Below are 72,089 nucleotides of genomic sequence, written 5' to 3' on the forward strand. Positions count from 1 at the left end.
ATTAAAGAAATAAGGCTTTTTATTTATGTAGTAGTGACTTACATTTTTATTTCTTTTGTTTGTTATTTATTCATTAATGTGTTTGCTTGTTTGTTTATTTAGATATTTGTTTCTTTACTAATTTGTTTCTTGGTGTTTGTTTTTGCTTGTTGTTTGTTTTTGCTTGTTTGTTTGTTTTTGTTTCTTCTTTCTTTATTTTATTTGTTTGTCCTCTTGTTTGCTCTTATTTGTTTTATGTTTGTTTATATAATTTGACTGAAATATATTTTGAAAAAAAAAATCAAGCGTGTTTCCAGAACTTGCCGGCCTGGGTGGCGCATGAACAAGAGACACGGAATATCTTTACTGCTTGGACCGAAGGGTTGTGGATTCGAGTCCTGCCTCGGATATGGGTGTTGTGCTTATGTTAGTTTAAGAAAAAAGGAAACAGAAAACAGAAAATCTCTGTAATAAAAGCAAGCTTTAACAAAAAAAAAATTGAAGAGGTAGATTCCAAACTGGTCTAAGTCCAGATGACAAGTTATGAGATAAATGACGATAACTTATAAAATAAATCTGATGCCCTTAGATCTGTTTGGAAAAACATGCAGACACTAAGTCAAGATTAGGAGAGTCTGTTAAATAAACTTACACAGATTTATATAGGCTTGGAAAGGATAAATTAAAACGCGAATAAAGCAAGTTAAAATCTTAACTTTGGAATACATCTCTTCAATTCGTTATAGGGCCTTTGGTCCATTACGTTTCGTCCACTTTTTTTTTTGTCCACTGACACATTTTTCCATTTCATGATTCGTCCATTAAGTTTTGTCCACTGATCATTTAATCCATTTTCATGCTTCGTCCATTATGTTTTCGTCCACTATGGCAAAAATAATATAGATGACATGAAACATATTTTATTTGGTGAAAATATAATTTATTAAATTTAGATGTGTTGTTGAATGTACATATTGTTTGTATTATACACATGACTGATCATCATTTTGAATAATTTCGACGGAAAAATTATTTCGGGGCCGGGCATCTAACCTGGGACCCTTGGTTTAACGTACTAACGCTCTACCAACTGAGCTACCCAGGAACTCTACCCGACACCGATCCAATTTTCCCCTCTATATCCACAGACGTCAAAGTGGGCTGACAACCGTCAAGCAACCAACTTCGAGTGCACACTAACGCAGTGTAACTTAAATTGTGGTTTTCTGTTAACGAACAGTGACGTGTGTTATGCAAATCAAGAATTCAGGTATAACTCTCTGTAAAGTTGATTTGAATAATTTCGAGGGAAAAATTGTTCCGGGGCATCGAACCTGGGACCTTTGGTTTAACGTACCAACGCTCTACCAACTGAGCTACCCGGGAACTCTACCTGACACCGATCCAATTTTTCCCTCTATATCCACAAACCTCAAAGTTGGCTGACAACCGTCAAGCAACCAACTTCGAGTGCACACTAACTCAGTGGTCATCATTTTCTTCTTCCTGAAGAACTTCAGCAGGGTTAATTTTTAATCTCGTATATGAAATTCCTCTCAGATATGTTTCCAGCCGGTCGTCGTCCTTGTAGTCTTCATACCGTGTAGCCATGTCTCTGATGCGTTCATGATTATTGACATATGTCTGAATTAATGGTGCACGGACTCGCGTGTGTCCTCCAAACAATTTAATAATCACCTGCTCATTTGATTCCTGTTCATCCAGCAAGACTTCCGAAAACTTCCAAATGCTGGTATGATGAACAACCATGAGTTTTTTTTTTTAATTTACTATGCAAACTTCAGGCAGCATAGTTAGTCCTCTGTTGCCCACTCAAGACTGCTTCGTACACATTCCATGTTTCCGGTGGAAATTTTGCGTTGCGACCTCTTCTCCTTCCTTTTCGACGAATCCTTCTCACATAAACTCCTTCTATGAATTCTGTCACTTCTTCATTCTCTTCTGTTGCTCTTTCTGCCACAAAATCAAATATTTCTGAAACATCTTGTAAAGGTGCAAATGGTAGTCCAAACAACATTGCGGCAACTCGGCAACAATCACTGCCTGCAGATGTATTCTGATATGGACTAAAGGTTATGGGCCTAAAAGGTGTGGACCAGAGGTCTGCATCGGACGTTTTCGCTCGAGCGCCAAGTAGTTCATAGCATAATCTGATAGGTAGCGCACATGCATGATGGGTAAAATTGTCACGAGCGATAAATCCTCGAACGGTATAAGCCGAGCGTTAGACATTCGTTCTTGTTATAGTGATGAACTGTGTAGTAACATCATAGATGTTTATCATTTCAAAACTTTTCAGTGTTTAACTAACCTCTCCCGGTCGGGGCAGGTTACCTGGTTGAGGTTTTTTCCGGGGTTTTCCCTCAACCCAATAAGAGCAAATGCTAGGTAACTTTCGGTGCTGGACCTCGGAATCATTTCACCGGCATTATCACCATCATCTCATTCAGACGCTAAATAACCTAAGTTGTTGATAAAGCGTCGTAAAATAACCTAGTAAAAAAAATTAACTAACCTCTCCATAGTACAACTATAAAACTAGCTTTAAAGTGTAATATAAATGTTGTAGGTAAATGTTTTTTCCCCCCACACAGGAGTGATTTTGTTTTTGCCACATCTGATAGATGTTATTGGTTGTAAATGTAATTATTATAAACGGAAAACACAATCACGGAGAATACGGAGAACCATATCAAGTTTTCTAGTAATAATAATAATAATAATAATAATAATAATAATAATAATAATAATAATAATAATTAGTGTATCAATCTTTGCATCTGTAACAGTTGTGCAGTATGATTATTCGTTTTATTATATTTTCTGTGACGTTATCTCTGTACTAATATTGTTATTAATCTACTGCTATATCAATAATATTTTGTAAAACGTTTCTACATTTTCGCAGTATATAGGCGGAACACTATGTATGGACCTATCGTATTATATATGTAGTAAATCAAATATTGAATAATTATTAATTAGAAATAATAACAGTATATCGAAGTTTTTCATAATATTTTATTTATAACTTCATGTTCCTGTTTTGTTACGTTCCATTGACTGTTCCATTAAACGTTTGCCATAAACGCAGAAAATAAAGCCTTATTTTTACCGTGTGAGCAAAAAATATGTGTATCTTATCTGTCGCCTTCCATACAAGATAAGACATGTCGGTGAGATGACCTTGTACTGTGCTTCTATTTATTACGAGCATATCACGACCGATCGTATCTCACTCGAGGGTGCGACACTCGACCGAGTTCAAGCGAGCGATTTAACTCCAGTGCAGCACTCTGGTGTAGACAAAATTTATGGATGGACGTAAATTGTATGTACCAATCGGTTGTGGACGACAGAACGTGGATGAAAGGTAATGGACGAAACAAATTGTGGACAAAAGATAGTGGACGAAAGGCCCGCAAACCCTTCAATTCAGTGAAGTGCATTTTATGGAAAAAAGGTGTCATGTTTCGTTTAGTTAATCAGTAACTTTCTACATGAGAAACAAATCTCTCAGCGAAGTATATCACTCGTCGAGATTTCATTTTACAGTTCTCCACTGTTTGTAGATTTTAATTATAGGGAATATTTAGAAACCATGAGATGATGGTATTGTGATAATGTAGCAATGATGGAGAGGAAACACTCGCATAAAATTTGCTCGGACAGCTGCTTTGTCCAGATGATTTGCTAATGATTGACACTCACCATTGTTGGTAAGAACATGCCATGCTTACTACGTCTCAAAAGAGCTCCAAAAATAGTAACCATCTACTTCTTGTACATAATCTCCACTAAAATACAGAGAGGCAAAACGACTCTACGATTAAAAATGTGTGATGATGAAATTTGAGAGACTGGAACTGCAGAGAACGTAGCAGAGCATGAGACTGTCGCGTAGTAATGTACCGGTACCCCACGTGATTAGCCTACGTGAACATGCCATTAATTGATGGATGGTAAGTGTTACGGTGATGTCGTGTCCATTAGTAACGGCGGACGTAACACGAAATGGGTTTTTTCTTTCAAAATTATGCTAAATCTCTATATCCGTATCCCACTTCATCACTGTTCACTCAGAACTCGGTGAGGGTATTTAGAATTTCCAAATGAAATTCGTATCTGAGCTTTGTCTATACGTATTGAAACTTAACCCTCCTACTACCAAGGTTTTTTTACAACTTACTACTTACCCCAATGAAAATCATATACCAATCATTGTTACGCGTTTGGAATATTTGAGGGGCTCACAACCAGATTGGACCAAGTCCACCAGTGGTCAGTTTGAGGATTAATACAATCTCGGATGAAGAAAACTTAGATTTACTCATTGCCATAACAAACAAAGTCCATAACTCATGTGTTACCCCCACAGAGGGCAACATTTCCTATGGAAGCTGAAGGTTTCTAAGCGTGAGCCAGGAACTTTAAGACCCAATTTCTCAAAATTATTCCAGAAGGACTTGGTCTACTCTGGTTGTGAACCCCTCATTTATAAATGTATATATTATTGAATACGGACTTCAGAAAATGTAAGGATTTTAAAGGAATTTTCCTCTTTTAAAAATACAGTGTGTTTAAAAAGTTCCGTTCCATTTTGTTTGAAAGTGTATATCAAAATTAATTAACTTCAAAATATGTTATTGATCACACTATGAGAAAACATATCTGTAGAATTAAACTTGCATCCCTTCCATTTCAAGGCTATAAATGCTACATAGTTTTGACAAGATTGAAAACAAATTTACAAGCAATGAATGTTACAGTACCATAAAATAAATTGGAAAAACATTTAAGATATTTGTTAATATTTAAATATTCAAGTAGCATCTATACGACTATGAACATCTCAAAGACATTTATTTGTAATAAAATGAAATTCTTAAAAATCGTTAAAATTCTAAGAAGAAATAAATAAAAATATAAATCTAAGAAATTAAATTTGTTTTTTTTTTTTTTTTTTTTTTTTTTTTTTTTTTTTTTCCATATATTGGAACACCACCTATACTGCAATGAACATCTCGGGAAAAGGCTCTGATAAGGATCAATTGCTCTCCTGAAGCATCACCTATATTAGAAATGAAACCAAGTTCATTAGCATTCTTTACTTTTTTGTAACACTTGCCTCTCTAAAACTAGGTATATTTCCACCAATCACAAAATGTATTTGCAGCTATGTACTTGTAGGACTTTCATTGTCAAAACAAAATTAATGGTTCACTGAACTTGTAAACATTTATATGGTTAAGTACTCTTTGTCCCTTGTGGCAGCTCACGAATAGTGAGAAGATTTCTAAATTAATTAAATTAATTAATTACTTCTAACAAAAACACTTTTAGAATATCTATAACACACACAAAATTAAAAACCTGGAATCAGTGATGGTAATACAAAGAACAATATGAATAAAAATATAAATAAAACAAAATAAAATAATTTGGAAGCAGACAGAATCACAATTAAGCTGCAAATTGAATTCCATATCCTGGAATTTTCATGACACACTACCAAGGAGGGTAACAAGATCATTCCGATTCAGTAATGCAGATCATTTCTTAAAGTAGAAGAATTATTTCTGTTGTTCATATTTCAAATTGTTAGTAAACATATAACGGACAAATGCGTAGATTTTGAAAAATAAATAGGGATGGCAATTAAAATAATATTGAAAAATCGTCAGTGGGGTATTCCTATTACCCCTCTTGGTAGCAGGAGGGTTAATGTCAACAATAGGCTTTACCAGTGAGATACTATTACTATTTCTCGATGAAGTGAAATAGGCCCTTCACTTAATCAATAGGCGAGGAATAACTGAGGAGAAAGATCAAAACCATCACCACCAGTGTGAAAAGTATGCTCTAGGTTTCTTGGTACCCGCTACATTTCCATTAGATTTCATCTCTGTGTCAATATTATTAAAATATTTCATTAATCAGACTTAAGATGTATGCAACATTTGTTTTTCATCTGACATAATTATATCGTCTAGTAACGTCATGTACTGCCTGATAATAGATGTATCAGCCAGAAACTCAGTCGGAGGTAAAAAGCGGAAAAAACATTATCACTTTGTCAGATTTTGCAACACACGCGCGTACTATATTTCCCCTAGAGGAATACTATAAAGTAATGAAACCTACTCTCTCACAATAACGTTAGTAAATACGGGAAGATAAAAAAACACGTTTTACCTTTAGTGCGTTCTAATAAATTACATTCTCATGTTTCCAATTGCAAATTGTACCGTAGTTTATTATAATACCAACCGCGGGACAATTTATTATGTAATTTTCATATTTTGGAGTTGGTGATGATGCGTATGGAAATGATCATTATAATTATGTCCTAACTATGCCCGAGATGCAGATTTTAATTTCCAAAATTGCACAGATTCTCCATGCCGTTATCTCCATTCCCTACCAAATCATGCTGTGTTAGAAGATTTCCAGTAGGACTCAACACTTAAATGTTTTTAGATCGCTATAGGTATAAGGCTATTTAAACATACCATTTGCAGTCTACGCAATAGGCAACAGGCACAGTTTTAACCTTTTTCGCTCGAATGAGTCCATTTGGAATCACTGAAGTTTCTGTAACCTCTGAATCGTATGATTTGTCTGATGATTCCATTTGGTATCCTCAGTAGTAGTTTCGTTCTTTACCGATAGAGTGCAGCATCCGCCAGTTCCTTGGCCAGCTGTTATTACGAAGAGGATTGCTTTTTTTTGTTTGTTTCTCTATGGCGTCTCTATGACCATGTGCTCCCATAATTGTGGAAAATCAAAAACAAATTCAGATCAGAAAGGGTTAATGCAGAGTGGAAGCCACAGCATCCCGCTTGTAGTATGGAAAGTTGTGAATTGATACTGTAACGTCCTCTGTGATATTAGTCCTTATACTTCCTAGAACGAGTAAATTCATTAGAGAATTTTGAATGTAATAAGCTCTATTCCATCAACACAAAATTACTCGAAGTCCTTCCGTCAAAAATACAGATATTCAAATTCTACTTTGGACATATTCTTCCGGAATGATTTTGGTTTACAAGAAATAGAGAAAATTGAGCCCAATAGATCTATATTCCAAACAATATAGCGTCCAGAATAACGGTAAATTGATTATTCGCAGCACGTCAAACCAGTCTGTAGATGGTAGATGGGTCATTTGCAAAATATGTATAACAAATAGACGATTGAGAACGTCAAAATTAAAGTATTATTTAGTGCATATTCTGCATGTATTAATATAGTGCAATGTCTCTGCCATAGTAATCAGCCACTGTACACTCAACCTTGCTTTACAGCATTCTCTACAAGTATCAATGAATCTTTGATGGCAAGACTAAATGTCAGGTGTGTTATAGAACAATACAATGGATCTTTTATAGAAATATAATTCCTTTATTTTTTATATCAGATATTCTTTAAACAGTGCATAGGTCTTAGAATAGTAATAGAACTAACTTGAGATCAAAAATGAAGAAATATTTTAAATATCTTAATATCAGTTCTATTATCTAATATAAAGATAATAACTTGTTCAGTAACTAATAGAAAACCATTCTTTTAGCAACAATTATCTTAAGAACATATCCCTTAAGGCGAACATATTTGAGGCTTAGTTTCTTTAATGATAGGTAATGAGAAAAAATTAAGGCACTGCTTTGAATGATGTAACAGATATGATATGTAATAACAGACCTGACAGGTAACAGACATGTCAAAGGAAACATATGCATGTGCTAACCTAATTTTTTTTAGCTTAAAAGTCTTCAAAAAAAGCAACTTAACTACTGCACATGTGTACTATTATGTCTTCTTGATCATGACTTTATATGTTGTTATTTGTGGAAAATACAACACAAACAGATCTGACAGAGTAAAAATGCACGCTTAGACTAAAACACAACGTAAGAGTATGACATACAAACTCGCAAAATAAAAATGGGTGCACATAGCAGTACAATTAAGATGGCTTATTGTGCATCATCCTGGCTTGTGCTGACATCTGTGGGATTTCTTTTTCACCTGTTTACCCACAGGAACATAATGGTGTAACACTTCTGAGTGATATACTGGTCTAGAGTAATTATGTAATCATATTTAAGGAAATATAAACTCAGACATAAATGAAAAAGTTTTGATAATATCAAATGTGTCTTTAATTTTTTTCTCAATAACATTATTATACCAACCTTTATCTGGACATAATCATGCTCCATTTTAAATACTTAACTAGTATGGACACCGCATTTTAGCTGTTACTATGAGAATTTCATAAGGAAATAATTCTTGTGACGTTTACGACGTTTACTACATTAGTATTGAAACTACTCCTTGTTAGGAATTTATAACTCTATCGTTATAAATGCAATAATGGGAAGGGTATGAATTGACGGACATCATTTGTTATACAAATTCTGCAAATGACCCACTGTCTTTTATATGCCAAGAAGGCGCTTAAGGAACATGGAGACAGCTCCAAGCTTTTCTGACCTCGGCACTACAAGATTCCAAAAAGCCTGTGGGTTTGTATATCAGGAGAGTATGGCTTGAGAGTTTGGACAGAGATTGCAAGTGTTCTGCTGTGAGTGTTTTTCCGTTGTCGATTTTGTTGTTTTTGTTGTTGTGGATAAACATGTTAATATTTAGAGAAATCTATTTACATTTTAAGATAAATCACTTATAAGAGAACTATTATGTGGATGATTTGACATTTTTTAATTGTTATTTTTATTCCTGTACGTGTGGTAAAAATGATGTGTAATTTACGAACTATTTTCCTGTAGGATAATGAACAGGACTCTATTTATACAGGTATGTCTAAGGCACTGGACAAGCTTAATCACAATGTACTTTTATCCAACTAAATTATTAAGAATTTTCAGAACAAAATTTTAAATGAATGATTTCAAATTCAAGAAATAGATAGCAGTGTGGTAAATAACATCAATTTAAGTCATACACTCATATTTTAGTACGCTTTTTATTTCGAAGTACCTCAAGGTTCAAATCTTGGCTGATTGTTATTCTTGATTTATATTAATGATCTTTCTAAAGAAATAAAATATTCAAAATATTTACCTTATTATTTTACTATTTGTTATCCAATAAGCGGAAACCCTATTTCACCCGAAATTATATTAGAGTTTTATGTTTTACAATCGTCATAAAAATTAAAAGTTAATTTTGAACATAAAATAAGCTGCATAAAATTGCTGAAATAAAAAAAAAATTGTCCTAAATCATACCAGGCGAACTAACTTATCATAAGTTACAACGATGAACTGAAAACTACACAAATATACGGGGAGTTAATCAGCACTGTAGTAACTACAAGCACTAACATAAAAAACAATCAATCAATTACACAACTACAACAAAAATATTTAAGATTTTTAAATTAATAGGAAATGTTTCTGATTCAGAATTTCTGGAAATTGATATTAACAATATCTATCGTCTGATTTAAAATATTGGATTAAATTTTAATATTAAAAAATGTTGTTATACAGTGAAGCGGATTCCCGCCGCGGATCGCCGACCTGAATTTTACATTACCTTCTCTCAATCTTTCCTATTTTCTGCTTTCCTCTTAGTCTCCTCATATGATCCATAAATTTTAATGTCGTCTGTAATCTGATATCTTTTTCTGTCCAGAACTTTTCTCCAGTTCACCAATCCTTTCAGTGAATCCTTCAGTATGCAGTTTCTTTTTAGTCAGTGGTCCAACCAATTCCTTTTCCTCTTCCTGGTTAATTTCAGCATTATTCTGTCTTTACCCACTCTTTCCAACACAGCTTCGTTTCTTATTGTGTCTGTCCCTTCACATACTTCATTCTTCTCCATATTCACATTTCTCAAATGCTTCTGTTCGCTTCTCTTCACTTCGTCGTAATTAATGTTTCTGCCCCCTACAATGCTACACTCCACACAGAGCACTCCTCTAGTCTCTTCCTTAGTTCTTTCTCCAGAGGTCGGCACAAGATGCTCATTTTTCTATTAAAAGCTTCCTTTGCCATTGCTATTCTCCTTTTGACTCCTTGACAGCAGCTCATGTTATTGCTTATAGTACACCCCAAGTATTTGAAGCTGTCCATTGTTCTACTGTCTCATTTAAAATTCTCAAGTTTACCTTTATTTTTCTTCCGATAACCATGTTCTTTTGTTCTTGTTTGCATTTATCTTCATCCCATACTAGTCACAACTGTCATTTAGCTCCAGTAGCATGTTCCTTACTATTGTCTCGTCTTCTGCCAACGCCATATCACCAACTATTAAGGCTCATTCACAATGAAAATTAAACATAACGTAAGCGTTAACTTAAGAATATAAACATTACGGTAAAATCAAGAAGCCATACCATCGTTCACGATGGGAAAATAAACATAACAGCAAACATACTTGGTAACCATGGAAACATAACAACGACGCCATTTCTTCATATTCTGTCGTATACTTCAGCGCTCCACGATTGTGTTATGTTTGCAAATCACGTAAGCATAAGCATGAAAGTTTGGAGTTTGCAAACTTTCATGTTAACGTCTTACGGTAATGTTTATGCCAATATTTATATGAATCATTGTGAATGATCCCATTTGGTAGCCTGGGCGCAAACTTCTATGTTTATGTTACGGTTATGTTTAATTTTCATTGTGAATGGGCCTTTATGCATTTTATTTTTCTTCATCCTACTGTCACTCCTCTTATGCTCTGAAAACAGTTGTTCATTAAATCCTCCAAGTATACGTTGAACAGGATAGATGATAAAATCTATGTGTAACTATTAATCATATTCGAACTTTTATCATCACATAATTGATACAACAAATAGTGGTTTTAAAAATGTGTGATTTATTATTAGGATTTCAAGAAATTTACAAAATATTTCGACTTTGATGATTCTAATTGTCATGTCAGTCCTTAATTGGAATATATCTCAGTAATTTGGTCTCCCACTTTTAAATCACATTGTAATGAAATTGAAAAAATTAAAAATTATTTTCAAGATACTCTTTTTTTCTTAAATATCATTATTCGGTTTTCCGAACAACTGTTGTAAGAAATTATATTTACTGTATTTAATTTAATTTAATTTCCAGTAGTAGATTATTTGCTGAGCAACTTTTATTTTATAAAATATTCAACTGTCTACTGTATAATAGCGAAATATTACCACAAATCCAGCTTAATGTTCGAACTTTCAATTTAAGAAATCGCCACTTACATGTTTATTTAGTATTTTTAGTGTTTAAATTAGAAAAAAATTATATTCAATTCAATAAATGCTGAAACTCGATTTCATTGAATTTAGAACACATTATTAACAGCGATGAATTGTTATGTCATACTATAAGTCAAACATTTTATCTCATAAAAATTCATCACTTTTAAGAATGTGTCGATTTAAAATAGCCTATTATTTCTATTTGTTACTCTTTAATTTTCATTTTTACTTACATCTTATATTTATATCAGTATTTTTCTATAATGTCATGTTTTATTTCTTATTTTAATAGATATTACTATAATTTATACTGCTTATATTTTAACTGGAGCTTTGCCCTGTTATAGATAAATATATAAACAAATACAAAGGCAGTTTTTTTTAGATAAATTGTACCAGCGACTCGACTATCCACTGACATTGCTCTAGATTTTATTGTGTTGAACGGACTACTCAGTTATGTGATGTGCAAACGATGTAAAATGAGCTGAAAAATGAAAATATCGCTACATTGCATCTATTCTAAACTTCAGGCTTTTATTCGGGCGTATGTTGTGATGTAATCTAGGCCTATCTCTAGTAATTTGTCACTTATGCAGAGTGCAAATAAATGGCATAAAAATTAAATTATCCCACAGTATTGTCGCATACCGGGACGGATTGAACTACTTTCCGCATTGACAATTAACTTCAGAGAATTTGTTACCATTGATTTGTCATTTGATAGATCGCCTATTAAGCCTTACTTTAATGTCCGATAATTTATATTTGCATACATATTTTAGGGCGCGTTCTATTCGAGAGCTGAGCAATATCACACATTAAATGTGCTCTCTTCAAAAACACGCTGCGTGGATGGATTCCATTACATTTTAATATAGGCATCTCGTATTAATATTTGCAAACAAAGATAATTTACGGACATATACGTCAATCTTACTTTCATTTGAGCTCCAATGAATATAATGTAATACCTAAGTAAGGATTGAGTAGAAAATGAATACTTTTATTAGGGCCTACATATTTAATTTATCATTTAAATCACTTATGTCCTTAATTCTTCATAAACAATTTCATTATAATTAGGGGATGAGTTTTTCGTAAAGACTTCAGTTATTCTTTCACTAATTTCGTACTAAATTGCTTTATGTGATGCTTCCTACATCTTCCCATACCTTACCGCAATTTACAATGGCCTACTACATCTCCACACATCTTGCTGCATCTCACCATGACTTGCTGCATTTCCTCGTACATTCCTATATCTCCTCGTACCTTGATATATATCTCCGTACTTTGCTGTATCTCCCCGTACATTCCTGCAGCTCCTCGTACCTTGGTATATCTCTCCGTACCTTGCTGCATCTCCTCGTACCTTGCTGCATCTCCCCGTACCTTGTTGCATCTCCTCGTACATTCCTGCAGCTCATACCTTGCTGCATCACCCCGTACCTTGGTGTATCTCCTCGTACCTTGGTATATATCTCCGTACCTTGCTGCATCTCCCCGTACATTCCTGCTTCTCCTCGTACCTTGGTATATCTCTCCGATCCTTGCTATATCTCTCCGTACCTTGCTGCATCTCCTCGTACCTTGTTGCATCTCCCCGTACCTTGTTGCATCTCCTCGTACATTCCTGCAGATCATACCTTGCTGCATCACCCCGTACCTTGGTGTATCTCCTCGTACCTTGGTATATATCTCCGTACCTTGCTGCATCTCCCCGTACATTCCTGCATCTCCTCGTACCTTGGTATATCTCTCCGATACTTGCTGCATCTCCCCGTACCTTGTTGCATCTCCTCGTACATTCCTGCAGCTCATATCTTGCTGCATCTCCCAGTACCTTGGTGTATCTCCTCGTACTTAGGTATATATCTCCGTACCTTGCTGCATCTCCCCATACATTCCTGCATCTCCTCGTACCGTGGTATATCTCTCCGATCCTTGCTACATCTCCCCGCACCTTGTTGCATCTCCTCGTACATTCCTGCAGCTCATATCTTGCTGCATCTCCCAGTACCTTGGTGTATCTCCTCGTACCTTGGTATATATCTCCGTACCTTGCTGCATCTCCCCGTACATTCCTGCATCTCCTCGTACCTTGGTATATCTCTCCGTACCTTGCTGTACCTCCCCGTACCTTGGTGCATCTCCTCGTATTTTGCTGCATCTCCCCGTTCCTTGCTGCATTTCTCCATTCCTTGCTGTATATTTTATGCCTTTCTGCATCAACCCAAGCCTTGTTGTACCTCCCCGTGACTTTATCTCCACGAGCCTTGCTGATCTTTGTATCCCTCCGTGCCCTGATGTATCTCCCCGTGTTCTGCAACATCTGCCCGTTCCCTGTTCCAGCTTCTCATGATCTAAAATTCTCCATGTCTTGTTATAACTGTCCGTTCCCAGCTGCATTTCTTTATGCTTCGCTGCATCTCCCCATGTGTTAATGTATCTCCTCATGCCTTGATGCATTTTCCCGTACGTTGCTCTATCTCTCCGTGCCTCGCTGTATCTCCCTTTGCCTTTTTCGCATCTCTCCTTCCTTACTGCATATACCAATGCATTATTGTATCTCCCCATGCTTTGCAGCATTTCCCCGTACTTTGCTGCATCTCCCCGTGTCTTGCTATATATCCCCTTGCAAAGGTCAAAACCTGCGACAGCTTAGGATATAGCAGAGATATTTGATACGTTTAAAAAATGTGGCTGTGATCAAAAACTGCAAATAAAGTGAAACTGGAAAAGATCGAGAAGTATAGGGGAAAGAGAAAGTGTATAAGCAGATGTGTAGAATAAAATATAAATAGGCTATTTATAGGAAGTGAGAATAGTGAGAATAGATAAGTGTATGCAGAATAGTGAGAAAGTGAAAGTGAGCGGAAATAGGAATGAGAGAAAATAGTGAGAAAGGGTTAAGAGAAGTGAACAAGTGACAGCATAAAATTAGTACTAACATTTGAACGTTGGAACAGTAAATGAATATAAGAGAAAGATAGGAGAAAAGGTCAAAGAACAAATAGGACAAATAATTCAGTATGATAATTTATAGAAATAAATTGAAATTGAGATTTTAGTGAATAGTAATTAGAGGATAAAGGGGGTGTGAAAGTAGTATAGAATATTAGATATATTAGGATTAAGGAACAAATAGAGAATAGCAAATGAAATGTAGGAGAAATACTGAAGGGGAGATTGACCAAATAACAAAAAAGGTACATAGTGTAATTGGGAGTATATTTGTGTGGACGTGTACTGCAAATAATGTGTTATTGTAATATGTTAATGGTGGCACCGGATACAGAAATGTGCGGTACACCATTACATGTAAAGAAGTGATGTGACGAAATATATCATATATTATATCATATCATATATTATATCATATCATATATTATATCATATCATATATTATATCATATCATATCATATATCATATCATATCATATCATATATCATATCATATCATATCATATCATATCATATCATATCATATCATATCCCCTTGACTCTTTCGTATCTCCCCTTTCTTGCTGCATATCTCCAAGCATTATTGTATCTCCTCATGCCTTGCTGCATTTTCCCGTACATTACTCCATATTTCCATACTTTGCTTCATCTCCCCATGCCTTCCTATATCGCTCTTGCCTTTATTGCATCTCCCTTCCTTGCCGTATATTCTATGCATTATTGTATCTCTCCATGCCGTTCTGCATTTCCTTGTACGTTGCCCCATGTCCCCATACGTTGCTACATCTATCCATAAGTTACTTCACCTTCCCATATGTTGTTGCATCTTCCCATACATTCCTGCATATCCCAATGACATCCTGCATCTCCCCATGACTTTTTAAAACTCCTTCTATCTTAATATTTGAGGAGAGAATTCGCTCCTGCGCCGGGGATCGAACCCGGGTCTTTGGTTCTACGTACCAAGCGCTCTCACCATTGAGCTTATCTGTTACGGTAACGATATTTGAGGAGAAAAATTCGCTCCAGCGCCGGTGATCGAACCCGGGTCCTTGGTTCTATGTGCCAAGCGCTCTCACCATTGAGCTACATACATGCATACACACACACACACACACTTCCCGCCTGGGATCAGTAAGCACGAGTGACGTCAGGCGGTGGGTAGAAGCAGTGCTAGTAGTATATGCTCACGCATGCGCACTCTCTGTTTTAGAGACGAAGCTAACGGCCGCTATGCTTTTAGATTCCAGGCCACTAGTGTGCATACACACATACATACATACATACATACATACATACATACATACATACATACATACATACATACATACATACATACATACATACATACATACATACATACATACATACATACATACATACATACATACATACATACATACATACATACGTATTGCTTCTAGCGGTGTATCAAGTGAAGTTATCTATAGTTACTTGAATCTCATAGAAAATGTTATCATTCATGACAATATTACAAACACACAGCAAACAAGAATAATGTTTTTTCCATATGAAATGAGCTCTTATTTGCATTTTGCGCTGTAACTAATACACAATATAATATGTTTGCTATGAAGTGGTGTCTAAATTGTTTTCCCCATTCCATAAATTATTTCCCGTCTATAGCGCTGTCCCACCTATAACGTTCAAGGCCACAGTCCCTTGACCAGCATATTAACGGGGTTATATTCTATTTGTCATGTCCGACAGGTGACCTGGGTGGCATTTATGAATCCTTCGTTGACATGTGTGCCATCTGTCTCGGCCCTGATAGTGGCAGGTTTCATTCTCAGAGGAGTAAGTGGCGAACTCCAGGGCCCGGAGCCCTATGTCAGCAACGAAAATCCGTATTACCCTCAGAACTTCACCAGAAACCTATTTTGAAAAACTCCAAATGATTAATGAAATGAGGAAAGGCGGTGGAGGGGCTAGTGGAATGATAAAGACAAGAGAAAGTACTGACAAAACCCCTCCGCAAAGTCTGCTTTGTTCACCACGAATTCCAACCCGACTTGAGCGGGAATCAAACCCGGACCGCCTGAATGGAAGACCAGCGAGCTAAGGTTTGGACCACAAACATTGCTGACTCATGAGTGCCTGAAGTTCGTGTGTGTGTTCTTTTAGGTACCACTATGTTAATATGATCAAGACAGGCGTGTTGTTCTGAGGTTCTGGTTGATAAGTATAGGCTAGTACATCTATTATGAGGTAGTACATCTTACTTGACGATATGTGTCGGAGGAAGGACAATTGAAAAGTTTTTTAAAAATAACTATAGTCAAAAAATGTAAATTTTCGGGAGAGACAAAATACTATCTGGTATGGGTGTTGTTGACACTACAAGTATGAAATTCATCATGCCATTTGTTAAGGTGTTTTAGAAACATGGAAAAACTGAAGTACATTATAATGAAGGATGGATAGAACAGAAAAAATTCTCTTCGGCACCGGGATTCGAATCCAGGTTTTCAGCTCTACGTACTGACGCTTTATTCACTAAGCCACACCGGATTCCAGTTCCGATGCCGGATCGAAATCCCTCAGTTTAAGTTCTATCTCTCAGTTTTCCTTTTGGTGGCCTACCCTCATGTATTGTGTCACAGAATATGTGACAGTGGCACAATGTCCAACGCACTATGTACAGAGGTGCACTCATTACGAGTGATTAAGTGTTCGGGATCCGATGGGATGAGCGTCTTGAATCACTAAGGGTGCTATTCATAGACATTTCGCTAGCCCGCGCTACCAGCGTGCTAAACTAGCCCCGGCTATCGACTGGCTACTTGTATGGGATTCATATCATATCATATCGCTAACACTGATTTATGAATACGAAAAACGTTAGTTCGCTGATCATCCACCGGAAGCCCGCGCTAAGAATGTCTATGAATACTGCCCTAAATGATTACTTACGCATATTATATTATTATGATGTACCGAAGTACGTATGATATTTCTGTACAGAAATTCTGCGTCACCATATGATGAAGGATGGATAGAACAGAGAAAAATTCTCTCCGGCACCGGGACTCGAACCCGCGTTTTCATCTCTACGTGTTGACGCTTTATTCACTAAGCCACACCGGATTCCATAATAATATGAAGTACATTAGCTTAAATTGCCTCATATAAATACATGTGTAAATGCAGATAACTGTGGACAATGGATGTTTTAAGAAAGAAATACTCTTGTGCCTCTCCTTTAACTTCTTTTTCTTCATTATATCCTGTTTCTTCTCCTTTCGTTGCTTACATTTCTTCTATAGTGTTACTTCTGCACCTAAGGATAACTCCATAACTATTACAACAATTCACGTGCCAAAGTATTTTTCTCTGAGGTGGTTTTTGCTGCGTACATAATAAGCAGTACTGCCAATCTACTCCAGTTTAAAATTGTATGTCTAAATGTTTCAAGATATAAATGGGATATCCTACGATCGTTCTGGCTGGACAATGACTGTTTTCACAAAAAAGGTTTTGGACTACGGTTGTTTTATGAAAACCAGTGAAAATTTCAATTCCTATAACATAGGCCTATGATGCTTAATAGACCTAACTCAGATTTGTATCTTTTGGACTATGGTTCTTAAAACAAAATCTTCAATTTTTTGTATACATCTTAAGTCTGAGTAGTGTAACATGTAGGAATCGAATTCCACTTTTGCGAAATCTGAATATTCATAACTTCAGTATCATTTGTGTATTTTTTTATTTTTGTTTACTTATTAAACTCTTTTTAATGATTGTGCGTTACTTTCCGATCCACTCTCGTATAATTAATATACAGCCGTACTTCCAGATCAGAAGCTAATCGACGATGGAGGGGGAAAGGAACTGGCCACCCTACCCCATTATCTCCTGGCCAGATTGCCTCATGAATGATCCCCTATTGGTATAATTTATGTATGGAGTTCAGACCTGTATTCGGACAGTTGACTAAGAACAAGAAGTTAGGCGCACGTTATTATGAGTGTACATTTAATGTTGTAAGATGGTGTGTGTGTATTTTTTATACTTGTGAGTGTCTGTATATGGGAATACACGTGTTTTTAGTGTACAAATGTTGGTAAGTTAGGAGATGTAACTGAAGGTGTGTAATGATGATGTACGTTTGAGCGTCTAAATTACGTGAATGTGCATGATTTTATAAGCGTCAGTATACATGTAAGAGAATAGTTGAGTTTGAATAATTGCAAGGGAAAAATTGTTCCGGGGCCGTGTATCGATCCCGGGACCCCTCGCTTAGCGCATGAATGCTCTACCGACTGAGCTACCCAGGAACTACACTCGACATCGGTGGCGGGTGTAGTTCGTGGATAGCTCAGTCGGTAGAGCATGCCCCGGGATCGATAGCCGAACCCGGAACAATTGTTCCCTTGAAATTATTCAAGTCTGCTTGACAGGGAGCTTTACCTGAAAGCCAGATTTGAATAATTGAGTTTGTTTGATGCAATGCATTGGCGCGAATGTGTGAAATGGTGTGCATGTTGGTATTTTCAATGGTGTGCGTCACTGTGTGAGGTGATGTACGTGTAACGGGTGCGTGCGTGTGCAGTGACGTAGGCCTAAGTGAGAATATATGGGCGTGTGAACTTCATTAAGACATGTTACTTGTACGGACTGTAATTTAATTAAATATCGAAACCTTTCCGTTCGTTCATGGAGAGAGTCTGCGTGAGGCCATGCATTTCTAGTTCTGGATTTATAATTTAATCAAATTTGTAAGCAAGTATGTTCTGTTTTTTGCGGGAAACTTCATGGATTACTTCCATTTTGTTCGCATGACAACGTTGCAATGCGGTCAACATCATCATCATCAGCAGCATCATCATTATCATGGTTGATAATGGCGAGTTATGCTACACAAACTATAAAATCCCAAGTACCACTTCCAAATTGTGGTTACCAATCCCTCGCCCTCCCCCCACCCTTTGTGTCCCTCCTCTGCCATCAATCGCTGCTGTGCTGTACCCCTCCCCTTGCGGCTTCATGCATAATTCAATATTATTGAACATTGCAAAACGTCAATACAGCAATAACCTCTTGTTGCGAATGCCGACCACGCCTGTTTTTTGCTTCTATTTTTTACATGTTTGTGTTGGTTTAAATTTGCTACCAGTGCTAACCGCCCCACGGCTAAACATATCGTGAGGTGAGCTCCAGCGTTTTGTTTCCCCAGCAATGAGCCGATATTTAGTCCCCTGTGTTGTAATGAGTGGAAATGACCGAAAGTACGCTTTCAACAAGGGCTTTGGTTTCCTGGAGGGAGAGTCATAGGTTGTGTAAAAAATGTTTCACTGCCATTGGATAGACGGTAGGCGTAACTGCTACTAGAAGGAATATGTAATTTTCAAAACCGACGCCTCAATTCACCGTAAATTCTTCCTCTGGGCATATAGTATCATGTCAGTGTATTACAGATACAATGAAAAAGTACGCATTAGAGCATTCCTACAACTGTCTTATACGGATCACTTTGATTGAGAATGAGATCTGCATAGTGGACACTCTCATCACTAGGGACCGGATTTTTATGTAATTACATATTATATTCCTTTCAACCTAACCGTATACAAATAACAAATCTTTGCGAATCTTGTAATTACCATTAATATATTAAATTTTGTTACTACATATTTTTACATATTTACCCCCACATTACATATTATATCTTGGTATTACGTAATTCTACATATTTAGAGGTTTTATTCATTTTTACTTCTCTAAAAGGGGGAAAAAACTTCTGCTGGGGAAGTTTACAATTTTAAATACACAGATTTAAAAAGCCTTTTTACCTACCGAAGAAAGGATATTTTCGGGACGAAACATAACGTCCTTATTTTCAGAACGTAGTAGAGCCACTCATCGCATACCACCCACTGTTAATATGAGTGAACAAAAGGCAACAATTCTCATACAACTACCTTGTATTGTAAAAATCACTCGGAAAGTAGCGTTGCTTTTATGCGGTGGAGTGGGACGAGGACAGCATGATTTCTCTCGAACTCTGCACACGTCTTAACAAGCCGTTCCCATGCAATTTGCAACCTTACCCATCCTCCTCCTAATCCTTCCAGGGAAAACCCGTGTCAAGTCTGACATGAGCCGCAATAAAGTAGCAGACTTTTGAAAAGAAGCTGGAGAGAAGGAACAACCTGGAAAGGAGTTGAAAGAATAAAATAAATAGCTTTCAGATTATTGCATGACCTCATTACTTTAAATAAAATTATTGATTGCGATGGACGAAGCTTTCACTACAGATGGAAAAATAGTAATGTGCAGGGAAAGGATTTATATGTAAATACATATTTACTTATAAAGCTAATATAATTTATATTTTGCATTATCTTTATGTTTCACAATGTGTAGGGTTGAAAAATCCTACTTTTATTTTCCATATTTTTCCATATTTTAGAGTTTAGTACATATTTTCGTTAATTTCCATATATTTTCCATATTTCATATAAAACAGTCCATATTATATTAGGTTTAACAATAAAACAAAACAAAATTCCATTAACTTTTAAAAATACATTTCAACAATAGAGATTTAAACACATGTTCAGTAATCCCTTTAACATCAGAGTTATTTGAAAATTAGCAGTCCTATCAACAATGGGAAAGTAAGTTACAAAACTGTATTAATTTAATTTAAAATTTTTAACAGACTTCAGTTGTGCAGCTCAACAGTTAAATGCCAGTCAGAGTACACATAGGTTCAGTTTTGTAAATCATACTATAAAGACGGTAAATATGCCAAAAGTACGTCATTCAGTCAATTTAAAATCAAAACTAACAAGTTACATTTCAGAATTTAAAGAAGATGGTTTATCAACTGACAATAAAATATTATTTTGTAATTTGTGTCAGTGTGCAGTATCATCTACACAAAAGTTCCTGGTGCAACAACACATTACAACTAGTAAACATCAGGCCAACAAACAACTAAATTCCAAGCAGAGACAATTGTTTTTAACACAACCAACAACATCGAATGTAAGATCTGAGTTTAACATCGACCTGTGCCGTTCTCTCATCTCTGCTGATATTCCTCTCTACAAACTAAAGAATAAGGTCTTCAGGGAATTCCTTGAAAAATATACTCAACATACAATCCCGGATGAGTCAACACTTAGGAAGACGTATGCTCCATCCATCTACGATGAGACAATACAGAAGATAAGAGATGAAATTAAAGATAGTTCAATTTGGGTTTCCATTGATGAGACTCCCGACAAAGAAGGTAGACTTGTTGGTAATGTAGTTATCGGTTTGTTAAGTGAACAATATTCTGAACGAATTCTTTTACATTGTGATGTTCTAGAAAAGTGCAATAACAAAACTATAGTTAAACTGTTCAACGAAGCTATGGGTATCCTGTGGCCAAAGGGTATTATGTACGATAATGTGTTATTCTTTATTAGCGATGCTGCCCCTTATATGGTCAAAGCTGGACAAGCATTATCTGTTGTATATCCTAAATTGACTCATTTTACTTGTGTGGCGCATGCATTTCATCGTGTGGCAGAAGTGGTCAGAGACAATTTCCCTAAAGTAGATTTGTTGATTTCATCAGTGAAAAAAGTATTTCTCAAAGCTCCCAGTAGAGTTAACGTGTTGAAAGAAATGTACCCTGAAATTCCATTGCCACCAAAGCCAATTTTAACTAGATGGGGTACATGGCTAGAAGCAGTTGAATATTATGCCGAACATATAGACTCTATTAACAATGTTCTCCTTGCATTGGACTCTGAAGATGCAGTCTCAATTGATACTGCGAAAACAGTTACCTGTGACATAAGTGTGAAGAATGACTTAGCTCACATTCAGCATACATTTTCATGCATCATAAAAACGCTCAAAAGTCTCCAAAATAGGCACCTTTCACTATCTGAAAGTTTTGAAATTATAAATAGTACTGTGGAACAACTGAATCGTGGTAGAGGTAAAGTTGCAGATGCAGTAAGAGCTAAGGTGGACACTGTACTTTCAAAAAACCCTGGATATGAAGAACTACAAAAGGTTGTTGCTGTGATGAGTGGTGAATCAACAGTGAAGATTAACTTGGACTTATCCCCAGCAGACATTGTGAAATTGAATTATGTACCAGTTACTTCTTGTGACGTCGAACGCTCTTTTAGTCAGTATAAATCTATCCTCAGAGACAATAGAAGAAGATTCACTTTTCAGCACTTGAAAGAAATGTTTGTAACCTATTGTTATGGTAACAGACAATAAAAATTGTGTTTTGTTGAAACTACATTGGAAGATAAGGTACGTCCATTATATTTTTTGTTTAGTTTGATTAAAATGTACCAATATTTAACGTACATAGTCATTTTTTTATAATTTTAAGTCCATATTTAATTCCATATTTTGGTAAAAATCCATATTTAATTCCATATTTTGGTAAAAATAACTACATATATATTTACATATTTCATATATTTTTAGTCCATATAAATCCGTTCCCTGGTAATGTGTCAAGCGTGCGATAAAAAAGTCGGATGCTCTATGAAATCACAACTGGAGAGTCTTACCTATCCTATACCTGCCAGATATTGATATTAAATCTTTTCATGATTTTACATATTTTGGTACATATTCAGCTTATTGTTCTTACATAAATATGTACATATTTCACACCTTGATATTACATAAAAATCCGGTCCCTACTAATCACACTTGCAGCTATTTTTTATATTTTCTCATTATATAAAATAGTACTTACGGCTTTTAAGAAACCTCCCTCACTTAAGTCCGCATTCAGTCCCTATCCTGAGCAAGATTAATCCAGTCTTTACAATCATATCCCACCTTCCTCAAATCCGTTTTAATATTATTTTCCCATCTACGTTTCGGCCTCCCCAAAAGTATTTTTCCCTCCGCCTCCCAACTAACACTCTATATGCATTTCTGGATCCGTCCATACGTGGTACATGTCCTGCCCATCTGAAAGGTCTGGATTTAATGTTCCTAATTATGTCAGGTAGAGAATACAATGCGTGCAATTCTGCGTTGTGTAACTTTCTCCATTCTCTTGTAACTTCATCCTTCTTAGCCCCCAATATTTTCCTAAGCACCTTACTCTAAAACATCTTTAACCTCTGTTCCTCTATCAAACTCAGAGTTCAAGTTTCACAACCATACAGAACAACCGGTAATAGAACTCTTTTATAAATTTTAACTTTCAGATTTTTTTAGGGAAGACTGGAATGCTTCACAACCGAATAATAACAGGCACTTCCCATATTTATTCTCAGTTTAATTTCCTCTCGAGTGTCATTTATATTTGTTACTGTTGCTCCAAGATATTTGAATTTCTTCACCGCTTCAAACAATAAATTTCCAATTTTTATATTTTCATTTCGTACAATTTTCTGGTCACCAGACATAATCATATACTTTGTCTTTTCGGGATTTACTTCCAAAACTATCTCTTTAATTGCTTCAAGTAAAATTCCCGTGTTTTCCCTAATTGTTTGTGGATTTTCTCCTAATATTCTAATCATCAGCATAGACAAGATACTGATGTTACCCGTTCAATTCCAAACCCTCTCTGTTATCCTGGACTATAAAATAATATAAACAGAAAATGTTTTGAAACAGTTTTGGGTTTCCCACAATATTTTAAGGAGACATTACTATGACTATTACACTTTTACTACGTCATACTACTTTTGACTAATAAAACTGTACGAAAAGACGTGTTTCAACCAATCATGGTTGTTTATCACTACAATTTTATCACTTCTTTAGCATTTGTCTGCTTCATCACTTCCCTAGCATTTGTTTACTTTTATTGCTTCCCTAGCATTTGTTTCGTTGTTTGCCAACATTTCAAACTGCAAATTCTTTACAGTACTACAAAACATGCTTTGTGATTATCATTTGTTTCCCGGATAGGTAGTGAACTGAAAGTGGGTGCTCCGTTCAAACATTTTGGTGGAGCTAACATTATTGCAATAGAATTTTAGTAAGTCGGATAATACATATTTTATTGTATCAGAGTATTTCATTTATTCTAATCTAATATACTTTCTCTTGTTTTTATCACCTCCCTACTATTTGAAGAGTTCGCGGAAAAAACTATGAATGTCACATTTTTGTTAAGATTGATGTCATTATCTAATTCAATGGATCACTACGAAATTTAATGTTGTTCTTATGAAAAATGGTAAAAAGCAGAATTATCACCACGAATAAAGTAATCCTTTCCTTTATTTTCTATAGAAACAGCAGTACATCTTGCAGTTATAGACTCAATTAGATCATTATCTAATCCTTAACAGAAATGTGACATTCATCGTTCTTCCCGCGAACTCTTCATTTGTTTCTTTGTTTGCCAACATTTCAAAGTGCAAATTCTATACGGTACTATAAAACATGTTTTGCGATCGTCACTTGTTTACCGCATAGACAGTCAACTGAAAATGGCGGCTCCGTTTAAACGTTTTGGTGAAGCTAACATTAGTGAAATAGAATTTTAGTAAGTCGATTAATATTTTATTGTATCAGAGTATACTTTCTTCTTATCGTACAATAGTCAATTAAATCCCACTCGAGTTTCGATTTTCTCTAGATAAATCAAAATCTCTAGTGAGATTCCTGTTGATAATCCCAAGCGAACGTTTCTCAGACAATGAACGAGCTCTTTGACTCTAGATTCACCAATGAGAATCGAATTACACTGATAGTTAAAAGTATGCTGCTCAGATTTAATAAGTAATAGTTATTTCTCCTACGTTCATTCGATTTATTTGTATCGTCTTTGTTCCGATGTATCAGCAATCAATCAATCGGTCTCAACATGCAATAATAATTAATTACAATAATTGCACAATTAATTACTATAAGCAAAAATGTTTACAATAAAATTAAACGTGTTGAAGGTTATAGATGAGCAATTTTAAATAAATTCAAAATAAAGTGTTGTTATAATCTGAAATATTCAGTTGTTTTTATTCCAAGGAGCCTTTTATTCTTATCACATCTGTTTCGATTCGACTGTTCTTCTGGATCTTATTAATATAACCACAGTCTAGTATATACAGTCACAGTAGCAATCCTAGTGGTTAGAAACTATGTATGGTTGCATATTCCTTACGAATTGAGCTTCGTGACTGTATATACTAGACTGTGATATAACCTCGAATGTTTATTTGTTATTACAGTTGTTCGCGTTGGGAGTATGTTGCCGAATACAATTTCTTGAAAATAGTTGTCCTCAAATAATTTAATTTCGATTTTTAATCATGTTTTCTGTTATTAGATAATTATTTCTTCACCTCCGGTCTCGAAATAATTATTATGACAACAAACGTTAGTTAAGCTCAATTAAATTACTGGAAAATTATCAGCTTTCATTGTATTATAGAAGATAATTGAAACTTTAAACACTTCCGAAACGTAAAAGATATTAAGTCCCAACAAGCTGTAAAAAGTCCCAAATTCTTCTTCTAAACACAACAAATTCTTCTTCTAAACACAACACACTAAACAGATATTGTGGTTCTACAAAGAATTTACACCAGTTAATGTTTTTCACCCAATCACTAAGCTTAATAATTCTCAATTGATAGTTTTATGCTGCTCAAAATTAATAAGTGATAGTTTTTTACAATGAGTTCAGCTAATTCTTTTATTCCAACATGATGGAAAGTTTAAGATGAAATGTTAGCTAACAAATGCTTACATCCAGCACACAAGGGCAACATGGACTTATTAATTGTAACAACTGTAGTAGTCATTATTATTATTATTATTATTATTATTATTATTATTATTATTATTATTATTATTATTATTATTATTAATGTAAGTTTGCAATTAAATTTCTAGTGTATAATTTTCAGATACCAATAGACAATACCTAGTTCAAAGTAAAAACTTTTATTCATATACAGGATGTCCCACAATAATGTTTACACTTTTTGAACGTTAATAACTGGAACAAAAATAACAGGAGCTATGAGTTTTTGCCACAAATCTTTAATGTTGAAAGTGTTCAAAATGACCTCAATTGGCAGCAATACATCGTCTGCAACGCTCTGGAACAGATCGACAAACATGTGATAAGGTTTAAATATGAATGGATTCACAGGCAGTCACAACAGCCTCTCTCATGGTATCCAGCGTACGTGGTTTTGTGAAATAAGACACAATGTCCTTCAGTTTTCCCACAGGTAGAAATCTAAGGGTGTTAAGTCGGGAGATCTGGGTGGATACTCGACACTTCCTCGTCGACCTATCCACCTCTCAACAAATCTTCCATCCAAGAATTCTCGCACATCTCGATGGTAATGTGACGGTGCGCTGTTTTGTTGGGGGGGGGGGGGAACAATCTTCATCTGGGTAGAGTTGGTGAACGCCTGGCACAATTGTTTCCCGCAACATGTTAAGATATCCTTCACTTGTCAGTGTTTCTTAAAAAAAGAATGGCCCTACAAGTCCTGCACCACAATGATAACCCAGGAAGATTAACAGCTCGTTCTTCCATAACATGGGGATTATCTCTTGCCCAGTACACACAATTGTGGCGTTTGATGGTTTCATTCAAGTTAAAAATCGCCTCATCAGACCACAAAATCAAATCAGTAAACTGTTCATTATCGCAAAATTGGAGGCGCCTATCAGGATCGTCCTTATTCATTGCTTGAAGCAACCTGGAAATATAGGGTTTCCACTGTGCTTGCTTTAAAATGCGATGAGCACTTGATTTGCAAAGCTTGCCGTATGGACTTCTTAGGGATCTTGTGAAATTTTGTAATACTGCTTTCACCCCAATTTCGTCTGCTACTGTTTTCTTCCTCCCACACCGTCCCTTCTTCATCCACTCACAGTTCCTTCCCTCTCAAACTTGTGGTAATTTCGTAATTGTTACATGTGACGGTGACGCAATATCAAATTCTGCCTGTCATCATCTCTGCCCTTCAATTATGTTTTCACATTTTCAAAAACACTTTAAAATCCACTTACGTTGCTCAAAAGAAAATGTCTTAGACATCTTGTTAATTACTGGCAACCAAACTGAAAATAAAAGAAAAACAAATTAATGGCTACATATAGTAGTCATGACAGCGCCAAATGCTAACAGTTTGATCAGGTTATCTTTAATACTTTCTCTGTTATTAACGTTCAAATGTGTAAGCATTATTGTGGGACACTCTGTATATAAATAATCTTAATTTATTGAATACTTCCTCATTCGTACTATTGTAGGCTGCCTACAGAGACAAAGTATAAAATAACAAAGAATACAATTCCACTATGCATATAATGTACAAAATTTGGGTCTCTATTTGAAATCAAGATCACACAATAATACTCGGTTCAAAGCAAAGCTTTCTTTGTGATTTTTAATAGCCTATTACATAGAATACCGTATACTAACGAATGAAACTATACAAATCTTGTAGGAAGAAACATGGTTACTAGACATTGGATCTTTAGGCCTTAAAAAATTAAATTTTAGGTGCCTGTATAGGTTGGAAACGTATGTAAAATAGGTTCTTATTGTTTTCAAATAGGTAAAATAAAATTTATGAAAATACATCGTAAGGAATATATATATATATATATATATATATATATATATATATAGGTTTATTTTGTTCAGCATGGAATTATACTTGCAACATATAAATACATGTAATATATTGCTTAAATCCAATAATTCCTTCCTACATGCTACATTATCCCAAGAAATTACATCCAGTCTCACAGCACTCAATATCACCGAAACAATAACTATTTTGGACAAATACGCGATACGCGAAAGGTACGGCAAGTATTAAGAGGAAAAGCGTTTGAGAACTGAAGCCAGAAAAAACATAAAGGCAAAGGCGTACTCTTATACCAACAACATACCCCAGCCAATAAGTGGATCCGGAATCACAACGGTCTTTTCTGCAGTGAGTGGAGGGAAGTAATCAAGATGAATGCTAACGTATCAGCTGTGTGTAGTGTACCTGGCAGGTCTTCGGGCAATAACCTCTGTCGACGTTGCGACTGGGAGGTTGAAACACTTGCCCATGTCCTGGGGGCCTGTCCACATGGTGAACTTCTACAAAATACGCGGCATCATACAGTAAGATCTATAATAGCAACTGCCTTTAGGAACAAAGGTTATTCAGTATATGAAGAAGTACACTGCATATCCAGTGAGGGCAGTAATCGAAGAATCGACATAATTTCATTTAAACCTCCCTCTCTTGAAGGTTACATCATAGACCCTACTGTCGAGATTCAAATCGCATGAACATTAGCCAGAAAAAGTACACGAGGAAAAAGGAGTATATATGAACCTTCCATCAGTTTTTATAAGGACAAATAGCATCTGGAATCCATCGTCATTACAGGACTAATGATAGGAGCCCGTGGGACCATACCCCGGTTCCTAGTTGACTTCTGTAAATCTTTTGGCCTGCATAAAGATATTACAAGAGATCTAACAATTGCAACACTCAAAGGATCAGTAGTTATTTTCAGGCATCATACATATGGACCATGACTTTAATTCGCATCTCCTTGACGTTACTGCGTTTATTATCATGTTTCAATCTAATTCAAATTGTTATTTTTCACTCTAACAACAATGTATCAGTAAGCCTCAAGGCATTTGTATAATGGTACTCTTTGTCAATGACAACCTGTAGTGGTTACAGGAAGAAATAAATAAATAATGCATTGTGTTATACTTGAAATGGTTCGATTGATAAAACATTTTATCATTCGTATTCTCATAAACGTAAGTACAGAAGAAAAACTTTAGCCTTTTATATATACATTTTTATTACTAAACTATATATAGTCTAATATTTTAATTAATATATTAAAACTAATGTATTTATGTCTTTGAGGCAAACACATTTTTGCTGTCAAACTTTCAAACAAAAATAATTAGCCAGTTAAATTTATACTCGTATAAAATATAGATAAAATTTTAGCTGCCAGATTTTCAAATAGAAATAATTAGCTAGTTAAATTTACACAAAACAAGAATTGTAATTAAGTTCTGACAATTGATACATTGAAAACATCACAATTTTTTCTCTCTCTCATGCATCATCCTCGCTGTCATTGTCAATGCCATAATTTTTTGCGCAATAGATCACCAACAACATTTCCAAATGTTGCGGTGTAAGTTTATGTCTTTTGTTGGAGAGTATTAACTTGAATGCAGAAAAGGATCTTTAAACATCTGCTGAAGTAACTGGAACATGTTTGATCAAGGAGACTGTAACCGGAGGGGTAGATTTGGACACTTTTCTATGAAAGCCACTATTCTTGTGCTTGATTTTAAAAATACCTTCTTTGCTGAAGATATCAAGTCGTTCACTTTTGGGAACTGATTTCTAATTTCTTCTGCTACACGGTAAAGTGCACCGCGAGACAAGTAGCATGCATTAAGTTCTGAAAAAGCGCTTTCAGTAAATAATTGATTAAATGGGGATCTTACTCATGTTAATTATGTAAGCATGTGCGGCTTACAGCTGTTTCGGTGCTTCTTCACACCATCCTCAGAGCCTACTAGATCTCGGCGTCATCTCGAACTTCGCTGCCTGTTGTGTGGGTGCGTTCGATTGTTGAAAAGTGTTGAAATGTTGTGTCAAATAGTGTGTGTGTTCTGAAATTGATCTGTGTGTTGAGAATTTGATCAGGGTGTGTTTTAGTGTGTCTGTATATTTCATATTGTTCTAGTGTGTTGAGTTTTTGGTTCTTGGGTTATATGTGTAGGATTTCCATGTCTGTATTTATGTTATTGTATGTGTGGTTAGCATTAGTTATGTGTTCGGCATATTTAGATGTATTGTGTCCTCTGGTTATTGCTTTAATGTGTTCTTTGAATCGAGTTTGGAATGATCTTCCTGTCTGTCCAATGTAGAAACTGTCGCAACTATTGGATGTGAGTTTGTATACGCCTGTGTGGTTGTATTTATTTGTTTGTGTTGTTTGTGTGTTGAGTTTTCTTTGTAGTGTGTTTCTGTTCTGTATGCTACAGTATGTTGTATTTCTGTTTTGTGAATGAGGATGCGATCTTGTGTGTGTTTTTGTTTTCGTACATTAGTGTGATGTATTTCTTGTGTTTGTGTTGTGTTTCGTGTTTTTTTTGTGTTTGTTGAGTTTTTGTTTTGTCTTCCGTATGATGTTGTCTATTATGTTTGGGTTGTAACCATTTTTTTGTGCTATGTATTTGATTGTGTTCACTTCTTCATTGTAGTGTTGTTGGCTCATAGGTATGTTGAGTAATCTGTGTACCATTGTCCTGAATGCAGCATGTTTGTGTTGTGTGGGATGATTAGATTTATTGTGTATATGTGTGGTGGTGGTGGTTGTTTTTCTGTATATTGCTTACATAATTAACACGAGTAAGATCGCCATTTAATCAATTATTTCTATTCAAGTGTTAAAAGTAGTGTACGAAAGATTCAACATGGCTTTTAGTAACTTACCAGTTGCTAACATGTATGCTGCTGAATCTGTGTAAAGCAATAATATCTTTTCGTCTTTTACATCAGTTGTCGTTAGCACTTGCTGAAATGGGTAAAGGGTACGCGGAGCCACGTGTTGTGCCCCGTCGTGCAGCAGGAAGAGGTAGAGAGCATAATCACCAGCAGCACCATAGTGCAGTGTCTTCTCCGCGGGTAAGAGACGCTAGCCCCAGGGTGCTCTGTGCTGATGACCGCTGTTTTACACCATTAGGATATAATAGCTTCAGACCAGAGTTCACGGAAAAAAGCAACTAATTCAGCATTTGTTTTCTCCAGTATCTTTCAATATATAAGATTACAACTTTTAGATTTCTCTTCATCCATCTTGCCTACAATTAAATTTGCTACGCTTCTTCCTAGTGCATCGGTGGTTTCGTCTACTGATATCCATATGCAGAATCGCCTATTTTAGCCCTTATTTCATTGAGTTTTGATTCATAAACCATTTCGAGATAATTTTTCTTGAGGGTGGATTCGATAATATTGTTACTTTGTAGTACTTTTTCAAAAAAGACTTTACTCTTCGGTTTAGGATTACGTTCAAGGGAATGTTATTTGCTGCAAGTGCTTCACGCATGTCAACATATAAATTGACTTTTGCTTTCTGAAGGCACGGATTATGTAAGCAAAATTTGTTTGTGGGATTGTTTCCTTTTTGCGTTTTTCTGATGCATTGCTGTTTTTTAATGTTGTACTAAATGACTCCTCTTACAGACAGAAACCTAAAAAGAATACTCGTGTAAATATTGAATCAGATTTCTCATAACTAATTAAACATTTATTACTTCATTTAATAGAGCTACATTTTAGAAATGTATAAATGAACTTAAAATTTAATTAACGATTTTTAATGATTCACTAATGTTACACAGTCAGGAACAAACGATTTAAGATCGATGTTAATGTTTACAACATAATAATTATTGATCATATGCCTATGTGGGCAGGCTGTTACGTTTTGTTATTTGTTAGCCTGTGCTATGAAATAAACGTTTCTTTATTAAAATCAATCAGGTAAAAGGAGTACTAAACGATTTTTATTGTCAACACGTTCTTAGTTAGAGAATGTTAGAGAAATTGCAGTATTGATAATGCTTGAGAATTATAGGCTTAAAGACAATTATTGTGATGTACTGAAGTACATATGATATTTCCGTTCAAGAATTCTGCGTTATCATATGATGAAGGATCGATGGAGCGGGAAAAATTCTTTCCGGCACCGGGATTCGAGCCCGGGTTTTCAGTTGTACGTGCTGACGCTCTATCCATTAAGCGACACCGGATTCAAATTCCGATGCCGGATTGAATCTTCTCAGTTTAAGTTCCACCTCTTAGTTTCCCTTTTGTGGCCAACCCTCATGCACTGTGTCACAGATGTGTGACAGTGGCACAATGTCCAACACACTATGTGCAGAGGTGCACTCATTACGAGTGACTAAATAGCAGGGATCCGACGGAATGAGCGCCGTCATAAATCACTAAGTGAATATATACGCATATCATATTATTGCGATGTACCGAAGTACATATATTTCCGTACAGGAATTCTGCATTATCATATGATGAAGGACCGGTGGAGCGGAGAAAAATTCTCTCCGGCAACGGGATTCGAACCCGGTTTCAGCTGTACGTGCTTACGCTCTATCCACTGCATATAGTGTGTTGGACATTGCGCCACTGTCACACATCTGTGACACAGTGCATGAGGGTTGGCCACAAAAGGGAAACTAAGACGTGGAGCTCAAACTGAGAGGATTCAATCCGGAATCGGAATTGGAATCCAGTGTGGTTTAGTAGATAGAGCGTCAGCACGTAGAGCTGAAAACCCGTGTTCGAATCCCGGTGTCGGAGAGAATTTTTCTCCGCTCCACCGATCCTTCATCGTTTAAGACTATTGCTGAAAATGCAATAAATTTAACATTGCAAAAATGAAACGGATTATAGTTTCAGAATGGTATTTCACTGATGGATGAAACTTGTAATGTGCATTTAAGTTAGTATCATGTGTAGTAGGGTGCCATGTTACCGAAAACTGTCTTTATATTCTGACCATACGTTTGTATGGTCGCATAATAAATATAAACGTGTAGAACAACATGAACACGGGCAAGTATTTTTGTTATATGTAAAATCAGATCCATATTCGTACATGGAATAAGAAAAAAGTTATTTTCATAATAAAAATTAATTTATCTCTTTGTTACAGGCATGACACAAAACCACTTTCCCATCCTACACTTTTTTAAGTTTTCAGTTTCGGCATTTTGTAGCACAAGCACAAAAGCACAATACCAAAATTATGAAGCACTTTCCTAGACTGTCTATCTACAACTGTTTCGGAAATGTGTGAAGAAAGAAGTCTTAAACTTTTCACAATGTATTTTACGTGGATAACTATTGTTGACAAGGTTTTTTGATCTGGCTGCCATAAATAAAAGGACCAACACTTTTCTGCCTGCAAATACTGCAGCGCCCGTTTATACCCGATTCCTGCAATATAATTTGTTGTTAGACTGTGGCAGTGTCGGTCTCTCAGCAATTCCGTTTTCGAGGATTAATATTTTTAATATTTTGAATTCTTACTGCATATTTTGGGTAGAATACGATTTAAATACGATTTAAGGCGGGAAAAGCTGTTATAGGTGCAGAAAAGCGAAAATAGTTCGTAACATGAAAATAGGTGCGCATAGGCACGATAAAATTTAATTATTACAATAGCGGTCATATAATATATTTATAATAGTTACTGTTAGGCCTGATAGGCTATGAAGGAAAACAATAGGTAAAGATCTGAAACTCCAATGTTTAGTGATTACTTAAGGGATTAGGTACAGCTTAGAGCAGTAAAATTTTGGAAATATTCAACATTTTTTCCCTCCATTACTGTATATTGTACAATACTGAAAATTGGTAGGTGTAAAACATTGTCCTACTATATGAAAAAATAAAGAATGATTGGTATAATTGAAGCGGTAAGATCAATAACCATTCAAGTCCAAGTCGTGGTCATTCATTTTTTGCAAATTTGAAATTAAATTTTGGATATTTCCACAAGTGTTACTACTTAAAGTTGGTATACTACTTTGTCTTGATCTCTAAAACAACCAGAAATATTACGTGCAAAAAATAATAATTAGGTAAGGAATAAAAAAAAAACGTTTTTTGCATTTTTCTCGAAACTTGTGTAAATGGACTTGAATGGTTATTGATCTCATCGCTTCAATTAGGTCTATAACTTATTCTTTTTCTATTCCTATGTATCTATTAATTTTATAATATACATTATTCTTTCCGAAGTTTTACTAACGTTAATATGCATCACCAAATACAACCATTACTAACGTCAACATAGCATTAACGTTTAGCGTACGACGAGAGTGCGAAAACTCTCTGTTGTATTCTCGAGAACAATTAAATAATAATACCAGTTCTCTAAAACAGTCGGCCTTCTCTGTATTCTTTTGCAGACACATCCCACAAACAAGGCCTTTCCATCAGTGCATTAATTTTATTCTAACGTATTTTCCTTCGTCCATTCCATTACTTCGAACAACTTACAGCCAACACCAAGGACCAATGATAGTAGATCTATAAAAATTATCAAAATACGCGCCACAAAATCGGAAGTTCGTTGTTGCTATGGAAACTATACGAACTTTGCCGAACTGTACCTACGCTGCACGGGCAAATGAATTGACCTGACATGTTTTCCATTGCTGCTGGAAAACACGCCAACATGTTAAAAGTGTTAACTTCAACATACTCAGTCAACATGTTAAGTCAATTGAGACTTGAAATGTCCATATACATGTTAAATTCAACATGTTATATTTAACATGTTGTTGTTAAATGTTTAGTAGTGGAGACGAGGCTTAAGACTGTTTGTCTTAATCCTTGACAGGACTCTTCAATGAATCACACATTTAGGTCTAAGTTATTTCTAAGAGTATACATAATTTAACCCATACAATTTTAGTGTATCTTTCCATATATAATGACTTGCTAATAAAATCTGAAACCTAAAAGATAAACTATTAATAAGCTTTCGTTGTCTTTTACTCAGCTCTGTATTAATAAGCAAGACATTTCCCTTCAAAAACAAATGTTCTCCGCTATATGTTTTGTTCATTCAAGTTGGAGGCCTGGAACGGTGGTGCAGTTGTGGGCTTCGTGTTTTTCCTTTCTTACACCTACTATGTTATCACTATTCATTCGTCTTCATTCTCTCGTTGTTTTTATCCATTTATCTTTTGGAACCCACCATCATTGCATGCGGACAACAGCCATATTGCCTCATCCATTTTTCATCCATTAATCCTCGCAGCTGATCATCATGTCCGCCAGTGTAAACGGGATTAGTTACAGCTGTGTGTTATCAAGGTATAAAATTGTCTTCATGATCAACATTTAATGTTAATATTATACTTAGTACTTCAGATTTATGAACTCCAGCCTCATAATTGGGAATCATGCTGATCTACGTAGTTTTACCCATAGCTTCGAACTGACTACCTACTTGTATGTCGTTATGGAGAACGCAGCAACAAAAAGATAGTGGATCCTTCCCGTTGACCCGTTTTCTGCACATGTAGCCGAAAATGCGAGCTAGTCAGGCACATACCCGGAAACAATAGCCTAATATTTGAAATAATGAAGCAGTGGTGAAATGAATTGGCAAGAGAAACGGAAGTATTAAGATAAAACCTGCCCTAAAGCTGTCCACACAAACGTGAGTCTAAAATATTGAACCTGAATCAATTCTAATAGCAAGTCGTGAAAAAAAGATGTCATACACTCATTGAGGGAAGGAGGTAGGATGTTAGAAATTCTGAAATAGTATAATATTCCGAAAGTAAATAAATTAACTTTACAAGCGTTCGTTATGTAGACCTAAATATCAGATCTTACCGGTATAACTTTCATAAATATGAAAAAATGATCACGTTAGTGCAGCAAAGTTGTATACCCTACATGTTGAAATAAATTAAAAGTAGTTTATTTATTGTACACGTTAATTGCGTCCGGGTAGTTCAATCGGTAGACCATCTGGCTACGGACTGGATAGGCCGGGATTTTCCCGTGATCAAACTTTCAGAGCGGTCCCGAGGTTCACTTAGCCTCCTATCAAATTGAGTGCAGGATCTTTTCCGGGGGATAAAAGGAAATCGCAGCGTGATGCCTACTAGTGTCGTGCATTTCAAGCTCAATGTTCGGTAAGTTTGTCGAGCGTGACGAGAACCGAATCCTGCTTTGAAGAAGCGATCTCTCACAGCTCGCTCGAACTTGCGTCTTGTATGATCTATGCCCTTGAAGTTCGCTGGCGTCTCCTATCCTCCCCTCCCAGCCCTTCATCCTTTTAGATGAGTAAAGATTTTAGAACAAATCTTATGAAGTTTTATTAACATGTAAGGAGAGATAATATTTATTAGAAAAATATGATTAAACATCGACAAAAATATACTTGCATATAGGAACATTACATTATGCTTTTAAAATACATGACAGTTGTTACTATACCAATTACCGAAAGAAAAGAGCTATATTACATTCTTCACATAATATTCAAATAAATCACAGTTGCTCGGTAACAATATTTGTGTAACTATACGGATGATGGAAGTATTACATGCACTATGTTCGATTCAAGTTAGTCGAGTATGATGAAGTTCGACATTCGTAGATGGTCTCTATGCAGAAGGCCTGTCGTGTTTGTTCTATCTTGTTATAAAAATATTCGCTATCCTCCAATCCCACCATTTTATGTTTTAGAATAGATTTTGCGATTAATTTTTAATTTAAAACAAGACAAAGTTTGTAATGTATTGGTATCTCTCTCATATTCCAACATTGCAGGACACCTTTAAACTGCTTAAGGATTTGAACACATATCTTGCGATTAGATTTTCATATGGAATAACACGAAGTTTTAATGCCTTGGTTTCCTCTCCCATGTTTGAACATTGCACGTAGGCCTACTAGTGGGTACTATGAGCATATGCTTTTTTAATATATTTTATTCGATTTATTTCTACGTATATTTTTATGAATGTTTAGTTATATTAATAACAAGAAAAATTACATTTGAAGAAGGATGGGTGGAGCGGAGAAAAAATTCTCTCCGGCACCGGGACTCGAACCCGAGTTTTTAGCTCTATGTACTGACGCTTTATCCACTAAGCCATACCAGATTCCAGAATCGATGCCGGATTGAATCCTCTCAGTTTGTCTATTCCTTCGGATCCCGGCCACTTAGTTACCCGTAATGAGTGCATCTCTGCACATAGTGTGTTGGACATTGTGCCACTGTCACACATCTGTGACACAGTGCATGAGGGTTGGCCACAAAAGGGAAACTAAGAGGTGGAACTTAAACTGAGAGGATTCAATCCGGAATGGGAATTGGAATTCAGTGTGGCTTAGTGGATAAAGCGTCAGCACGAAGAGCTGAAAACCCGGGTTCGAGTCACAGTGCCGGAGAGAATTTTTCTCCGTTCCACTCATCCTTCATCATATGGTAATGCAGAATTCCTGACGGAAATATCATATGTGCTTCGGTTCATTACAATAATAAAATAAAATTACCTATACTCATTATCGTGCATAACTTCGCAAGATATGTGCCTCACATCCTTATGCAACTAAAGCATAAAGGCGCAGGGAGAGGAGGAACTAAGGAGAAATGCTCCGAGCGTTGGCCTATGTCAGCGATGGGCGTTTGAGTGCATTTGCCCTCCGTGCGCACGGGGAATTCCAAGTGCGAGCGCTGCAGAGCGCTGTAGTGTGCCGGCAGCTGTAACAGATCTTACAGCTTTTAAATGAGCTAAATTGAGGACTTCAGGGAAAAGAAATCCTTAATACACAATTTGCAGATAGAATTCCAGCTTTTAACCCTTTATAACCCAAATTAAATTTACAAGCAATCCATGTTGAAACAAATAGCTGTATTAGGACCAATTCAGTGACCAAGTTACGGGAGTGGCAACATTTGAAACAAAACTATATTGATGAAAATGTATTGAAATAGAAGTTATCCAGCAAAATTTACCTTCATATGTAACACACAAGTATATAAATGCTATAAAGTTAATAATTGCCATGTGGTATCTATAGGTAAGAAAGGGTTAAGGAGAAATTGCTGTTATGGATACGTCAAATGCAAAAGGGCGAAATATATCATTTCCCATCCTTATCCAAGAGCATATAATTTTGAACAATGAAAATTTCGATATGTACACATGTATTCTATCCGGTCTATTAGAGGAATTTACATCAAGGTTCCACGATTTAGATTGCCTGGAAATGGATTTGAGTATCTTTGCTACATGTTCTGATTCCAATTTATTATTGATAACGTCCCCCCTTCATTATAGTGTGAATTGATTGACCTGCGATGTGATTGAGAGATGCGAGCGAAATATGATTAAAGGTCGAGTCTTATGCAGTTTTATGACGGATTCTCAAGAGGACGCTTTCCCAATCTGCATAAGCTCTGTGAGAAAGTTTTGTGTTTATTTGGTTTCACTTATGATGTGAAAAGTTATTTTCTATTACGAAAATGAACAAATCTCAAAGAAGAAATGTTGGGCTTTTAACGGCAGTTTTTCGCATAGCTTGTGCTAATACAGTTTCTCCAAATCTTCAGAAATTGAGTAATATGAATTAATGTGCAACAGACATTTTTGTTTTGTGTTTAAGGAAGTGTTTCATTACTTTGTGTTCTTATTTAGTTTGGTAGAATAACATTTTCTTTTTAAATATACAGTATGTACCGCAACTTGAATAAACCGGTTTTCGTGCACTCTATAAGCACACTTCTCTCGTAGTACACCGTGCAAGCACAGAGTGCATAATTCTGTCCAACCCTGGCCTATGTAAAAAATGGAAAGAATGGAGAAATGCAAACGCAGCTTCGGTTCTACATAGACTCGGTAAACATGAATTGAACTTAAGGCCTCTTATCATTTTTCAACTGACTCGGTTATTTTAGTTTCCAAGCTTTATTTTCACGTTCTGTTGGGGTGCCTATGGAGTAGGGTGAAGTTTGTTTTATCTTGATAACCTCTTTCATGTTCGAACACTGCATGATACTAGTGCCTACCACACCACCTCATTCTAGTGCCGAGGTCAAAGAATGTGGTGCTGTACCTCCATGCCCCCATGGACCTCATTGCATGTATGAGAATACCTTTACCTTTACACATTAATTAGAAGTTTTTAAAATTTGCTACATTATCGACATCAGACGCAACACTTCCTTCACCTGTAGCACTCGTTTTTAAAATGATGTACCAAAATTATGATAGAGAATGAAAAATGTTTTTTCTTACTAATTTGTTTATTGTGACATAGTTACCATAACTAATGTAAATTCAATGTTTCAATAATCGCATTATAAACAAAATCCTGTCGCCTCACTCCCCAGGGAGATCGTCAAATCTAATAAAACGTCAACATTTTATATTAAATAGTGGAAAATGAAACAGTAGTAAAATACTGAAATTTCATTAATAGTGAAATTTGAAAGCGGATAAAACTTTGTACAATATGCGTATCATAACATTATATTAATATATTGGATGGTGTACCAAACTCGACCTTCGGCCCCGTTTGACTTTGACAATTTTCTCTTCCAGTACTGTTTGCTATATGGTACGATACTTATAACGTAAATAACTATTATGACATTGATTGCTGTACTTATACTGCCAATGAAAAGTGAAATAAAGACTCCGCACGTGCAAGACATGAAAGGTTAAAAACTGAGTTCATGCCACCTTGATCTGCATAGAGGAAAGAAATCAAAATACAGCAAATATAATCTCAATTCGTGGAGTTAAAAATAGAAGTAGATAGTGAGAAGAAAGTGCTAGTGAAATTACAACAAGAATTTTATTATTTTATTTAGTTTGCTAATAATTGTAACATGAAATATAATATAAACAGAACAACTTTAACTCGCCCCTGAAAGAGTAGAACTCGTGCTCAGAGGCGTATTTCTGAATTAAAATTAAGAAGTATATAATACAATTTGTCTTATGTCTACTATGCAATAAGAATATATACATTTAAATTTACAATTTTTCAATTTTTATAAAATCTATACATAACTTTTTAAATTTAATACTAGAACTATTAGAATTGACAAGATTGGAAAATTTAAATACACATTTTTATATATTCTTGGGCCTAAATTACTATTATGATTAAATACTGTAGCAGTATTTCATTTTGGTTCAAATAATCTTAAAGAATTAATATATTTTGTTTCATAACTGTGAGAATACAATTCAAAATTATTTAGATTTTTATGTATGAATTCTATTAATAAAATATAATAAATTTGTCTTATTTTAATAACACTTAGCCTAAGTCTAAAAACAATTTTTGAGATGAAAATCAATAGGTTTATGAAGACATATTTTAATTATTTTCTTCTGTAATAAATAAATTGGATTAAAATTGGATTTAAATAAGCTACTCCATCCTATAACTCCATACATAATTACCGATTGAAATAAAGTTAAATATATTGTTCGTAATAATGTTATTGATAAGCAATTCTTCAATAAAACAAAATAATATATTGTTATTATATTATAATTTATTACAAAGATAATTAATGTGTTGACAAAGGTAATTAATGTGTTGAATACATTTCAAAATCAGCTCTTTGATGGTTTTAGAAAATCAGTTCTTTATTCACATTCATCAACTTCCTATAAATTTTCACTTTAAAACTACTGAATTGTGCAAACATTGGTGTTATAAACAACGTTGTATTATTTTCTACTTGTGATTGAAAGAAAACGAGAAAATACAGTAGATTAAGGGACCTTGTCAAAGTCGAACTCCACTGATTAGACTATTTCTACAGGAGCAGAGATTTGGTAAAACTAGGAGGAAAGAAATACAGAAATACAGCATTCATAGACATTCTTAGCGCGGGCTTCTGGTGAATGATCAGCGAACTAACGTTTTTCGTATTCATAAACCAGTGTTAGCGGTATGATATGATATGAATCCTGTACAAGTAACCAGTCGATAGCCGGGGCTAGTTTAGCACGCTCGTAGCGCGGGCTAGCGAAATGGCCATAAAATTTTAACAGAGAATTTTGTTAAATACGAGTATAAGCAAATTAGGAACAAAAATATCGAAGAGAAGAAGACGTATCAACTGAGATAACTTTAATTTTACTTTAAGTGTAACTTTATATCGTCCGCTGTTGGGGCTATGTGAATAGCGTGCCAGCTTTCCAACAGTGCGGTCCAGGGTTCAATTCGCAGTGTGAGCAATGGAAGAGATTTAGCTTCTGTTCCGTCTTGTGTTTTCTCAGCGGTGGTCCTGCTCCGTGTCGACCACACGACTAGAGAGACTCCCATTGTGTGTCTGTCTAGTATTGGTCTATAGCTATATACTACCCTCCTCTACATAGTGTTGGATTGTAAGTCGATAGGAAAGGAGGAAGTTAAACAGAGGAAGAAAGAAAATAACCACAGAAGCAAAGCTTTACTAATCTGTGTATAATTACATAGAACTATGTGCCGATGTAATCACCTGTCGATGGGTGCACAGATTTACTATGCTGCATATCTTTACGTAGAACTACGTATACTCGTACATGTGGGTACGATTACTTGTCCAGAGGTGCATGGATTTATTATATTGTATTGCTTTACTGAGTGCCGAGAGAAACGAAACACGTGGGAAACGGCGAGAACAAGGAAAATAGAAGGAAACAGAAGACAAGGAAAACAAGGGGTATAAAAGGGGTAAAAGAGAACAAGAACAAGAACAATTAAAGGATAATAAGAGGAATAATATAAGGAAAACAAGGTGAACACAAAGAGAACAAGACGAAGAGAATGAGAAAAACACTAGGCGGAAAAGGGGATTACAAGGAGAGCAAGGGGAATACAAGGAGTGCAAGAGGAATACAAGATAAACAGGAAGAAGACATGGATAACAGGGAGAAGACAAGGAGAACAGAAAGAAGACTAGGAGAACAGAAAGAAGACGAGGAGAACAAGAAGAAGACATGGATAACAGGGAGAAGACAAGGAGAACAGAAAGAAGACGAGGGGAACAGAAAGAAGACGAGGAGAACAAGAAGAAAAGGAGAACAGGGTGAAGACAAGGAGAACAGAGTGAAGACAAGGAGAATAGGGTGAAGACAAGGAGAACAGGGTGAAGACAAGGAGAACAGGGTGAAGACAAGGAGAACAGGGTGAAGACAAGGAGAACAGGGTGAAGACAAGGAGAACAGGGTGAAGACAAGGAGAACAGGGTGAAGACAAGGAGAACAGGGTGAAGACTAGGACAAGGAGAAGACGAGGAAAACGGGGTGAAGACAAGGAGAACATGGAGAAGAGAAGGAGAACGGGGAGAAGACAAGGAGAACAGGGAGAAGAGAAGGAAAACAGGGTGAAGACAAGGAGAACAGGATGAAGACTAGGACAACAAGGACAAGACAAGGAGAACAGGATGAAGACTAGGACAAGAACAAGACAAGGAAAACAGGGTGACGACAAGGAGAACAGGGTGAAGACAAGGAGAACAGGATGAAGACTAGGACAACAAGGACAAGACAAGGAAAACAGGGTGAAGACAGGAGAACAGGGTGAAGACAAGGAGAACGGGGTGAAGACAAGGAGAACAGGGTTAAGACAAGGAGAACGGGGAGAAGACAAGGAGAACGGGGAGAAGAGGAGGAGAACAGAAAGAAGACAAGGGGAACAGGAAAAGGACAAGGAGTAAAGGGAGAAATCAATGAGAACAAGGAGAAGATAATGAGAACAAGGAGAAATGGAGTGAACGGGGGGGAAAGGAGGAATCAAGAGGAATCAGAGGACAAGGACAAGGCTTGCATTTTTATGTGACTGTCAATTCCCAATTTTCCATCTCCCATATGCAGTAGGAAAAAGATGTAGTTCTACTGCAAGAAGGATTTAGTATAAATAAATTTGTTTCAAAATAATGGTGTTCCACCTGTTTGAAGTGGTTTCTTGCAGCAAGTGGATAATTACAGCATTGCTGTCGTCCTCAGTGATTTCGTGGTTACCGTCGTGGACGATGGATCTCGGATTCGGGGGTTAAACCGCGGCCTAGAGCGAGGCTTTTAAATGGAGGTGAAATTCTTAGCTTGGTTTATTGCAGTAGGAAAGTAAAGCCCGGCATGTGGAAGTACAGTTACTCACTTTAATATTCGGCCAGATCCTTTTTTTAGGTTTTGTTTTCTTTATTTTCCAGTAGAAATTGGACTAAATCTAAAACAAAATTTGAGAAAGTTGTTACTTAATAGTAACTATATCAAATACACAAATTTTCAGACAATTACACAAGTGAATTAATATGTTTCTATTAACGGACATAAGAGTGCGTCACTTTAATATTCGGCCACTTCATTTATTTACCTGAACATGGGGTTGATGCCTCAGTAGGCGCAGTCTTTCTGTGCTTGCTGTTCTGTCTGCATGTGTTCTGAAGCATCTGCCGCTACGGTGTGAGGCGTAAAGGTAAGAATACAACATTTGAGCAGAGACAACTCGTAATTTTCCATCGTGCAAAGGGGAAATCTGAAAGAGAAATCAATAAAATATTAAGTATACCAAGAAGCATGTTTGGGGACATAATAAAAATATACAAGGAAGAAGATAGATTAGAGTCGATACCCCAAAAAGGGCAATCAATTATATTGATTGGGAAGAAAAATAATAATTTGGAAAATAAAGAACAACCCTATAACGGGTGAACTCTTTTAAGATAGTAGAAAAAGTGTCCTCCCAGAAACAGTCCGAAGGGTAATGAGAAAAGCTGAGTTCAATGGCAGAATGGCAAGAAAATATCCCTTCATTATTGAGGTGAAGATATTTCTTGGTGGAATGGCGTATTTTTTTCCAGACGAGAGCAAGTATAATGTTTTTGATTCATTTGGCAAGATAAATGTGTGGAGGAAGCCAACCTAAGAACTTCAAATGAAGAATTTGCAGCACACTGTGAAATATGGAGGAGGCAGCACCATGATCTGATGTTGCATCTGTGCAGCAGGAGTTGGAAAGATGATACAAATCGATGGGAAAATGAAGAAGGAAGACTATCTTCGTATATTGAAGCAACACTTACACAGAAGTGCAGATAAATTGGGTATAAGGGACACATTTAAATTTTATCAGAATAACGACCCTAAACACAAATCCTATCTTGTAACGAACTGGCTACAGTATAATCGTCTCAAAGTTATTGACACCCCTCCCAAAAGCCCTGACCTGAACTCCATATAAAATCTCTGGGCTAAGCTGAAATCACGGACACGAAAAACACTTTAAAAACAAAAAGGTGAATTAGAAGAAAAAATAAAGAACAAATGAGCTAAAATACCCACTGAAAAAACTAAGAAATACATTTCTAATATGCCACAACGCTTGCGAGAGGTTTTAAGAAGAAGAGGACATGCTACAGGTCACTAAATGTTATTTGTTTAGAGTCTACAGAGAAAGAATTTAGTTAAAAGTTGAAGTGGCCGAATATTAAAGTGACTGTGATAATTCCTCTTTAAAGATAATACTAATAAACATTGATTTTGTTACAAACCTAAGTGGCCGAATATTAAGGCGAGTAACTGTACACTGTCCCTAATATGCGGTCCCAGGAAAAAATTGTCACAGAATCATTGAATTTCGATGTTGAATAATCACCGCAATTGAATGCGTAGTTGAATAAAATACTATTATCACTACTACCTATTAATATCTGGCTTAACACTGTTAAATTCTATTCAAAACGAGCAATTTAAACAGATGAAACACTAGTTACTTGAAGCATAATATTATCCATAATAGTAAAAAAAGAACCTATCCCAATTAATTCAGTGTTGAAATCTGGTAAGATAGCACTCATTAACAGTTTATAATTTCGTATACTGCTATATGTCCTGTATATTATGGGAGGCTCTAATTCTTATGAAATGAATTTCTCTCGCAGTTAGCTGTAGAGTTCTATAATAAAACTTCTTTTGATCTTGACGATTATAAGCTGCGAATAGTGGCCCGGTTGACCTTCCTGTTCCAGTAGGATCACTTCCCAAGGCTAATTGCAAATTTCTTTACTGATATGGCGGATAGACTGTAGCGAATATTTTGCTAGTAATAGAGGACAAAACAGAGTAACTCGAGTGCCAATCTTTTTGTATGATTCAAAGCCATTACTGGAAACATTCAGAGGTTGAGTAAAGGATTACATCCAGTAGGCTAATTCATACTTTTTAAAGAGCGTCTAAAAATAGGTTCTTTAATTTTAATGGAATAAAAAATAAAAAATACCGTAATATTAAATGATGCAATATTACTGCAGAATAAGTAGTGAAAAGTCGACCTACTTCTGTGAATAATCTCCCTTCCTAAGACCTATTTAACACACGTGTTATTCTGTGTATTGTCTATTAAAAAGACATGTTGTTAAGTACCGCATTTTTTTTTTTTTTTTTTTTTTTTTTTTTTTTTTTTTTTTTTTTTTTTTTACATTTGTAGTGGTCGACCTCGGTATCGACTTCCTCTTAGTGGATAGTCAGCTTCTTTGAAAAATCGTCATTTTCAAATGCATAACTATTATTTGTTGAAGGGTACTGCTACTCAAACAAATTAAATTTTAGAAAAGAATTAAACTTATTTGCACTAAGTAAGAGTTACACCGAAAAAGAAAATTGGTCTCACAATTTAAATACGTTCTTTTTTACATGTCCTGTGGATAAATTGGGATATTTACGATTGCACTTCGGTATTTTCAAGATGAGTAATTAATGTAATCTCATTTTAGTGTAGGGAAATAAAAGTATAGGCTATGGTCATAATTAATTTTAAAGAATTAGATCCTTTGAAATATTCAGTCTTCATTCCGTGAGATTATTTAACCAACAATAAGGAACTCCTCAAATGGTCATAACGGCACACGACTACTGAGAAAAACAACACAAATACAAGATAATTTCTATGAGAGGAAGATTCATCTCAACTTACCAGGAATCAAATCTGCTATTGCTTTGTTTGTAGTTAGAATAGCTAGTGCTTGGGCTACACAACATAATAAATACAGTATGCGCCAAAAGAAAGAGTAGGCCTACCTACTGAAAATGTTTATTTAACTGAAAAGTATACTAATGTGTGTATATATATGCATCATTTGAGGAAACAAAGAGGAAGGCAGAAAATGGGAAAGACTGCGAAATCTGGGTTTGCAGTGAAAGACCTGCTCTTGGGCAGAACACCAAATAAAATGAATTAAATATAATAATAATAATAATAATAATAATAATAATAATAATAATAATATACATGAATACATAAAAATGGCTCACTTTTCTCTAAAGTTCTCTATAAAAAAGAAACATGTTCAAAATGCTTGCTATTATGTTCCAAACAATACTTATAACATTTACGTAGATTTTGAAACATGTTTTCAACTGTAGGTTGTTGTAAGTGGCGAAAAATTCTGCTATTTTTCTTTGCAATTTCACAATTTATTGTTATCTGCTGGTTCTGTCGAAAAACTGATTCCTTTAACATACCCCATATATACGCATCGTGTGGTGTAAAGGTAAGAGTTCACTACATCGTATCGCACGCATCGGACGAATCACACGGATCTTTGCTGTAATTGTTATGTAACCACGTTCACTACATCGTATCGCACGCATCGGACGAATCACACGGATCTTTGCTGTAATTGTTATGTAACCGCGTTCACTACATCGTATCGCACGCATCGGCTCTCGGTAAATCCGTTCACGTTTCTCGGATGAGCAACCTTTTCGATGCGTGCGATTATGGCCTTCTTTAATAAATCAATTTTAATTGCCCAACTGTTACTATTATGTCTTGCCATGTTCAGTTTCGCGCCAAAATGGCAGACGGAAAACTTATTTCGATCGTAGAAAACTGCGAAGAATAAAATTATATTGTTTGAGGCATTCGCATTACAGTAATCAAGTCGTTTCTTACATATATGTTATGTAACCAATATCTATTTCGTTTCTTCCTCTTCAATTAAGAACCATGAAACAATTACAAATTCTTATTCGCTAACACTCATGGTTAATAGACCTAACCTCAAAACTTCTCTGTTTTCAGCAATATCAATATCGTACGTCATATGTTTTCCTGGTTGAGTGTTAGAAAATGCCGTATGGCCTTATCTCTGGCAGGTTAAATAAAACATTATTATTATTATTATTATTATTATTATTATTATTATTATTATTATTATTATTATTATTATTATTATTAAACAGCTGGTAGAGAATCCGATGAGACGATGAGGTAGAGCCGTTACAGTGAACGCACTGCACTTAAAATATCCGTTACGTGCGATTCATACGAGGAGTGCGATACGATTTAGTGAACGCTTACCTTTAGGTCAGGTGAATGAGATGGAAACGGAAAATCTGTTCCACGAGAAATTATACATTCAGCAAAATATTCCCCAAAAAATTGAGTGAGTTTCTGACAGTATGGCAGATGGCTCCATCTTGCTGGAACCATCGAGTATGTTGCGCTACGTTTCGTGCACGACAAAGTCTTCGCAGATCCCTCAGAAATGGTGTGATAATGAGGTTCCCATACCGATCCTGGTTAACAGTCAGAGGATGTTCACCGTCGTTTACTACAAAATACAGACCTCCTAGTACACCTTTTGCAGATATGGCACATCATATTGTTACACGTTCAGAATGAAGGGTTGTCTGAACAATAACATCTGGCCGTCTAAAAGTAAGGAAGCGAGTTGTCTGTTTATTAATGTATCCATCGACATAAATGTGACTTTCGTCACTAATCCATATAATAAAAAATAATTGATAAAATCCTTCAATAATTGTCTTAGTTTATTAGCCTAATGAATTATAGAAATAAAAAAAACATTAGGACATATTTACAATCATAATGAGACTAGTGCTTTCACCATGTGTAGCAACATCAGGTCTAAAAGAGTAACATATATCAATATTATGAACATAAAAACATGAACAGTGCAAGTTTGTTGTTAAATTTGTTGCTATGCCTAAAGGACACAACAGTACTCTAATATAATAAAATATTAATTGACTTACTGAAATTCTATTTCACTAATGTTAGCTTCACCAATACGTTTGAACGGTGCCGCCATTTTCAGTTGCCTATCTATGCTGTAAACAAATGACGATCGCAAAGCATGTTTTAAATTAGGTACCGTAAGGAATTTGCAGTTTGAAATGTTGGCAAACAAAGAAACAAATGGTAGGAAGGTGATAAAAACAGGAGATTAGAAGAAATAAAGTACTCTAATACAATAAAATATATATATTGACTTACTAAAATTCTATTTCACTAATGTTATCTTCACCAAAAATGTTCGAACGGAGCCGCCATTTTCAGTCGACTATGTATGCGGGGAACAAATTACGATCAAAAAGCATGTTTTATAGTACCGTAAAGAATTCGCAGTTTGAAATGTTGGCAAACAAAGAAATAAATGTTACGGTCGTGATAAAAACAAACAAATGCTAGGGAAGCGATAAAATTGTGTGATAAGCAGCCATGATTGGTTGAAAGACGTCCTTCATACCGTTTTATTGGTCAAAGAAGTATGACGTAGTAAAAGTGTAATAGTCATTGTAATTGTGACTGTAACTATGAGAACGTGAGGCGGTGGCGGAGGTCCCATCTGCGGGGATATTATAACTGTTTCGGCGGGAGTCCCAGCTGCTGTGGCCGGCATGCAAGCTGCCGTGCGCTGGCCGCAGTGTGAAAGAAAAGCATTGTATAAGCCTATCGTTCTTCTGAAAATAAACAGCCCACTGAGCTGCGATTGATCCTCTATGTATAGGAATTAATAAAGTGCCCTTAAGTGATGACTAATTTAAAAAGGTCATAACACTGAAGTGAGGCGAAGCGCTACTGAAAATAGTCGAATTTTGGCAAATTTTATCATTTTTTTAATTTCACACTAAAAAATGTATGGTTTCATGAACATTTTATCTCAGTATTTTAATTATAACCTTACTTTTATATAGTTGGTAGAAGTTGTGTTAATGTATTGGTTACATGTAACCAAAACTTTAAACGCAATTATCTCAAAAAAAGAAATTCTACGTTTTCAACGATAAACATTCATTTTATTTCTCAGTGGTTAAAGCTAGAGTGATGGAACTTGGCATACTTATTCATCAATATCTCTGTTGTGAAATGGAGCATTTGATTGACTGTATTATTGCTAGAAAATTATACGTAAAGCACTGTTATTTTCTGAACATTGAAGAAATTATTTTTTTTACAAATGAACAAATTAGAATATGGCATTACTAATGCTCCATTGCACAATATGTAGTGTTAACTTAAAAAAAAAAAGGATTGAAAATGCATTACCTTTTTTATAAATAGGATTTTCACTAATAAAGTTAAAAAAATACAAAATATATATATTTTTTAGTGTTTATGAGAAAAGACATTAAATTTACAATGTGTGATTATGATATTGATATGCATATTCAGTAAAAATGTCAACTAAAAACTTGCGGATTTCAGAAATTTCGGTACCACATCGCCTTAATCGTATGTATGACTCCTCCGAATTTGATAGTTTAAATAGATATTTTGAAATGTCGATGCCAATTCCAATTAGCATCATGCTGATGCTAACAGGCGGTGCATTTTCAGATACTGCACTGCTATGAAGACTATAATGTCTGTGCATGTAAATTTCACGCAACCGGTTTATCAGGATGTTTTAAGCAAATAATTCACAGCCCCGTTGATGGTCATACAAGCCCGTGAACAGGCGGGGTGCTGTAGTTAACCAAGTACTCATAGCTTACAGTAAATCATAGCTATTTGGGACTCAATTTTGACGACATAAATGACTTAAGTGGCGACCGTGAACCCCTATAGCGGTATCGGATTGTAGGTGTGTACCTGATTAATCTAGCTGTCAAATTTTTACTCTCAGACTAATTCCTCCATTGCACTGCATTCACCATTCCTCAAGAAAATCGGCTTGGTTCATTGCATCGGCTTTAATGTGCTGAACGAAAACAGAGCGCAAAATGAGTACAGGGGCAGCAATTGCTTGTTCGATTATGCTTTTAGTTGCTAAACGCTTTTTTACAATTCAGTATCTACACAAAAATTTGTTCATTTTACAATATCTAGGCACAAGGTATAATAATTATAAATTTCATCAATTTTAACTATTTATCTTTACAATAAGTGGTATCAACAAACAATGTAACATGAGTTATACAGTATGTATTAACATTCACATCCACTATCTTAAATTTCATATTTTTCCGGTACAACAAATTACACAAATTCAAAATTTTACATTTTCTATCAATACGTTTTCTGCTACATAAAACTCATGATAAAATCGATCAACTTTGTTATACATATTACTTTGCACAATTTAATGGATTAAGTTTAGATTTTGTAAATATTTAAATAACTGATGATGCCGAACAGGCGAAAACTTTCATATATATTTGAGATGTAATCGCAAATATTAAAATCTGCAAATTAATAAATCATATTGATTGAGCATTTAAAAGAAATTTATCAACAGTAATCTCACTAGAGGTTTTGATTTATCTAGAGAAAATCAAAACTCGAGTGGGATTTAATTTACTATTACACGATTAGAAGAAAGTATATAAAGATTAGAAGCAACAAAGTACTCCAATACAATAAAATATTAATTGGCTTACGAAAATACAACTGTCTTCAAATGTATCAACTATCAAACTTGACGATGTCATATCCAGGCCTTGTACACTGGTTTCTAACAAATAAGTATTATTATTATTATTATTATTATTATTATTATTATTATTATTATTATTATTATTATTATTATTATTATTATTATTATTATTATTATTGTACCATCTCAACATTATGCTAGATGGCAGTAGTGTTTTATGATTGTTTTCTTGTTACCGGTATCAGTTGTGCCAGCTATGGAATCATCATTGAACTCTGTGGACTGTTACTAGTCAAGAAGGCTTTGTTGATTCAGTTTCATTTTTATTAAAACATTTGCATTTCACTTCAATCATCCGGATCCGAGTAATCAACGTCATTTGACAGATGATTTTCAATAAATCTTAGTATTAAACAATCTCTGATACGTGACTATCCATAATATCATATAGCAGAAGCTATAACATAACCTAAATAATATACACAAGTGTTAGAAAAGTTTTAATTAACGACGATCACATAAAAAATAAACATGAATAATTTTAAAAGGAATAATTATTGAATGTACAATTTTCAAATTTGAATGTAGTTGGTGGTTCAATTGATGTTATATTGGACATGTGCGTAATAGAAGTGGAACTCGTTGATTTAGGCCTACATGGTGTATTCAACTTATTCAGGATTTCCGAATGGTGCTCTTCATTTATTTGAAATTGGATTTCAGAAGGTGCATAGGTATGATCAGTGATTTTTATTAATTCTTGTTCTTGAATGCCAATGCAAGTCATATTTGAAACTGCTGTGCATCGACTGGAGTGGTTTGTAATTTTATATATATATATATATATATATATATATATATATATATATATATATATATATTGTGACGTCCAGGCCAGTGCAGTTTCAAATGTTGACAAACAAAGAAACAAATGCTAGGGACGCGATAAAATTAAACAAATGCTAGGGACGCGATAAAATTAAACAAATGCTAGGGGGCGCGATAAAATTGTGCGATAAGCAGCCATGATCGGTTGAAATACGTCCTTTCGTACCGTTTTATTGGTCAAAAGTAGTTTGACGTAGTAAGAGTGTAATAGTCATGCTAAACGCTGCTGAAAGGTGACAATAATATAGCCAAGGAATGAGGATTCAACGAACTCAATTCAGGAGAATTAAACTTTAACAGGAATGATAAGTATGAACTCTAAAAAGTGGAAAGAAACGTTACTTTTATAAAAACAAACTAATATGGTATGACATATATTTATTTCTACAACTCTTAATTAGTTATGTGTCGCCACCACATCTCTGAATTCGGGCTCCCCATAACCTTCTAATTACAATTTCAAATACAACTTTCATCGACGGGTGCTGTCTGTTTATTTTGCCTTTACTACTCGTACTTCTATAATCCACAACCTCTATTGCCTATCTACTCCCCTACCATGAAAACTTTCCCATCTTTCCAAAGAGTTTGTAATACTTACTAGAGACACATAGCCGTGAGTTGCAGGCATGGAAAATGTCACAAATTGAATCGGCTAGCATCCATCATTAAAGGGAACGTTTGCGGCGCGAAATTCGAAAACAGTACCACAATACATTGATGTAGTCTGGTGACAGACACTGTTTTAAACATCTTTTATCAAGGAAGGGTGGTAATGAAATCAAAATAAATGGCAGAGGACGGCTATATTTATTAAAGTGATATATAATTCATTTTTGGCAATAATATAAATTAAATCACCCATATATACTCGGGATATGTAAGTGAAATATTGAATAATGGCAATGCCAACATGAATTTTCAGTATTGTCAGTATTTTTTAAAGGTCATAATAGTAGATATCTACTGTAATATTTAAAATAATCTATATTTCATACCATTCATGCAAAGGAAGAGGAAGGTATATGGTGCTTAGAAAATGTTTAGTGGAAAAATATGAGATTATAAAAATTCTGGAAACACTGATTTGAAATGTAATGAGAATACATTTTATCATAAAACAATCTATAGTTGATGACCACCAGGTTAGAGGTCAGTAGAGGCTTTTTTACATAGCAGCAGCAGTATTGGTAAAGTAGTAGGGCCTAATAGCAAATAGTAAGTTGATGGTCATCAGCTATATTTTCACAAATTTGTTTGCATTTAATACAATGAAAAAATAAAAGTACATACTGTACAAAACGGAAATTACATGATTAATTTATTTATTCTGAAACAAAACAGCTTCATACAGATGCTGTCTGAGGATTTTCTTATGCACTTTGCTATTAGGGTAAACATTGGTAATTTCGTGGCAGTGGTTATTAACGTGATACTTTTTCTTTCCTCTTTCGTGAACTAACCAATGGTGTTACGAGATTCAAATTTCCGCCATGGGATTGCGTATGTTGTCCGGTTTCCAGAAACATATACGAGTAGCTAAGCTTTGTGTGACTATTGTAGCTGCTTCAGTGAGGTTTTATGTTTGGAGAGAGCAAGTTTGCGTCGATTTCTCAGGCGTATAAATTTTGTGGATGTTTGTAATTACTTTACAGGCTTATTACTAAAGGTAACCATATGATATTTGGTACAATGATTTATTATATCTTAATGAAATTTTAAGAAAAGGTTTTGGAATTTTAGATACAGCCGTAGTCGCCATATAGGCTTAGCTTTACTAATACAAATCTTAGCTGTTTGAGGCGAAATTTTGTTGAGCATTAAGCGTTATATTTTATACTATTTTAAAAATTGTATTACAATACGAATTTTAGAAATCTGAAGATAAGATGTGATAACAAAAAAGAAAAGGGGGACGCAATGGGTTCAGTGTAGCTTCTGTTTGATTTGATATCATGCTAAGTGTCAATGATGAGTGCTAGATGACTTACTTGCAAGAATTTTGACAGAAGATGAAACATGGCTCCACCATTTTGGACCGGAGACAGCGGCAGACAATGGAATGGCATCATGAAAATTCACCAAAGAAATATAAATTCAAAAGTGCACCTTTGACAGTAAAAGTTATGACTACTGTGTTTTTCGATTCAGAAGGACTCTTGCTTGTGGACATCATGCCTCACGGAACCACCATTAATTCTGACGCGTATGTGGCAACTCTCAAGAAACTTCAAGCTCGACTGAGTCGTGTTCGACTACATCGGGAGAAGCAGGATGTTCTGCTATTGCACGACAACGCATAGCCATATGTCAGTCACAAGACCACAGACCAGATCAGAAAATTCGGATAGACAACCCTGAAACACCCGCCTTACAGTCCTGAACTGGCACCGTGCGATTACCATATCTTTGGTAAACTGAAGGATCCCTTCGCGGAACGAGGTTAGAAGATGACTTCCTCGTGCACGCTGCTAAAGAGTGGCTCAGGCGTGTTGGTCCAGACTTTTACCGTGCTGATCTACAGGCCCTCGTTCCTAGGTTACGTAAGGCAGTTGAAAGGGACGGGGATTATGTGGAAAAGTGACATTTTGTTCCTAAAGGATGTATCTACATTCTGTGAAAATAGCAAAGCTGTACGATAAAAATATAATTTTTAAACAAATGTTATGCATTACTTTTGGAGTTACCCTAGTAATATAGGCTATAGTAAAGTCCATAATAAAAGTGTTCACCCTTTCAGGGCAAAGAAGATCCCTTTTCAATTTCAATTTTTACTTTGATTTCATTCTTATTATGTGTTGATATGTATTTCTATGTTTTCTTGCTATGAATATTAGACGCAACTATTATGTTTGAAGTCTTGTAACAATAAATGAGAATTTCATTTGACTTTAATGAATTTTCCCACAATTCTTCTACCTCTCACGAAATTATCAATGTAATATCACGAAATTATCAAGGTTATCACGAAATAACCAACCTTTCAGCTTAAGTTGTAAAAGTGGTTTTTGGCACTTGTTCAAGAATGTGTCCAATCTTTTATGTCTCCAGATTTGTACAGCAAATTATCGCCTTTTAGGTGAAAATATCGGAATAAGGATATATTTACACATTTGCATTTTAAATTGATTTTCATGAAATTATCACGAAATTACCAATGTTTACCTTATAACCCACTGTAATATGATGGTCCTAACCCTTACATAATTATTGAAATCAACCGTACAGTATAAACCTGATTAATGTGTTTCTGAAAAAATGTTATCCAAGAAATGTTTCGACATTCTGTAAACACATTCAAAGGATGAACTGCATTTAGAACATTTTTCCGAATATTAAGAGATGCATGCTTTCCTAGACATCCTACAATAGTAAGCTGTGTTAGAACCAGGGTTTAAGCCACTGTCGAATTTGTCGCATTTTGCTACTCGGCTTCTATAACTGCAACAAACTTTCAATGTAGCCTAAATGTGCAAAAATGCGACAATCACATTGGACTTCAGAAACGAAGATGGTAATGGAAAAAATAAAATCAGAGGTGTGTATGAACTAATTAGTTATGGAGAATCTGAATTTAAATGAAATGCTAAAGGCATTGGCAATGTTCAAGAAGGTACTGAGCATTAGATGTTCAGGAATGGATTTCAAAGAGTTGGAGCAATACATGTAAGTTAACAAGTTCAGTGAACAATTTCTTCTAATTGATTTGTACAATTCCATTGCATGCTATAAATTGTGAGCTAGGATTTAGTTGCATGAATCTTGTAAAAACTGGAATTAGAAACCATCTTTCAGTAAGGAGAGTTAGCACTTTGCTAACATTAAATCTTAAATATTCGTAAAGAATGTCAATGTTTAGAGTGCCCATAAAATAACGTACTGTATCTTAATGTGATGTAAATTCGGCAATAATTCATTCTAAAAATACTTATGTCTAATGATTTACTTACATAAGTATATCTATAGTGTGGTAAGATGGATTTAAAATAATAAAACTCCGATAAACAAATATTATAACTTTTTGTTTCGTTTTTTAATATTGCACAAGCTTTCCGCAATTTGCACAAATATAACTTTTCATTTGTGCATTTTTGCGACAATTATTATTTTCTAGTTTAAACCTTGGTTAGAACAATTATTTGCATCACAGTATTTCACCATTTTCTTATTATTTATATATTTATTCATACTTCTCAATAAGCATGAACTGCTCGCACTCCTGGCGAAACATCAACTCCCTCTAATGGCGTTCAAACAGCGGTTCAATTTTGTATGCTACACTAGCGCCATTGGTGTCTCTAGTTATATATTACAAAACAAACTCTGCATTTTTCCAATGATCGCCTCAGCACTTCTTTTGTTTATTTATATTGAAGTATTTCCTCTCCTCCTACCGTTTAAAATGTCCCTGAATTGTACATTATCCTTCAAAATACTACCTATAATTGTAACCTTTCACTTCCACCTCCAACTTACAATAACTTCCAATTCTTCCTGTCACCTCCCTTATCATCTATTACTTAACTCGTCACTAAATCACTTATTCATTTATTCACTTTCATCGACGATTACTTTTCGTTAGTCACTATTATCGTTTGTCAATGATTGCTTCAACACTTCTTTTGTCTTCTTACATTGAAGTATTCCTCCTCTCCTATTATTTAAAATTTCCCTGATTGTACACTAAACTTTGCGAGCACTTCCTACATTAATAACCTTTTACTTCCACCAACACTTCGAATTTTCCCTTGTCACCTTCCTTATCTATTACTTCTCTAGTCACTACTTTACTTATTCATTTATTCGCTTTATCCTCCAATTATTTAACAAACTAATAAAGTCAATAGTTGCGAATTTAAATAAGCAGTTTTCACATTAAAGACGGAACATCTAAACCCAAGTGCAAATTTGAGGAAGCAACATTTTCATGTAGCCTTATGTGCGTAGAATTAAATTAAACACTTTCAAGTAAGGCTACATGGGAATCACATATAGGCTACAGGATTTCAATATCATAAAGAAATTAGCAAATTAAAATTGATTATGAACATTATTTTACATTATTGCAGGAACTTGGTAACAGAATTGGAAGAATGTTTGCTATCTTTGAAATTGGAATCTAATAATGACAATCTGTAAAGTCAGAAAGGCGATTAAAAAGGATATAAGAGAACGGTTATTTGAAGAATGGTGTGGACTTCTTAATAAGGATAAAGGTGTCCATGTTTATAAAGATCTGTAAAACAAATTCGTGGATGAGTAGTAAACAGAACTTGTGGTCTTCAGACAGCAAAAATGCTACCAAGATGTGCTGGGATATTGCTGCTGTTAGGTCTGTTCCTCGAAGAAGCCCGGTTACAAAAATCTTCAAAAAACATAGTTGTGCTACACTGGAAACATCAGGACATTTTTTCGAGAAATATTAAGAAACTCCAGACATAATCTATTTTGACATCCTTACGAAAAGCAAAGTGGGAAGTTTATGAATAAGACCACCGTGTGTCTGAAGACGGGAGTCACCGAAATGCTGATATCCATAGACATAAAAATACAGTAATAACGGCTTTATTCTTGATCCAACTATAAAAATGGAATAAGATACTTCGCAGACAATAAAATGTTAACGAGGAAAATAATAAATATTTTTGCATGCACTTCAGTGAGAAATATAACTTATCTTGTAATGCATGAGCAGTAAAGAAACTCTTATTTGGAGCACAAGGTATATGTTTTAAATTCACCAACACATTTTTAAATCGACTGGCATACTGAGTCAAAGCATACAAAATATTTGTATCAATATCATAAAGTTACTTTACATATTTCATATAAGTCTTTACAATATATTATGCTACTATAATAGTTTAGGGCAGAGGTTACCAGACTTTTTCAAGGCACGATCAAATTTTGGGCGAGGCATTGTTTATGACCCCCCCTCCAATTACCTTACCGATACGTAGAACTATTTGTAAAATACAAATCACCGTGAAATCGAAAACTTCGATAATTTAATTCAAAATTGGAATTCTCTTTGGTTTCTTAGACTCATCTTCTTTCCTGATATATTCTTCCAACACTTAATCATTTTGAACAGTAGTTTGCAAGCTCAACATGTTCAGATAACAGCCTGAGATAAAAATCGATTTATAAGGAAACTTGATTTTTAGTGGACATCACTTGACAAAAAGAAATTTTATTCATTTCAGTGTATTAACGAAATTATGGAAAGTTTGCTATGTAACGTATGATAGACATATGAACGTGCAATTAAGTTTGCACAATTATTTTAAACAACAACTTCTTGAGTATTTTCCCGAAGAAATTACGACAGTTACAGATGGATACTGAATCCGTTTTTACAAGGTTGTGTCTAAATGTCTGACATTTCAAATAATATTAAGGGAAGACTAATTGAAGTAGGTACAGTCTTATAAAAACTTTTGTCGCATACTTTCTCAGTCCCAGAAAGGAGGTAGTGCGCATGATTAGAGGATGAGCGACCTGGTTTCCAAGAGAACGACTAGTGAGATGATACAATTAGTTTTGTTTCGTGTATGTCTGACCATGTGCACTACCTCCTTTCTGGGACTGAGGAAGTATCTGTGCGAAAAAAACACTGTTTTCTAAGTCTGCACCTACTGACGGAATGTTCGAACTATAATTTTTTTTTCGTAGAACGTCCACTAGTTTTTTATTAAAAGAATGCGAGAATAAGGTGTTGTCAATTTTACCCTTAATATGTAATGTACAGTATTATTATTAGTATTATTATTATTATTATTATTATTATTATTATTATTATTATTATTATTATTACTGTCATCACCTTTTTTTCTTGTATTAGCTCAATGAGAGCTCTGTAGTGTTCTTTTGACCCTGTTGACCCTCTATAGGGCTTCAATTTAATTGTATTGTTTGTATTTATGAGTGCTATCTGGTAGGATGGAAGAGAAGGCCTTATGGCCTTAATCCTATCAGATTACATGAATAAATGAATGAATGAATGAATGAATGAATGAATGAATAAAATTAAACTCCTATTTATGTAAAATAAAATTTTAATCCATTATTACCATAAAAAGCGATAAATCTCCTTGATATAGAAAATTATATCAGTGTGTATATATCGAATACTTAGTTCAGATTTGAGAATCTACTTTCTATAAAACAGGCACACTTATGCATTAATTATTGTTACTCTGTAAATACTGAACCACTTTCTATTTTTGTGTTTAAAGTCATTTGTTAATGTTTCTTAATACAACATAAATGTATATTAATAATACGTTTCTTGTTTTATTTTATAAAGATTAAAAAACTCGCGACCTCCTCAGCTCTTTACACCATCTCCCAGAGGGTTTCGACCCCCACATTGGTAACCACTGGTTTAGAGTTTTAGTAATTTCAAATTTCTTAATTCTGTTTGAAGTTATGCAATTTAATGTTTTTTTTTCCGTTGTTGGTAACTATATAGCATCTATTAGATGCAATTTAATGTTAGTACTAAATTATGATGTCTTTTGTTAACAATTTCAAATCCATTTTTTACATTTTCTGGTCCTCAAAGACCACCTGACATGCCAGACAAATTTTATTCTGTTTTATACATGGTAGGATGTTTCATTATTACAGGTATAAACAGTAGGGATATCTAGAAAACAATGAAAAACAAGACAAACTATACCTGTACTTACTTACGACTTTAAGGAATCCGGAGGTTCGTTGCCGCCCTCACATAAGCCCGCCATTGGTTCCTATCCTGAGCAAGATTAATCCATTCTCGACAGTCATAGCCCACCTCCCTCAAATCCATTTTCTTATTATCTTTTAATCTACTTCTCGGCCTCCCCAAAAGTTCCTTTTCCCTCCGGTCTCCCAACTACTAAACACTCTATATTCATTTCTAGATTCGCCCATACGTGCTGCACTCCCTGCCCATCTCAAACGTTTGGATTTAATTTTCCTAATTATGTCACTTCCCTAATTGTGTAACTTTCTCCATTTTCCTGTCACTTCATCTCTCCTAGTACCACATATTTTCCTAAGCACCTTAATCTCAAACACCCTTAACCTCTGTTCCTGTCTCAAAGTAAAAGTCCAAATTTCACAACCATACAGAACAAAAGGTAATTCATTCATTCATATTGTTCTGCCCAAGGGTAAGTCTTTCACTGTAAACCCAGCATTCTCCAGTCTTTCCTATTTTCTGCCTTCCTCTTTCTCTCATATGATCCATATATCTTAAATGTCGTCTAACATTGATATCTTTTTCTACCCCGAACTCTTCTCCTGTTCACCATTCCTTCCAGTGCATCCTTCAGCAGGCAGTTTCTTCTCAACCAGTGACTCAACCATTTCCTTTTCCTCTTTCTGTTCAGTTTCAGCATCATTCTTTCTTCATCCACTCTTTCCAACACAGCTTCATTTCTTATTCTTTTTGTCCATTTCAAATGCTCCATCCTTCTCTATATCCATATTTCAAATGTTTCTATTCGCTTCTCTTCACTGAGTCGTAATGTCCATGTTTCTGTCCCATACAATGATACACACCACACAAAGCACTTCACCAATCTCTTCTCTAATTTTTTCTACAGAGATCCGTAGATGATGTTCCTTTTCTATTAAAAGCTTCCTAGGCCATTGCTATCTTCCTTTTGACTTCCTGCCAGCAGCTCATGTTACTGCATATAGTACACCCCAAGTATTTGAAGTTGTCTAACTGCTCTATTGCCCCATTTATATTTCGTAAGTTTACCTTCTTTACTTTTCTTCCTATGACCATGATCTTCGTCTTGTTGGTATTTATCTTCATTCCATACTGCTCACAGCTTCATCTAGTCCAGTAGCATATGCCTTAGTATCATTCCCTCTTATGCTAACAACGCCATATCATCAGAAAATCTTACACCGATAATACAAATGTTTTATAAATTCCAACTTTCACTTTTTTTGAGAGCAGACTGGATGATAAAAGCTTCTCAATCGAATAATAACATGCATTTTCCATATTTATTTTGCGTTTAATTTTCTCCCGAGTGTCCTTTTTATTTGTTATTGTTGCTCAAAGATATTTGAATTTTTCCATCTCTTCGAAGAATAAATTATCAATTTTTATTTTTCCATTTCGTACAATATTCTGGTCACGAGACATAATCATATACTTTGTCTTTTCGGGATTTACTTCCAAACCTATCTCTTTACTTACTTCAAGTAAAATTCCTGTTTTTTCCCTAAATAATTTGTGAATTTTCTCTCAATATATTCACGTCATCCGCATAAAAAAGCAGCTGATGTAATCCGTTCAATTCCAAACCCTCTCTGTTATCCTGGACTTTCCTAATGGCATACTCTAGAGCAAAGTTAAAAAGTAAAGGTGATACTCTTAATAGTACTACGAAGTCTTAATTATAGTCACAGTCTAGTTGAAATATATGCAGAAGAGTTTTACAATAGCCTACTAGTACAATACAAACGTTTAGTCTCAATACTCAATACAAGACAGAAATATTCATGTTGATTGTCATAAATTCACCTACAGAGTAGAAGGCGTGAGAAAGTACGGTAGGTACTTCTTTAATTTGGCCCTAAATAATCGTATGTTTTGAGTCTGATTTTTTATATCCATAGGGAATCTACTAAAAAAATTTTTACGCACTCCTTTTCCATAACACCATAAATTTGCTGATGCAGTATGAAAGTCATGTTTTGACGCGTATTTATACTATGAACTCTTTAATTAGTTACAAATTTTTCACCATTACATACGAGGAAGTTTATTAATGAAAAAAATATACTGACAAGCCATGGGGATTATTTGTAATTTTTTAACATGGTCCTATACGGTTTCCTAGATCTGACACCTATTATTATTCCATTTACTCTTTATTTTGTTATAGGAATATACTGTAGCTATCCGTTGAACTTCCCCAGAATATTATCCCAAAATGCATTATCGAGTGGAAGTATGCAAAGTATATAGTTTTTAAGTCATTGATATTTACTATCTCTTGCATAGATCTAATAGCAAAACGTGCTGAATTTAATTTGAAGGTAATTTCTTTAATACGATTTTTCTAATTTAACACATTATCGATTTGTAAGCCAAGAAGTACACTTCCTGGAGCGATTCCAAAGACACATATCAAAATATTATATTTTAAAACTTAATGGTGATATTGATATAGCCTACAACTTCCTTCAAATAATCCCTTTTGTTATTTAAATTCTCTGGATAAACAATATTCATATTTTAATTTGGTGTTTATTACCTGAATATATTGGTCTCAGAATTACTATTTCATCTTCACTTATTGACGCATTACTTAAGGTTTGTAATAATTTGCTGGGAACATCATAAAACGCATTTCCTAGTCAATAAAAATCAGTCTTATGTCTTTAGATATTTCTTTGCATATCTCCAGATGTAATCTTAATGTTAAAAGAGTGATCTATAAGTTACAAGATTTTCCAGCTATAAAGCCATTTTGATGATCTGTATTATGGTAGGGGAGAAGTGGGTACAGTGAGACAGGGAGAACAGTGAGACATTTTTTATTAGATGGTAAATTTTGATGTTGAAATGTTTGTAACAGTGGAGTTGTATGTTGTATGAGTAAAGTAACAGTATTTTCATACTCGATTTGGTTCTAGATATAAAGGTGAGTGATGAAAATTAATTCGTAATTTTTCACTCTGGAAGTAAACTTTTGGCTTGTGTTTAATGAAGGTTATATTGGATATACAAATGAAATAGAAATATGAATGTTTTGTTACCTAATACTACGGTATTTTACGTTATGTTTTGCAAAGTTTCGTCTTTCTTGTTTTGATTTTGAACTGATGGCGCCATTCTTAAACGAACTATGCGTAAAGGGAACAGTGAGACATGCTATTGAGACGTCTCACTGTTCCCATTTACCAATGATTTGCAAAAGTAAACTGTAATTATATTACATTTACCGGTAACTAACATTAAAAATGAACATACTAGTAACCAATTTAGGAACTACATGTATAGCTTAAAATAATGGATACCGGTACATTACATTTTAATGCTTTCTTAAATAAAAAATTGTTCACAAAATTTAAGAAAATATTGAAAAATAATAAAGAATTAAATTAAATTATAATTATAAGCTTCATTGTCACCAAAAATTCATTTTATTTTTTTCGCAAAAGTTTTTGAAAAGTCACGGAAAATTCACTTTTCCAAATGTTCCAGATGTTTCAATGGTTTCGAAGTCAGACATCAAAATGATTCTAAATAAGACTAAAGAACATGGCAAGATAAAGAGACAGCAAGCTTTCTTTTCTTTTGAAATAAATGTAAATCATTTCAATGTCAGTTAGTAGACACTGGTGTCTCACTGTACCCTCTTGAATGGGAACAGTGAGACATTTGCATTTTTTTTTTACAAACACTCATTGTATATTATATCCTTTATCTATTAACATTTCTGTTTATGTATTGTTGTGCTCCATGTTTTAATGTATATTTCTATTGCACTTGATTTTAAAAATACTTGAAATTTCACTTGAATACATATGTCTTAATATTTTGTGTCTCACTGTACCCACTACTCCCCTACTAGTCTTCTAAATGTTCTTCAATTTATTAAACCAATTGTTAATAGATTGGCTGATAAAATCTGAAAAGCAAAATACAGTTGCATAATAAACTCTCTGTTTTATGTCAAATTACCGCAATTTCTTTCTCACTCTTGATTACGTGTATGTACGAAAACCGGTTGTGTAATCCCCTGTACTTTTAATTAAATGAATATAAGTAATGATTTTATTAAGAAGTAAAATGCACATGTAACTCAAGGCTCCTGATGAATGCCAAATGTTATATATTCTACTGCGAGTACCAGCTGACGTGCAGGTGACTCTGTTAATGTGGTTATCATTCTTCTTTGTCTGCAAACAGAATGTGTATTACGAAATCAATTTTGCTTAATTGTAGCTTCAGACAAGAAACTGAAAGTGCCAGAATTAGAGCTTAAACTACTTCAACTGTTTGTACTGCCATGTTTTTTTTCTCTCCCTCCTCTCCCGTAGCACATCACTCTATATTATCTTGTCCCATTCCTCCTTTTTTGAGACATATAGTGCTGGAAAATAAATTTCAATTACTTATTTCACATCCTTTGTGATTCTACAATATGAATATATCTGCCGGCAGTGCTAATAAGCATAGGGTCACCAGCAGACTGCGGCCTAGGATCAGAGACAGTCAAAACCTCATTCAGGTCAGCCCATAACTGTTTACCTTTGTGAGTGGGTTTAAGCTCGTTACCTTTCGCCTGCCGTCAAACTTCCTCACAAGCAGGCTGGCAGTGTGGTTGCACGTGATTACCAAACAGCCATAATAGTGACCCAAAAGGACTTTTTGTTCCGTCGACCTGCGCCAGACTGTGCTGCTTTCAGGTGCATGATAAATATCAACAAAGTCTCATCCAAACGATACAGGAAGCCTACAGATAGAGACAAACTACTGAAAACTTAATTTATCGTCTTCTGAAACGTAATAAATATAGTGACATCGTATTATTTTTACTCCAATGTAAATTATTATTTGGCATGGATTCCACTAATTTCCCACAAATATTCTTCATTTCTTCATCGCGAAACCATGCACCAATGAGGGGAGAAATCATCTTCTCCTTTGTAGAACAATCCATTTTTTGCATTCTTCTTTTGCAAATTTACTACAAGTTCTCAATGGGGTTGATGTCGGGTGAGTTGCCTGGCCAGGGGAGTACCTGAATATTCTTCTTGTTGAAGAATTCTGTAGTTTTTCGAGACGTATGGCATGGTGCCAGGTCTTGTTGGAACACACCTCTGCCATCCGGAAATGATTTTTGTAGCTGGAGTACGACTCTGGTTTCCAATAAGTGAATATATTTGTCAGAATTCATCATTCCCTTGATAGGTATTAATGCTCCAGGCCCTTCATGTGTAAAACAACCCCAAAACATTACTTTAGGGGGGTATTTGGGTGCTTGTTGGAGATGAGCTGCTGTTACTTTTTCGGATCCTTTCCGTACGTAAGAAACACGGTGGCCGTGGACCTCGAAATGAGACTCATCGGAAAAAAGTACATTTTTCCAGTCATTCACTGTCCAGTGTTGATGCAATTTTGCCCACATTAAGTGTTTTTTGCACATAACAGGGGTTAGCAGTTGCTTCTTAATAAGCTTACGAGCCCTTCGTCCAGCTTCCAAAAGCCTACGCCGTACTGTTGTGACGTGAATATTCGCCCCAGTGGTAGCCATTAACTCGCGGGTTAAGTCGGCAGCAGTTAGTCTAGGATTTAATTTACTTTTCCTGACAATTAAACGATCATCTGCAGGTGAAGTCTTCCTTTTCCGGCCACAGTTTCCTTTTTTCTGGGGTGTGATGGATCCAGTCTCCCTGTATCGTTTTATGATCGAATTAACAGTAGCCAAACCGATGTGACATTCTGCAGCAATTTGCCTCTGTGTCATAGAAGAATGCTCTGCTAATGTTATAATTTTAGACCGTTTTCGTGGAGTTGTATCCATTTGTGAAGACAACAGAATGTACACAGGATCGCAGTATTAAGTCTTCAACACAACTGAAATGCTTATAAGTACAAAACGACAGGCAAAATGTCACATATTATAAAAAAAATAATGACAGACCTTCAACAATGGAATTACACGTACTACAGATGTCAATTAAAGCGGTATGAGCAGCTGTGAAGCCAACAATGACAGAAAATGTAAAAATATGTCGTGTTCGGATTAATTTGCACGCTACTGTACTTTTTAATTTATTTTTAATACTTCTGTGCTAGATTGTGTTTCTAACCTTAAATTAGAAACTCAATGTATTGATTTACGGATAATTACAGCTCCAGCTATAGTCCATTCATGCTTTCAAGCATGAATATATGAGTGGACCATAGTTGGGCAACTCAGAATACAACTATGTACCAATGCTCATTATTTTTTTAACACTTGTAATTAAATAATTTCAAACACATATGACAATATTTATTTAATATAAACTTACAAGAGTCCGAAACCAAAATTTTCACTTAATCTGGATGAATAGTACTGAATATACAAAAAAAAAAATATGACAAATGTGGACCATAGTTAGGGGAAACTACGGTACCTAATTTCTCACTACTTCTGTTCTGTAGGCGAATTCATGACATTCAATAACACTTCATGAAATTGATACTAAAACTTTGTGTTGTACTAGTAGACTATATTGTAAATCTCGTCTGTATATATTTCATCTAGACTGTGACTATGAACTAAGATTTTATAATAGTTATAAGTTGTTTGACTTGTTCCATATTCTAGCTGTAAGCAATGTATGAATACCATGGAATGTTAATAAATACAATACAATACAATACAATACAATACACTCTACAATACGATTAAGCACATAGGCAGGCTTTCTAGGGTCCTAACATGCCTGTAGGAGTGTACTTATGGAAAAGCCATCTGTATAACGAGAACAGATTTCAGAGAAGGAACGATTACAAGCAAGGAGGTCTTCGCCTCACTGCGGTCAGTAATAAAGCACAAGCGATAATGATGCGACAGTTCAAAACAACACTGCACGGACAGGGTGATCAAGAGGGTGTAGCTTTCTGGAGCCATTACAGCAACAATAACCGCATTACCATAACCAAAGTTCCTTATAGTTTCTCCAGAATATTCACACGTATGACAAATCTAGGTTTGACACATCCAAATAATATTAACATCACAGTTAAGGATATATTCTTATGTAGATGACACAGTTTTACTTTTTGGTGGAAAAACCTGGTATGATGCATGTAATAATTCAAATAATGGACTTAAATTAATAAAAAAATGGTTTGACATAAATTAACTTCCTATCAACGAAAATAAAACCATAATTATTCCATCCTCATTATCTGAAAAATGTAACAAACCTCCTACATCTATATTAAGTATTAAATTACATAATTCTGATTGTTGTCTTATACAGTCTAAATGTCCGATATTAAGGAGCCCTCTGAAGTTAAGTATTTAGGCATAATTTTCGATAATAATTTAAAATGGAAACAACACATTAATTATCTTTGTAATAAATTACGTAAAATAATATATTATTTTGCTTTATTGAGAAATTACTTGTCAATAAATTTATTACCCACAATATATTTAATTTTATTTCAATCGGTAATTATGTATGGAATTATGGGATGGGATAGCTCATTTAAATCCAATTTTAATCCACTTTATTTATTACAGAAGAAAATAATTTAAAAATGTCTTCTATTTATTTTCCTTCTCAAAAATTTTTTTTATACTTTAATGTATTTGACCAATGTAAATTGGGGGATTTTTTCATTATATATGGAAGTTTGTATGGATTCCTTTGTAGATAAGTATTTATTTATTTATTTTGCTAATAATTGTAACATAAAATATAATATATACAGAAAAACTTTAGCTCGCCCCTGAAAGAGTAGAACTCGTGCTCAGGGGCGGATTCCTGAATTGAAATTAATAACTATACAATACAATTTGTCTTATGTCTACTATGCAATTAAAATATATAAATTTAAATTTACAATTTTTCAATTTTTATAAAATCCATACATAACTTTTTAAATTTAATACTAGAACTATTATAATTGACAAGATTAGGATATTTAAATATAAATTTGTTATATATTCTTGGGCCTAAATTACTACTATGATTAAATACTGTAACAGTGTTGCATTTTGGTTCAAACAATCTTAAAGTATTCATACCTTTTGTTTCATAACTATGAGAATACAATTCAAAATTATTTCGATTTTTATTAATACAATATAATAAATTTGTCAAATATATGGCGAAATGTCAATACCCCACATATACCACTTGACTGGAAAGAAAATGCATATTGTGTAGAGAATAACATCAACCCCACTGCAGAATAAAAGTATAGTCACAACTTAACAGAATCACAGGCCTGTAAGAAGTGTGGTCACATTGGAACGCTACAACATCTCCTTACAAACTGTACGAGCACAGCACCCATATGGAGGTGGACTAAACAGCAACTCAATAAAATAGATCCTCGCACAAACCCAAACGATCACCTAAAATTAATAAGGTTTTTTTGACATCGAAAATAAATCTACTCGATTTGTTCAACTTTGGCTAGCAATGGGTGTAAACTACTGTATACAGGGACATCATTTTACTTTTATTAACATTTTTAATATTAACCTGGCTATACCTTTAGAAAACCGTAAACACCGTTCGCTACCCTTTTCCAAGACTGGAGTTCGATGATACTGGAGTAAAACAGAAACAAATCACTTTACTAGGTATAGGAGGGAGAAAAGTATTTCATCCATTTACGTAAACTAGGAAATATCGCGATTTTGAGTTCGATAATTTTCATTAGGTTTTTGTTTAATCAAAATGCAATACTGTATTAAGAATAAGTGTTTTGTACTCATGAACCGAGTTATCCATGCGAACGTATTCATTATGCAGTGTATATCATATTGTCAACAGCACATTAGCGTACAATATAGAGAATGAAGTTAAATTGAAAAATAATATTAATATGGGTATTTAAACAAATTTTTGAAAATGGTGGCCGTTCATTTCGATACAGGTTTCAGTTCTTTTGTGCATATTATCGCACTATAGATTATTGCATCTAATTCCAATTGCCAGTTTCGTCCTTCGTACTAGTAACTCATGTTGAAATAATACTGTACCTACTCTATAAAAAAAGTACCTTACGTACTGTAAATTCAGTCTTCACTTCTGCCCGACCCTCACAGGTAAAATTACTCAGACATTCTATCTACTATCCGTCCAAGTGGTTATGTCGCAGGGTCGTAGAAAGGGGCGAAATCACGTGACAGTTAATTACTTAACAAGACCCTTTCATTTAAATTATTTTAAATAGTTTTATAATATTACGTAAACGTCCAATTCCTAACAGAAATTAATGTTTTCAGAAAAGAGATAAGACAGCCCAGCTTTTATAGAGGGGCGAGCAGAAGCTGGTGGGGGAAATCGGGATGCGACGTAGGCAAACGGACAGTACCTGTGTGAAAATATGATTCAATATTCAAAGCTCTTTCGTCACTGGAAAACGCGAACATATTTCTGGAACGTACTATACTCACTAACTCAGTGCTGTTTACAATATGCGGCCTTGATTCTGTGTGGAGGACAGTTGGAACTTCATTAGTAGTAAGTAGTCCACACCTGTGGAGTAACGGTCAGCGCGTCTGGCTGTGAAACCAGGTGGCCCGGGCTTGAATCCCGGTTGGGGCAAGTTACCTGGTTGAGGTTTTTTCCGGGGTTTTCCCTGAACCTAATACGAGCAAATGCTGGGTAACTTTCGGTGCTGGACCCCGGACTCATTTCACCGGCATTATCACCTTCATTTCATTCAGACGCTAAATAACCTAGATGTTGATACAGCGTCGCAAAAAAACCAATAAAATTCACTAGTAATAGAAGGGGTGGGAGTGAAGTACATTCAAAAACTCGGGTACAATAAAAATTGAAGTAAAAATAAAATTATATCCCTTTACTTAAAAACGAACAACACAACCTGGCAAACTTAAAGACATTTCTTAGTCAGAATAGCAGATCTTATGTAAACAATTTCGACAAAGAAAGCACATAAAGACAAAAATAGTTCATGTTATTAGATCTGTAAAGACGTTAAGCAGCCTACTCGAATGTGTTCTGTATCATCTTCCTTTGTGTTTTCTGTATTTTACAGTCTTTATTGGTGGACAAGTGGAATATCTTTCAATGATGCAGGGATTTAAATGTATGACATTACGGAATGTCACCATCACTGTGAAAAACTTACTACATGTTAATATGAAACTGTAATATAGCTATTATTCATTAGCAAACATGGAAACGTTTTCCTCGCTTCCAGATAAAAGTCGATTCAGGGTATCTTGTGTGAATATTTTCTCGTTTTTTTTTATATTTTTTTTCCCAAACCTCATTTAATAGTAATGTGATATAACAATTTTATTCTACAGTCATATAATCTTATTTGTTTCACACTTAAAAAATGTAATTGGTATTCTACAATAAAAAAAATAGAAAAAAGAGCATATTCTGCAGACCTCTGGAAAAAGAATTAAAAAAGAGTCTAGTGAAGTTTAGTGCTTTGCACGGAGTGTGGCATTGTATGGGGCAGAAACATGGACATTACGACGAATTGAAGAGAAGCGAATAGAAGCATTTTTAATGCGGATGTGGAGAAGAATGGAACGTGTGAAGTGGACAGACAGAATAAGGAATGAAGCTGTGTTTGAAAGAGTGGGTGAAGAAACAATGATGCTGAAACTGATCAGGAAGAGGAAAAGGAATTGGTTGGGTTATTGTCTGAGAAGAAACCGCCTACTGAAGGATGCATTGAAAGGAATGGTGAATGGGAGGAGAGTTTTGGATAGAAACAGATATCAGATGATAGACGACATTCAGATATATGGATCATATGAGGAAACAAAGAGGAAGGTAGAAAATAGGAAAGACTGGAGAAAGTTGGGTTTGCAGTGAAAGACCTGCCCTTGGGCAGAACTCTAAATGAAATGAATGTATGAATGAATGAAATCGATTAAATGTGTTGATCGATCGACAGCACTAATTTCAATGTGATGTAAATTAACAGTAATAAAATTGATTTTAAACATAGTAGGTCTGTAATGATTTACTTACATAATACCTACCTAAAGTATTGTAAAACGGATTGAAAGTAGTTGAACTCCAAGAAATGTATTAGGCTACATAATGTTTTGTTTCCTCAAACCTTATTAACTTGATCTTTCTGTACAATGATTTGGAATGTTGCAAGTTCCTTTCGCAATTTTCAGAAATTTATTGTTCATTTTTCCATTTTTGCGGCAATTATTTAGTTCTAACTTAAATTATGGGATAAATGCTTGCTTGCTTACTTACTTACTTATAAATGCCCTTTAAGGAACTCTGAGGTTCATTTCTGCCCTCACATAAGCCCGCCATCGATTCCTATCCTCAACAAGATTGATCCAGTCCGTAGGATCATATCCACCTCCCTCCACACGCATTTAAGCGTTTATAAAAATGAGATATTTCAATATTAAAAGTGCAGTTCTCATATTTTTTCGTAGTACTACTCGATTATTAATAAATATATTTTTAATCTTAAATTCCGAGGGGGGAATTTCCCTACCTGCCTCTCCATAAATGACGACTCTGACCGTTTCACTAAAAGTAGTAATCTGTCTTCAGCTAAAAAAAAAATACAATATGACGACGACTCTCAATCCCCTGTAGCAACTCCCTTCTTGATGTTTATGTATAATCCGAAGCGACAAATGAAATGTGACTTTAAGTGATTGTTTCAATCTCGTAAATTAATTATTATATGTAGAATTATGCCTTCAGTAGAAAACTTCAAACAAAAATATTAGGACTTAATGGTACTCTACTAATTGCTTTGTAATGTTAATATGAACCTAGATGTTGCGAAAGTACAGAAAATCCTGTTTATCTGCAAATGTATTTTGCATAATAATTAATTTGAAAGTTCGACAATATCACCCGAGGTAATTTTCCTAATAGGATTATTGCAAAGGCCAATAAGATCCCCACTTTATTCTCGTGAACTATTGTCCACATAGCGTATTGTTTTGCAGTTTATCTTTGAATACCTGGGAAAAATATTTCGTCCTACACTACTCTGTCGTCTTTGACACCTAAGGAATACAGGTATAACCTCAATCGTCTTAATATCTCGATCAGTTTATTTTTGAAATGACTTGAATATATGAATATCTATTTCTGGCGATATTTGTAAAACATTAATTGGACTTCTGAATTTCCTTCCTTCAATATACAGTAGAATCCCGATTATCCGTCACCATATTAACCGATTGTTGGATTATCCGTCTGTCTTTTTGTCGCTTTTTTTTTTTTTTGCTGCAGAAGTATTACTATACATTGTATTACCACGTTATTTTTCTAGAGTCTTATTACAAGACTTTATCACACAGTATGGTGTACTGTTCGAGTTGTATTGTATAACTTCTGTATAAAAATTCTTCTACGCGTGTGAAAACAAATCTTGTTGTGCTAAGTATCGAAAAAAATGTATGCCTAAAAAATTGAGTGGTCTGGGGAAAGAGAAACTGTGACTCATCTTTCATCAGAATACGAGATTGGATTGTAAAGGTATGTAAATCTACAACACGAGACCTCCACTATTCCTATCTTTCCACAGACATATTCCGATCTTTCCAAAGACAGACACTTTCCTTTAAAAATCCGTCGTTGACAACCTGACTTACCTAAATTAGTAGTCTTCTGATCCACTACCTAGCATGTTAAATACAAGACCATTGAGGAATTTACGAAAAATTTTCATGCTACGGATTATCCGATTGTTTCGATTAACCGTTCAGCCCACCCCCTTCATTGCGACGGATAATAAAGGTTCTACTGTATTTCAAGGTGAAAATTTTATGGAGACAGTGTGCTTTCAATACCGAAGAAAAATAATGCCAAGAAATATGAGTTCAGGACTATCAGCCTGATATCGCATTCGGCGAAGATTCTCCTACGAATAAAGAATCGACGTTTATATTCTAAGATGGAAGAACACTTGGAAGAAGAGTACTTTGGCTTCAGGAATAGAAAAGGTACGAGGTATGGAATTGGACTACTACGAACAATCGGCAAAAGGTATCTAGAGAAGAATAAAGAAGTGTATATAGTATTTGTGGACCTG

Source organism: Periplaneta americana, chromosome 13, assembly GCF_040183065.1.
Source record: "Periplaneta americana isolate PAMFEO1 chromosome 13, P.americana_PAMFEO1_priV1, whole genome shotgun sequence".
Lineage (NCBI taxonomy): Eukaryota > Metazoa > Arthropoda > Insecta > Blattodea > Blattidae > Periplaneta > Periplaneta americana.